Raw genomic sequence first — 60,948 nt, 5'->3', positions numbered from 1 at the left:
AATCAATTAGGGCAAATATAATTTTTACTTCAATCTAATTTTATAAAATTAGGAGATAATTATTCATATATTCATTATTAACTTTTCAGCATATATATTTTTATTTTATTATGTTGTATTATTTTTGATAAATTTATTATTTTTAATTATGCTTCAAATTTTAAAAGGTATGGATGAAATAGTATACCACTTGACAATCTCAAAGATGTGAATGTAAAAGGGTATACCCCTTGATAAACCTCATTTCCCTACTCAATTACAATCTTTGAAAAGATGAGAAATTTAAATTTCCTAGTACCAATTTCATAAGCATAGCTATACAATAGTTGCAATAATGGAATACAGTAAAAGCCTAGCAATTCCTAGTACCAATTTCATAAGCATAGCTATAAATTGCTTGGTTTGGTTTGGATTTAATGCTTTAATGATTTGGTTTGGATTGGTTGATCGGTTTGAAACTTATGAATTTATAAATATATAATACAAATATAAAATTTTCCAAATATAAAATATAAATAATAAATTATAATTATTCAAACATAAAATATAATTAGAATAATACAACATAGTTTAGAATGGAAAATAAAGAAGAAAATTTAGCAAATGATATACATCATGCACTTATTAAATAGCAAACATTAATGTCATCATCTCACTCCTATAAAATCAAATTAAAATTATTAGAATAAATAATGTAAAATAATACATTCGTTAAAATTCATTTACTGAAGAATCAATGCATAATTTTTTTTTTAACCTTAAAACTTTGGTAAATCATAAGTCAATCAACGTTGACAGATTCACTAATTTTAGTTGATTCTGTAAGCTCTACAATGATCAAAACAATAAAATTAGCAATAAATTATATTTAAACATTTATATATATATATATATATATAACAATTGGATACAATATATGTAGATATATATATATATATATATATATGATCGGGATGTAAAAAAATATATATATATTATGGTGATGGTGATGGACTGGTGGTGGGTGGCAACAAAAGTAAATATTTAGTTTAGGGTTACAACTTACAATTTAATTTGGGATTTGCTATGTGGGGATGTAAAAGGAAAATATATATATATATATATATATATATATTAAAAATCAATATATAAAAATGGAAACAAAAATTTAAAAATTAATATATAAAAATGAAAAAAAATACTAAAATTAATATATAAAAATGAAAAAATAAAAAATATATAATTTTTTAGTTATATAATATATTATTTGGATTGGATTGGATTGGATTGGATTTATATTTCCAATCCATACAATTTATAATATTTTGAACCCAATCCAAACCAATTGATGTAAAAATCCAATCCAAACCATTAAAAATGGATTGGATTGGACGGGTTGAACGGATTGGATTGGATTTTGCCCACCCCTATATTCAACCGAGCAGAACTTAAGCACTTTTGTATCTGAACTGATACATATAAATAAATTATTACAGCTTGCAGCATCTCCAATATCAAGCTATTTCAACCTTTGTTCTTCATTTTTTTTATTTATTTATTTAATGAATATCAAGTATTTCAGCTTGGCCAGGAAATCCTTTTTCTTCTTTTTCTCGTTTATCTGATATTCGTTTAGAGATTGAACAATTGGTTGACTTTCACTACAAAAGATTGACCATTTAGATACTTTTCAGTTTTGTTCACGCAAACTAAATTGCTAAATCTCAGAAAAAGAATATTTATTGAAGAAGGAACTAAGAAAAAGTGACTACACTACACCAGTAGTAACCACAAACCTGTATCGAGGTTCTAAAAGAGTTACACTAATTTCATTGGTTGAGGAGGATATATACCATCTTGTTTGGTGAAGAATCTGCTGCAACAGTGGCTTTACCTAATGAGAAACCAGGTTGTTTGGGCTGAGGCAAGGCACTTTTCACTTGCCAATATCACAACCACATAAGACATGCCTGCCCTGTCATCAGGGTGCTCTTGCACACACAACAGACTAATATGAATGCTGCGCAGCACCTCTGGAAGATTGCTTTTGAGTCCCTGAAGCATGGATTGATAAGTTCCAAAGCTCTACCTTCTTTCCACAATCTCCATGCCTATAACATGTTGAGTTTAATTTCTAAGTCAGGGTTCTCTGCTTTTAATATTATGTTAAAACATCGCATATCTTAAGATCTCAAACGTATAAGAGGTTGGTCGAGAATGATTTATATAGTATAATATTGGTTTATTATGTGATGATACAAATCAAAAACAAATTAGAACTTGCTTGTCCAGTAAGGTTTTGACTATGGTCTCTATTTCTCTTTCCACTTATGATCTCCAACAGCCAAATACCAAAGCCAAAGACATTAGACTTCACTGAGAATAGTCCATCTATGGCATGCTCGGGTGCCATGTGTTAGTATGCATTGCTTTACAATTTAAAACAAAGGGATGAAGAAAACAATGTCCATCTAAAATAAAATGATCAGATAGAAGATGATGTTGAATGTGAAATTTGTTTTTATTACTTTAATCAAAGTCCAAATGATTAAGAAAGACAAAGTTGTAAAAAGAAAGAGTCATATGTCAATGACATAAAACTCTTTTCCTTTATAAAAACCTTTTTTCCTTTTTAATACTTGGTAAAGGATCTGAAAAGATAGTATTTTCCAGCTTATCTATCTTCTGGATGATTTCCAACTTATCTATCTTCTGGATGATATGCAGATTCTTCATAGATGTTTCAGCATACAGAGACAAGGACAGAGATGGGGACGTAGTGGAGAAGAACAGAAGAAGAAATGTCTGTTCAGTTTAGAACTTAGAACAGACTAGGGTTAACCGATAAGGCTGATTTGCTTTTTTACTTGACATGGTACTACTGATACACATGGAAAAACATTACTGGCCGTGGGTACTAAATCAGTCCTTACACCATGTGTAGTGAAAAGTTTCTAGAAATATCAACAGGATATATTGATGACTAGAAGTGACTAGTGAACCTGTAATTACGAACCTCTAACCAAGATTCATCGACAGGCTGAACAAATATTTGGTTTAACTTGCACAAAAAAATAATCACGACCATTTACATATATATATATATATATATAGTTTCTGTTTTTCCTCAGTTTTGATTACACAAATTAGATTGCTAAAATATGAACCAGGACATGTGTTGTTGACCAATAAGTGACTATACTAGACCCGTAATTACAAACCTCTATCGAAGCTCTAAAAGAGTTACAGTAATTTCATTGGTTGAAGAAGATTCAAGTTTGTTCGATGAAGAATCTCCTGCAACATTGTCTTTACCTAATGAGAAACCAGGTTGCTTGGGCTCAGGCAAAGCATTATCGCAGCCCAACATGAAAACCACATAAGACATGCTTGATCTGTCTTCAGGGTGCTCTTGCACACACAAAAGACCAACATGGATGCTGTCCAACTCCTTTGAAAGATTGCTTGAGTCGCTTAAGATTGGACTGATAAGTTCTAAAGGCCTGCCTTCTTTCCACAGTTTCCAAGCCTACAAATGTCAAGACCAATTTCTTGTTAGGTGCTCTGCCAATTGCTATCATATTAAATCTCATAGGAGATGGCAGAGAATGGATTATATACTTAACACATGAGTTAATGTGAAAACAAAAAAAATAAGAACAATGGCACTTACATATCCAATAAGGTTACCACTAGTTTCTAGATGATAGAAACCTCTGTTTTTCTTTCCAATTATGATCAACAGTAGAATAACAAAGCTAAAGACTTCAGACTTCACGGAGAACAGCCCACCCATATGGCATATTCGGTTGCCATGTAACTACCACAAAACATCATTGTGAACATTTGACAAGTTTAAGATGAATATTTGAAGTAGAGAGCATTATAATGAAAAACTATGTTCCAACCACTCTCTTTGTATTCCCTTCACTTTGATCCCCTTTAAAATTCTGGCCATACTAAAGTCTGAAATTTTTGGATTCATTTCTTTATCTAGTAAAACATTACTGGCTTTGAGATCTCTGTGTATAATCCTTAATCTAAAATCTTGATGGAGATATAGAAGTCCTCTAGCAATTCCGCAGATTATATGAAAGCGCTTGGACCAGTCTAACAATTCACATTTTGTTTGATCTGGAAAGAATCCTGATTCAAATTAAAGGCAATATCCCACTTGAGTTCACAGACAACAAAATTGAGGGTTCTATGTTTTATAAAAATTGCTTTGTGAGTTCTAATTGAATTTGTAAGGACTACATGGAATACAAACAAAAATGGAGTCCAGGCTTTTGTTGGGCATGTATTCATAAATCAGAATCTTTTCTTCCCCTTGAAAGCAACAACCAAGAAGCTTTACTAGGTTTCAATGCTGAAGTTTAGCAATCAAAATAACTTCGTTTTTGAATTCATTCTGTCCTTGTCCTGAACTGATTGGCCTCTTCAACGCAAGAGAATCTTGTAGTGTGCACTGAATTATATTTCCTAAAAGATTATGATATACACCAACTAAGATTAAGTGTTACATTTGACAGTTCTTATTATCATGTTGTGGGTTACCCTGTAAAAAGGTCTAAAACCACCTTCACCAAGCTTGTTGCTTCTTGAAAAGTTGTTAGCGGTTTTAACAATCTTATCTAGGTCGAAAAGTAGCACCTCTAGGTTTTCTGTTTGGCCTGCATTGTTCTGATTCATTATTATTCTATTGGTCCCTGCATGGTCTAATGAAGGAATTGAAGAGCAAAGAAAAAGAAAAGGTAGTTTCACATTAAGCAATGAAAAGGAAACAGAAAGTCATAATGTTTAGACTAGATAAATAAGTTGATTTACCATAAAAACTGAATAAATAAGTTGATACCCATTTCATAAATATAGAAGCAAAAAAATGTTCTCTTAGTATATATATATACATGACATTCTCATTCCCTAAACGAAATATCATCCAATAACGTAAGTTGATATACAACTGAGAATAATTTGAACTTGAATAATGGCCATATACAGACAAGGTGTGCCACTCTAAAGTGAGTTTTGGACATGGCCGGTCTGTATATATATATATATATATGTTTTACAAAGCTATTCAAAGTATTACCTTCAAAGCGTTTTTCTTCTGCGGATGTAGTGAGCAACCAAGAACACCCCACACACCACAACAGTGACTAGCAAAACTAGCACAGCTATCCACACAGTACGCTTCATTTTTGAACCTTCAAAATAATTTAAGCATAGCAGACAAAAAGGATTACTATATCAATAAAGCTTGGAGAAAATAAAAAGCACCATTACTTAACATGGAAAGCTTTCATTTCGTTTTTAATGAAAACAGAACCATGATGCAGAACACACGGAAAATAAATAGATAAATAAGGATCTTAATTATTTAACGGCATTAGAAGTTAAGAAGTGAGCAGATGAGAAAGTGATTCCAGGCCATACCTAACTCTGAAGCATGCATTCGAACATATAGATCTTGTCCACCAGCTTGAAACTCTCGAATATCAATCAAATCCCCAAACCACATAACACAACCACTACCTCCTCCTCTGATATCAGAATTTGCATAAGCCGTACAAGAACAATTGCTCCAGCATTTGGCTTTGCATTCCTTAAGATTCAAACTTTCATTCACCCAAGAATATGCAGTCTCTGGCAATTTCAAGCTGCGGAATTTTAAAAACCCAGATGAATCTTTGTCCTGGCAGTTGAATGGCTTATTCCGTATACATCCTTGAGACCGGTCCATCAAGTTTCCTTTTGGCTTGAAACCTTCTAGACATTGGCAAACAGGGGATTCTCCAATGATACAGTTTCCATAGGCACCACAAAGAGCATACTTGTCACATTTATCCCTTGGCACTGTAGCAAACACATCCCAACTTTGGGTCACTGAATTCCAGGCATAACGATCCCTTGTATAACCGTTGGTCTGGTTCACAACTATCCTTGATTTTGCAGAATTATTTAAGAGGTTATAAGTATAGTAAACCTCATCTTCATTAAAAACAAATTCAAACTTGAATAAAGGGTTGGGTTTTAACTCTGGTGCACCACTAAATCGAAGGCCATTCCATGGGCCACCCCGGTAGTACTTCTCGGAGCCTCTAAACATGACAGACTCAGGATAGTTATTAATATCTATCTCCCAGGTAAGGTCTCCAGGAGAAGGGTCATCTGAGCTCTTCCATGATACTAAACGCCTTTGGAGACCAGTTTTCAAGTCCCATCCCAGCTTCATACCTGGTAATAATGTATCACAAGGATAATCAAAACTCTGCCACACATAGTGTGAAGTCCAGCCGCACCAACCAACCTCACCAACCACAGCCGCACCAACCTCACCAACCACAGCCACCATTGTTGACAGCCACCATTGTTGACACCATTGCTGCACCGATCAACAATTGTGGGCTAAGATGTTGAAAATTGTGGCCTTTGTAAGCCTATAAATAGGCTCCTTCCCGTTCCATGAAAATCAAGCCAAGAGAGCAATCTCAATCATCCCAAGTGAGGAGAATTGAGAGAAAACTCCAAGAGAGAGAGTTGTTTAAGTTCCAGAGAGAGCTTGAGAGAAGAGTGAGCAATTCCAGAGAGAATTGGAGGGTGTAGGGAGAGATTCCACGTGAGAATCCAAGTGAGAGAAGTTTTTATTTTTGTATTCTATTTTTAAGAGATTAATAGAATTCTTTTATTTTTCTTCTCATATTTCTTCTCTAAAGTGGTCAGAGAACCACAACAAGTGGTATCAGAGCTCCAGGTTGAGAGCTTGGGTTCAAAATTTGAAGAAACAGAGCCACTGTTCTTCAAGTTGGTGTTTCGGAAAGTTGCTCAAATAATTAATTTGACAATCCCAGGTGAAAGTACCCGACGAGAGGAGAACAACGAAGTTCGACGGAGAGAAAACGGACGTTCCACGCGCCCGCACGCGCCGACTGAAATTTTTCTGCAACTGTTCACGCGCGCACGCGCCGTCTGGAGGTTGAAGACGACCACGTCAGCAGCCACGTCAGCGAACCCCTGCCACGTCATCTGCCACGCCAGCCGACACGTCATCTGCCACGTGTCGCCACGTCATCTGCCACGTGGTGCCACGTCAGCACCATCTGCCACGTCAGCAATATTTTCTGAAATTACGGAACAGCCCCTGAAGTTTCAGAAATTACGGAACAGCCCCTGAATTATTGGAAATTACAGATTGACCCCGTAGTGTTCTGAAATTACGGTACAGCCCCTGAACTATTGGAAATTACAGATTGACCCCTGTAGTTTCTGTATTTGCGGGTTGACCCAGAAATTTTATGAAATTACATTTTTGCCCCAAAATTTCTGGTAATTATATTTTGACCCCGGAAGAGTCAAGTCCACCATTTTCGGCCGTTCCGGACGCAACGGTTAACTCCGTTTTGCCAAATTCAGATCCATTTTTTGGTCAAGCCATAATGTCAATGGAAGAATCATCTTCGGGAGCTATGGTTAAGCTCACTGCCACAAATTATACACTTTGGAGACCTCGGATGGAAGATCTCCTCAATTGTAAGGATCTGTTTGATCCTATAGAAGCTAAAGGAGAAAACCCCGATCCCAGCAAAGTAGCAGAATGGAAGAAATTAAACAAGAAAACGATCGGTCAGATCAGGCAATGGATCGACCACAGTGTCTTCCATCATGTAGCGAAGGAAACGGATGCATATGCCCTCTGGACAAAATTGGAGGACATGTACCAGGCCAAGACTGCTCGGAACAAAGCCCTGTTGCTTAAGCGATTGGTACATCTCACATTACAGAGTGGAACTTCTGTAGCCGAGCATACCAGTGAGTTCCAGAGCTTGGTAAATCAACTATCTGCTGTGGATTACCAACTAGGGGATGAGGATCAGGCCCTCCTACTTCTAAGCTCTCTTCCAGACAGTTGGGAGACATTGGTAGTCTCTCTCAGCAATTCGGCCCCGAATGGCAAACTTACTCTGTCTATGGTTAAGGATGCCCTATTTAATGAAGAGGCCAGGAGAAAGGACATTGGCATGGATCAGTCACATGCCCTCGTCACAGAGAGAGGAAGACAGCAAAGAGGTGGTCGAGATAGGGGGAGAGGCAGGAGCAAGAGCAGAGGCAGATCTACAGACGGCAGAAAATCATCGTATAAGTGCTATCATTGTGGCCTGGAGGGTCACATGAAGAAGAACTGCAGAAAGTTGTTGAGAGAGCAGAGACTCCAAGGTAATCAGCCGAAGAAGGATGGAGAGACACTAGTCACTTGTACAGGAGAAGTGGCGCTCTGCTCCACCGAAGAAGAGACATGCCTTCATACATCAACCCAAGATGTTGAGTGGGTAGTCGATACTGCAGCATCCTACCATGTCACTCCACATAGAGATTTCTTCAAAACGTACAAAGCAGGAGACTTTGGTACGGTAAAGATGGGAAATTCCAGTTTCGCAAAGATTATGGGAACTGGTGATATTCAGATAAAAACGAATGTTGGTTGTACAATCACTCTGAAGGATGTCCGTCATGTTCCAGATCTTCGGCTTAATCTACTTTCGGGAGCAGCCTTAGACAAGCAAGGCTATGACAACTACTTCAGCAAAGGCACATGGAAAATGACGAAAGGTGCCATAGTTGTCGCCCGAGGACATATTTGTGGAACGTTGTACAAGACTCATGTGAAGATATGTGCAGACAGCCTCAATATTGCAGAAGGAGAGGCGTCTCAAAATCTGTGGCACCAGAGACTCGGTCACATGAGTGAAAAAGGATTGTCCACTTTGGCAAGGAAGAAGCTTATCACTGTTTGCAAGGATGCTGCGCTAGATCCTTGTAATCACTGCTTGTTTGGTAAGCAACATAGAGTCTCCTTCAGTTCCTCTGCATCGAGAAAATCAGAGTTGCTTAGTCTGGTGCACTCTGATGTTTGTGGTCCCATGGAGATGGAATCATTAGGTGGCAACAAGTATTTCCTGACCTTCATTGATGATGCTTCACGGAAGGTGTGGGTATATTTCTTGAAGACAAAGGACCAGGTATTGGATTACTTCAAACTGTTTCATACCATGGTAGAGCGTGAAACAGGAAAGAAGCTGAAATGTCTCCGTTCAGATAATGGAGGCGAGTATACTTCCAAGGAGTTCGATGCCTACTGCAGAAGACACGGCATTCGACATGAGAAGACGGTCCCTCGCACCCCACAACATAATGGAATAGCCGAAAGAATGAACCGAACCATTATGGAAAAGGTCAGAAGTATGCTCAGTATGGCTAAGCTGCCAAAGCCATTCTGGGGAGAAGCTGTTCGTGCCGCCTGCTACTTAATCAACAGATCACCGTCAGTACCGTTGAATTTTGAAATTCCGGAGAAAATGTGGTCGGGTAAGATTCCCTCCTACTCTCATTTAAGAGTGTTTGGTTGTTTAGCTTATGTACATGTATCCAAGGAGCTCAGACAGAAGCTCGATGCAAGATCTACTCCATGCATCTTTATAGGATATGGAGACGAAGAATTCGGATACAGGTTATGGGACCCGAAAACCAAGAAGGTTATTAGAAGCAGGGATGTAGTATTCCATGAAAACCAGAAAATGGAAGACATTGAAAAGCCCAGAATGTCTCCTAATTGTAGTTTTAGTGCCGAGAATTTTTGTCCTAATCCAGCACCAGCACAAATAGCCACAGAGGATAATGAGGTGCATGAAGATATACCAGAAGCAGACCAGGAGGAAGAAGGGGATATTGAGCAGGGGGAGACTCAATCCTCTCAAGCAGCTGCAGGGCCATCACAGCGGTCAGATGATGGTACACCTCCTGAAACCGGTGGTTTACAAGTTCGGAGATCTGAGCGAGGCCAAATTCCATCAAAGAGATTTCCAGAATCTGAGTATATTCTGCTTACTGAAGAAGGGGAGCCGGAGAGTTTCCAGGAAGCTGTTTCTCATCAAGAGAAGGAAAAGTGGCTGCAAGCAATGCAAGATGAGATGGAATCCTTGCAGAAAAATCATACTTATGAGTTGGTTAAGCTTCCAACAGGAAAGAAGGCACTAAAGAATAAATGGGTGTTCAAGCTCAAGAAAGATGGCAGCGGAAAGGTGGTGAAACACAAAGCTCGATTGGTGGTCAAAGGATTTCTTCAGAAGAAAGGAATTGACTTTGATGAGATTTTTTCACCAGTGGTAAAAATGACTTCAATTCGAGTCATTTTTGGTTTAGTAGCAAGTCTAAACCTAGAGCTTGAGCAGATGGATGTGAAGACAGCATTTCTTCACGGTGATTTACATGAAGAAATCTACATGGAGCAGCCAGAAGGATTTGAGGTTTCAGGGAAAGAAAACCTCGTATGCAAGCTAAAGAAGAGCTTGTATGGCCTCAAGCAAGCACCAAGACAATGGTATAAGAAGTTTGACTCGTTTATGGTGAGTTAAGGCTATAAAAGGACTGCAGCAGACCAGTGTGTTTATATTAAAAAATTTTCAGGTGGAAACTTCATTGCACTTTTGCTATATGTGGACGACATGTTGATCGTTGGACAAGATGCAATGAAGATTAGTCAGCTGAAGAAAGAATTGTCTAAGTCTTTTGATATGAAAGACTTAGGATCAGCTCAACAAATTTTGGGAATGCAAATAATCCGAGACAGGAAGAATAGAAGGTTATGGCTATTTCAAGAGAAGTATGTTGAACGGGTGATAAAGAGATTCAACATGGATAAAGCCAAACCGGTCAGCATTCCACTTGCAAATCATTTTAAGTTGAGTAAGAGAATGTGCCCCTCATCCAAAGAAGAGATAGAGGAGATGGCTTCAGTACCATATTCTTCAGCGGTAGGAAGTCTGATGTATGCAATGGTGTGTACCAGACCAGACATTGCTCATGCAGTAGGTGTTGTGAGCAGATTTCTTTCAAATCCTGGAAAGAAACACTGGGAAGCAGTCAAATGGATTCTCAGGTATCTTAAAGGTACATCGAAGCTGTGCTTGAGCTACGGGGGAGGTGATCCAATCTTAGAAGGCTATACAGATGCAGATATGGCCGGAGACCCTGATAATAGAAAATCTACATCAGGTTATCTCTACACTTTTGCAGGGGGAGCTGTGTCATGGCAGTCAAGATTGCAGAAGTGTGTTGCTTTATCCACTACTGAAGCAGAGTACATTGCCGCAGCGGAAGCGGGTAAGGAAATGTTGTGGTTAAAGCGTTTTCTCACAGAATTGGGCATCAAGCAAGAAGACTACAAGATACATTGTGATAATCAAAGTGCCATGGATTTGAGCAAAAACTCAATGTATCATTCCCGTACAAAGCACATTGACATCCGCTATCATTGGATACGCGAAGTAATAGATCAACAGTTGCTAAAACTGATGAAGATCCACACAAAAGAGAATCCAGCAGATATGCTAACAAAAGTTGTTGCTCAAGAGAAGCTGAAGCTATGCAAAGACATAGCTGGAATAGATGGCAGATGACCATCAGTTTTAAATGCGGCTGGAGGGGGAGAATTGTGAAGTCCAGCCGCACCAACCAACCTCACCAACCACAGCCGCACCAACCTCACCAACCACAGCCACCATTGTTGACAGCCACCATTGTTGACACCATTGCTGCACCGATCAACAATTGTGGGCTAAGATGTTGAAAATTGTGGCCTTTGTAAGCCTATAAATAGGCTCCTTCCCGTTCCATGAAAATCAAGCCAAGAGAGCAATCTCAATCATCCCAAGTGAGGAGAATTGAGAGAAAACTCCAAGAGAGAGAGTTGTTTAAGTTCCAGAGAGAGCTTGAGAGAAGAGTGAGCAATTCCAGAGAGAATTGGAGGGTGTGGGAGAGATTCCACGTGAGAATCCAAGTGAGAGAAGTTTTTATTTTTGTATTCTATTTTTAAGAGATTAATAGAATTCTTTTATTTTTCTTCTCATATTTCTTCTCTAAAGTGGTCAGAGAACCACAACACATAGTTCTCTGAATTCTCATCTTTATCATCTCTTACTACTAGATTTCCAGAATCCCGAAGCTGTAATATTGGGGTCTGGATAGGTCTAGCTGGGTTTGCTGACCAAACAACACCACTTTTCTGGCTGAGAACAAGATGGCCTGTGCTGTTTATCATCAAAGTACCAGATGAGTCATTGATTGGATTCTGCCGGTTTGCCACCCAAACAACAGCTTTAGCAGGTATATCCTTGTACCAGATTCCCACGTACCAATTTGTTGAACCACCTGGACTGAAGAAACCCATTTCAAAGTTTCCATCTTTTGAAACTAAGGTACTGTTTCCAGTGATGGACTGGGTCCCAGAAATGGTGTCAGCAGCCCAGGAGACCTCAGTGAAGAAGATGAGCAAAAAAATGGTACTCAAAAGTGTAAAAGAAAGAGTCCCCATTTCATCAAAGTCTTAGACAGAGCTCTCAGCTTAGAAGCTATTTAAAGACACAGTGGAACATTCGAAAGGAAATAAACTCATGCTGATGTTATACCTTCACTGTTTGGCCGGCTGAACTTCTACATCTCTATAAAAGTAAGCAAGAAATTTCTCAATAATTTAATACTTAAAACGTTTAGATATCCGTTTAATCAGGAGAAAATTTTGTTGGAAAACTTAACAAAGGGTGGAATGAAGTGACGACTAGTGTTGTAGCTACAAACCAGTAGGTGCCACATTGAAACTTAACAATGCATGATAAATAAATAAATTATATTTATATATTGGCAAATTTCAACATGTTTATAACCTTACATATACACGCACATTGTCCTTTAACGAAAACAAAAAATAAAAAAATAAACTAAGGACGTTTGACTATGATGAAACCAAAATGTACTAAATTACATCAGTTGGACATGCCGCGTGTCTTGTTGCGTGCATTTTATTTCACTATTTGTCACTGTCCAGCCCCTTGTCTTGGCATAATTTTTCTATGTTTGACCGTTTGTTTGCATCATCTATTATCCTTTTAAAAGGAAAAATTATATGGTGGTAAGAGATGGAAATTGTATAAAACAATAATAAATCACTACATAAAATAATATTATTACTTTGAAATGTTGCCCATTAAAAAGATATTTATGTAAATGTTTGTTAGTAATTTGTTATAATATGGTTAACATGGAATAATTTCTGTTTTTGTTTTCTGGTTTGAGAAAAGTCTTCTTTCGATGGAAACGACATCTGGTGGGTTGAGAGTTATTTAGAATTGAGTCTAAATCTGGTAATTGCCTGTGTTGGTCTACCTTGCATGTACATCAAGGCTGGTAAGTCATCCCGATCAAATAAAATAAAAAAAAAAAAACATAAAAAAAGGCCGGTAAGTGAATCTCTTAATTAGGCATAAATATTTTGAGTAGAATACCAACCATGAATTTAAATGTATTATTTCTGTAATGTTTTAATTTCTGATTCTGATTATTACTATTTTGTTATGCTTCATTTTGTTTGGTAAGCACACTACTTGTTTGAGGAAATGCCTCATAGAAGATGGAAATCACAGTGAAAATCAACAAAAAATTTCTATTAAAATCTCTTTGAGTACCTGCATAACATTTCTTTTTTATTTTTTTATTTTATTTTATATAAATAAATATATATTTAACAACGCAGCTGGTGGCCTAGATGACAGATGAAACTGAGTACTAACAACTCAATGCTTGTTTAACGTGACTGCAAATTGTCTCATGGGTAAGCTCAGAGAAGAATTGTGACAGACATTGACAACGTCTGTGGATCTAGACTCTAGAGTGGTTTGATTCTGGGCCCTAAGCTAGACTTGTATCAACACTTGTATTGATAAGCAATATGTTAATGCACATATTACTAAAATGAATACTATCTTCCATCTAAAAGACTTATGCTAAATTCATTGGTTGAAGATGTTTCCTGCTTGATTGAGGGAGAATCTGCTTCAGATGAATGTTTGCCTATGAGAAGACTTGGTTTTCTAGGCTGTGGCAAATTTGTTTCATCACCTAACATGAGAATCAAAGTTGACATACTTGGCCTGTCTTCAGGAAGCTGTTGTACACATAAGAGGGTAACATGGATGCAACGCAATACTTCTGATAGATTGCATGAGTCCTTGAAGCATTCATCTATCAGTTCTTGAGACCTTTCTTCTTCCCATAATTTCCATGCCTATTACATTTTGAAACATAAATACTTTTCATTCAACAGCTTACTGTTATTAGTAAAATAGAAACGCAGAGATTGTTACTCACATATCCAACAAGGTTAAGGTTGTCATCAAGACGATAAAGTCCTCTGTTTTTCTTTCCACTTACTATCTCTAGCATTAAAATGCCAAAGCTAAACACATCAGATTTTACTGAGAATTGACCATCAATAGCATATTCCGGAGCCATATAACCTCTGTAGAACATGATAGACAACCAAGACACAGATTCAAACTAATTTAAAACGAAAGAACATTAAAAATGAGAGAGTAAAATGTATCCTATCAACTTACAACGTTCCGGCCACTCTTCTTGTGACTCCTTCTGTTTGATCTCCTCCAAATGTTCTTGCCATTCCAAAATCTGAAATTTTAGGGTTCATATCTTTATCAAGTAAAACATTACTTGCTTTAAGATCTCTATGTATGATTCTCAATCTGGAATCTTCATGAAGGTATAGAAGCCCCCTTGCAACCCCAAGGATAATGTTAAACCGTTTTCTCCAATCCAAAAGTTTACCTTGTGCTTGATCTGGAAATTTTCTCATTCAAGTTATGAAGTTTGAATACTCATATTGAAAAATTGAGTTTTGAACCTATGAACATAAAAGTGAATAAGGTAACAAAAGGATATTAGGGGTTTAAGGTATTCGAACCAAATATATAGAAGTCCAAGCTTTGGTTGGGCATGTATTCATAAATCAGCAATTTTTCTTCTCCTTGGATGCAATAACCAAGAAGTCTTACAAGATTTCGGTGCTGCAGCTTGGCTATTAGTATAACTTCATTCTTGAACTCATTTGATCCCTGTCCAGAGTGCTCCGAAAGCCTTTTCACAGCAATCTCTTGCCCATCCATGAGTGCACCCTGTTATGTTGTTAAAAGAAAAAAGAAAAAAAAAAAAAAAAACAAAAAGAAGGTAAAAAGTAAAAAATTAAAAAAAAAAAGGAAAAGAAGCTGCTTGGTCTTCTAAGTTTCTATTTTCCCTAGATTCTTATACAGCATGTTCAATATTTACCCTGTATACAGTTCCAAATCCACCTTGTCCAAGTTTGTTGAATGAAAAGTTATCAGTGGCACTAGCTATTGTAGATAGGTTGAACAAAGGCAATTCCAGATCCTCCTCCTGACCTTTGTTGGTCTGACCTGTTATTCCATAGATATCAATGTTCTCTGATGTAGGTATCGAGAAGGAAAACAAAAAAAAAAAAAAAAAAAAAAAACCAAAAAAAAAGGGGTTGGGGGGGGGGGGGGGGGGGGGAGCTTCTGTTTATGCATAAGAAAAAAAGAGGAAACATTTATGGATTTGTATGGATTTGCATAAATCCATAACAATTGAAACTTGCTTACAAAAGAATTAAGATAAAATTAAGCCAAGATAATCTCCATTTATGGTATAGGGAAAGAAACATACAAGACAAGCTCTAGGTCAGGAGACCAGGACAAATTTTGGACATGCATCAACTTTGACCGACTAACCAATGTTCTATGAATTCATCAAGTACCCAATACGTCTCAGATCATGATAATTAACCTCAAAATCTAGACGCTGTTATGATTATTCATATGCTGTGATGGACAGAGAAGTGGCATACCTTTAGACATTTTTCTGTTTCTTCGAATACAATAGGCAGATAACAACAGGCCACAGACAATAGAAACAACAACTATGATAATCACCGCAATCTTCACTTTAACTCCATTGTGTGTTTCTTCATGGTTGAAATCCGCAAGGCAAAGCAACCATAGTTAAAACATTAGCCAAATATAAAAATAAGAAAACAACCTAAGGCAGGGGGAAAGATCTTGAGCAGAAAAAACCCTATAATAAGAAAACACAAAACCATAGGCCAAGCAGAAAATCACTCCAAAATATTTAAAGTAGCAAAAGTAAAAAGAAAACACAAAACCATTGGCCAAGCAGAAAATAACTCCAAAATATTTGAAGTAGCAAAAGCAAAACTAAATCACTCCAAAATATTTGAAGTAGCAAAAGCAAAACTCCGTCTGTACCTAACTCTGAAGCAGGCATTCTAACATATAGATCCTGGCCACCACCATTCAAGAGACGCCGAATGTCAATTAGATCACTAAACCAGATAGTACAGGTACTGCCTCCTTTGGCATCAGAACTTGCAAAAGCTATACAAGAACAGTTGCCCAAGCATTTCGCCTTGCATTCCTTCATATCCATACCTTGACTGACCCAAGCATTTTTGGTATCTGGCAATTTCAAGCCAACATATTTTATAAACCCATTGTTGTTCTGGCACTTCAATGTTTTATTTCGTTCACAACCTTGTCTATATTCCGCCTGTTCCCACGTTTCTGGTGAAATGGGTTTAAACCCTTTCAAACATTTGCAAACTTGTAATTCACTGATGGTACATACTCCATAAGCCCCACAGTGCCCATAACTATCACAGGCATCTTCCGAAGCTGACAGAGAGACCCTCCTTGCCGATAAACCCACGGTCCCAATAGGATGATCAAAGCTTTGCCACAAAAAAATTCCAGAATTTCCATCCTTCCCATCTCTCAGAACCAGCTTTCCTGAATCTAGGAGCTGCAAAATGGGATTCACAGCTTGTTTTGAGGAGCTGGTATACCAAACAACAGTAGTATTCTGACTGAGGATGACAGCGTTACCAGAGCTATTTATCATCAATATGCCAGATGAATCATTGATGGGTTTATGCACATTCGCTACCCATGAAACAGTTCTAAGTGGGATTTTCCTGTTCCAGATTCCCAAGAATCTATAGCTGGAATTAGCTGGGCTAAAGAAACCCAGTTTAAAGCTTCCATCCTTAGAAGTTAAGCTACTGCCATCACTAACGAACTGGGTTTGTGTGATGGCATCGATTGCGGTTGAGAACTTGATGATAGAAAAGAGCAAATGGATTCCAACGAAAACAAAACAAATATTGTCCATGCTTTTACCAAAGTATAGTTGTATATGTTTGATAAAAAAAAATCTCACTTGCCTCGTTTGGAGTCTTTCTGATGATTTATAAGAAGAGATTTTAAGAAAGTTTAAAACTCTTGGATTGAAGGGAGGGAATGAAAATAGAGACTAGTTCGATAAGGAAAAGAAAACAAACGAAAAGAAAATAAAGTATTTATTAATAATTATTCTTTAAATAATTGGTGAATGAAAGGTAAAAAAAATAAATATATATATATATATATATATTTATAATATGGTTATTTAATGAAAATAAAAAAATAAAACATAATTTATATTTTTTACAAAACTATTCTACATATAAAATATTTTAATTAATTATTTTTTAATTCATAATGATAATTTTGAAATATTTAAAAATTTTATTAAATTCTTTTTCTTTTCTTTTCTTTTCTTTCTTTTTTTTTCTTCTCATTCGTTGTCAAATTTAAGTGGAAACTGAAATCATTAAAATAGATAAAACAGCATGTGAGGGGGGTCTGGGAAACGCAAAGAGTAGAACATATCCGTGAATTACACGGCTAATTGACTTTGATGCAATCCCACAATTTTATTATTTTTTATGTTTGAGATACTGATGAAGATTCTTAGAATATTTATTTTTGTATATTTCTATATTATTTGCTTGATTTATTGCCTTAAGTGAACTTTGCATAATTATATAAATGTATTTGATGGAAATATACACGGCTTATTTACGAGGACCTGACTTATTAGAAGACAAATGTAAATAGTTGTTTAATTACATTTCATCCATTCAAACTTTTGTGGATTATCTATTTTTTGTTAATATATATATATATATATTGTGGTCTGGTTTGTACTCTTATCTTTCAATAAATTCTACTTTGTCTTCTAATAATTCCAAAGATAGTATGAGTGGCCATGCAATGTAGACAATTCAGTTTGCTTACTGGTCGTAAGTATACTTTTCTCCTCTTTTGTTTAATTTGCCATGCAATGTAGACATTTCAGTTTTCTTACTGGTCGTATATATACTTTTCTCCTCCTTTTTTTAAGTAGGAAATTAATTAGAACACAACAGGAATTTGTGCTCCCTTTTAATACAAGAGTAGGGCTTCAACCTATATTAAAAGTGGAATACGTACTCGGTCAATAAATAGATTAACAACACTTCAGATCAAACCAAGCTAACCATATAAATATGTGATAAGTGTGCCATATTCGAACAGCAAAAGTCTCATTTGTGTGGGATCCATCTTTGCACGTAAATGAGAATTATGTAGTCTCAAATTCATAGAATTTTTTATACTGGATATCCTTGTCCACAGGACCACAAGGAATTATACCACTAGTCATGATGTAGTCAAGGTCGCATTGCACATCTTCAAGTTTCTATGAGAAAGACAGCAATTTAATGTCTGCTTTCCTTAATAATAGCACCAAACAATTACGCTAGTTTTCAACCAAAAAAAAAAAAAAAACACAATAATTCCGCCAGTTATGTGAATAGGGATTTGGATTTTTTTTTTTTTGTTGGTTTTTTGGGTAATGGAATAGGGATTTGGATTTTTTTTTTTTTTTGGTTGGTTTTTTGGGTAATGGAATAGGGATTTGGATTACTTAAATAGAAAGTGGTTGAATACATGCATACATATATGATGCAAAAAAAAAAATTTCTCACAGTAGAATAAGAAAGGATATTTGGAGGAGCAAATACTACAATATATATTATTTTTATAGCATATATAAAAATGTTATAAATGACATATAATTGCATTTTTAAAAATGCTATTACAGCCAATGCTATGAAAAACTAGTCTGTTACAGTATTTTTATAATATTATATTAAAATCTTATTCTTTCATAGCATTTCTAAAATATTATGTTAAATGCTATAAAAAAACTCTTTTATAGCATTTGTCCTATATTATAATATTTTTGAAATTTATTATAAATGTCATGTTAACTCATTTTAACAGCACTTAGAAATGTTATGATGAGTATATTAATAGCATTTATAAATGCTATGTTAAGTCAATTTAATATTAATTTTAAATTCTATTTTAAATACATTTTATAATATTTGAGAATGCTATATTAAATATATTTTATAGCATTTCTAAATGCTATAATCAATAATTTAATAGCAATTGTAAATGCAATATTGAATATATTTTATAGTATTTTAAAATATTATAAAAATTATAATACAATAACACTTCAAAATATCATAAAATAATATTTTTAATGACATTTAATACACTAGTGACACTAATAGTTAGTGTCATAGATATCCATGTAACTAAAAATTATAATGACATTTTCAAATATAATTAAAAAATATTATTAATGACGTTTTAAAATCTCAAGATAAAAAAATGTCACTAGATGAAACTAATCATGTGATATAGTGACACTTGAAATCTACACTTAAAATAAATAATGAGAAATGTCATTGTTATTAGTAAAAAATAATAATAAAATATTTGACAATATTTTTCTTCTTGAACGTGTTTGCTTCATGTCTATCCATTGACCATTGACCCCCACTCTATTAGGTTTATTAGCTCCAAAATTGTTTCATTCCTCCAATGTTTCCATACCTATTACAAATCCAATCATCCAAACATATATATCAATCATCAAATACTAATCATAGTAAATTAACTTAGAATTTATTTACTTACATGACTTGGAAGATTTGTCAAGTTTTGAAAATTCCAATTCTTCTAACTTGTAAAGAGTCTTTTTTTTTTTTTTTTTTTTTTTTTTTTTTTACCTTGAAAAGCAATCTAGGTTAAGCATATACATGCAGAGAAATTTCTTCCAACTTACAAAATACACCAGGAATTCTATTTGTATTGCCTTGAGTCTGGTTTCCATTTAATAGCTTTGCTAGACAAAAATATGAGATTTTATGATTCATATTTTCATCTAACAGGACATTACTGACTTATGAATAATTAATTTTTAAGTTGAGAATCTTACGTAGATAAAATAGCTCTTGAGAAATATTCTCAATCTTTTGCAGAAAAGAAAGATGGGAAGCTTGTATTACAAATAAATAAACAAATAAACGGAAACACAAAAAGAAAAAAAAAAAACCTAACTCATGAAATAAGTTAAGAACCACGGTACCAAACTAGCCATTGAAATAAGTTAGCCAATCTAGAAATAAATTAGTCAATCTAGTGCACAAACAATATATTTACTGTTGATAGGTGCCAAGTTATGTGTGTACCTATTGCAATTCCTTAACTGAAGGACTTCATCTTAGTTTTGCAAAGTGCATAAAAAACTCTAGCATATTTAACCAATTATGTGTAAGTACACACTTGGAATGAAAATGGCAGAATTCTAGAATATACAAATTTCAAGGTAAAAAAAACAGTATCTCACTACGTGGTTAAATTCAAGCCATAAAATAATGAAACAAACTTGCCTTTTCATCTGACTCCAATTTGAAAATGCTGGTATCATCCCGGCCAAAACAGAAGAGCTCATAGCAGAATCGTGTACAGGCCATCCAGTAATTTGTCAGCAGACATGTCTATTTTTTCCTAAAGTTTATGCATAGCCATGCTCTGGCATCTAGGCACACAAACTCCACTGTTCATCAATGCACTACTCATTTAGGAAGACAAAAACTCCCTACGCATGCCCTGTTTGAGGGTGCTTTAACAGGACAACGAGTCAAAACATGGTTTTCTACTCGTATCATCCACACTCCTGATTGTAAAAATTGAAAATATTAAGGTATTGTACTCAATAGGATATACCATCTACTTGTAAGCATTAATAAAAAACCTTAACATTGTAATTCAAGGATACCAAACATGTCAATCATTCCATCAATTGCAGATGCTACTGAGATCTTTCCATTGTGGTTAAAACTTAGGGATGTAATAGCAGGTGGATCTTTAACAAGAGGAAGGACCGACTTCATGAAAGCCTAAAGATTATTAAGGCATCACATACAAAAATGGCAATCGCTTGCAAATATTATGTTCCAGGTCACAGAAGCACCTACTAAGATTTTATGTCTTCTTGTTCCACACAGTTAATAAAGTAAATCCAAATTATCAGCATAACCAGAGCCATGCCTACAAAGATAATAAATTCCTCAAATCTTTCATATTCATGGATGATAAAACAAAATCCATGCAGAGCCCAATATAACAAGATCTGAAATTAGCAATATCAGTATATCTGAACTTACAAAATAAAAAATGGAACAATAGGAATAATTAATGTGAGTTACTTCTAAAGTTCCACCAGAGCATATCAACACACAAGAGAGAGAGCCATCCATGAAACTATTATGAAAAACTGTCACCAATATTATGAAAAACTGTCATCAATACTGTGGTCCACATAAGGACCGTCCGCACCATAAACGGACTGTATATATAAATATATATATATATATATATTTAAAATTGAAGAAAATCCGAACCCAACCATCTAGCAAATAAACCCCACTTTCGAAACATACATTTTCTCTCTTCTATCTATTCGTAATTGAAGGTATTACGGTTTGATGAATACCGGTGTGGCTGCGCGACATTCAAAGGCAAAAAGAAGGAGGAGTATTTTAGGGTTCAAAAAAAAAAAGTAGAAAATATAATAAACTGACCATAAAAAATAAATGTTATTTTTTAAAATGAGATAGCATTGACTGACTGGGGGATAGGCTTGGGGACACCAAAATGGGGACAGAGGATCCGGCTCCTTTACAAGGCGGCGCGCATACCGTCCGCTTTTTTTTTTTTTTTTTTTAATAATGCTGTTAAATATTTAAAAAAAAAATACTATCAAAAAGTAAGATCTTATCTAATTTATTTTAATTTAATTAAAAATACTATAATTTTATATTATCAATAGCATTTTTTGAATATGCTACAATTATATGTTATAAAATCCTAGATTTGTTATATAAACCTGCACTCTTAATTGACTGGCTTATTCCGAATACAACATTGAGACCAGTCCATGAAATTTCCTTTTGGCTTGAAACCTTTTAAATATTGGCAAACAGGATATTTTCCAATGATACAGTTTCCATAGGCACCACAACGAGCATACTTATCACGTTATCTCTTGGCACTATTGCAAACACATCCCGACTTTGAGCCATCGAATTCCAAGCAAGGCCTGAGCTCCCAAGTAAGGTCTCCAGGAGAAGGGTCATCTGAGCTCTTCCATGATACTAAACGCCTTTGAAGACCGGTTTTTAATTTCCATCCCAGCTTCATACCTGGTAATAATTGTTACAAAATTAGAACAAAAACATTAGCAATAAAATCAAACAAAATGCACATAAATTTAAGTGGAAAATTCTTGACAGAAAAAAAATCACGGACAAAAAAGATAAACTTTTTATTAATAAAAATGGGTACAAAAAGCGAGCAAATAGCGAAATAAATTTAAAAATTGAAAAGGTCCGTACCGCGGGGACACCTCCCACCACTGAATTCATTTTTTCTCTCAAAATAAATTCACTAAATGGATGGCACCGTGAGCTTTTAGATCAAATCAACAAGAATTCGGATCACCAACTTTAACAATAATGTATCACAAGGATAATCAAAACTCTGTCACAAATACTTCTCTGAATTCTCATCTTTACCATCTCTTACGACTAGATTTCCAGAATCCAGAAGCTGTAATATCTGGTTCTGGGTAGGTTTAGTTGGGTTTGATGACCAAACAACACCACTTTTCTGGCTGAGAACAAGATTGCCTGTGCTGTTTATCATCAAAATACCAGATGAAACATTGATTGGATTCTACCGATTTGCCAACCGAACAACAGTTTTAACTGGGATATCCTTGTACCAGATTCCCACGTACCAGTTTTTGGAACTACCTGGACTGAAGAAACCCAGTCCAAAGTTTCCATATTTTGAACTAAGGTGCTGTTTCCAGTGATGGACTGGGTCCCAGAAACGGTGTCAGCAGCCATGTGAGATCTCAGTGAAGAAGAGAAATAATAAAATGGTACTCAATAGTGCAAGAGAAAGAATCCTCATTTCGTCAAAATCTTAGGCAGAGTTCTCAGCTAAGAAGCTATTTAAACACGCAGTGGAACATTCGAAAGGAAATGGAGTCAAGCTGACATTACCTTCACTGATTGGCCAGCTGAAATTCTACATCTCAATAGCATGCTAGGAACTTCTTAATAATTCAATTACTTAAAAGAAAGCAATGGTAAGCAAAATTTATATAGATACATCAGTTGGATAAGCCGTGTGTCTTTTTGCATGTATTTTCTTTCCTTCTTCGTCACTGTCCAGCCCTTGCTTTTGCATCGTTTTTCTTTCTTTGACGGCTTGTTTACATCATCTTTTATTCCTTTAAGAGGAAAAATTGTATGGCGGTAAGAAATGGAAATTGTAAAAAATAAGAATAAATCACCATATAAAAGATACTTATGTATATGTTTATTAGTAATTGATTATAAAATGGTTAACTTGGTATAATTTCTTCTTTTTTTTAATTTTTCTTTTTAATTTTGTGAGAAAATTCTTCTTTTGATGGAACATCACATGAAACGACATCTGGTGGGTTAAAAACTTATTTAGAATTGAGTCTAAACTTATATATACCCAGATTTATGGCTTCTCCAATTAGGTTTTGCGGGTGTTGGTTTACCTTACATGTACCCCAAGGCTGACAAGTCATCCAATAAAACTAATAAAATTTAAGGCCGGCCAGTGAATTTAAATATATTATTTCTCTAAGGTTTTAATTTCTCATTCGGATTATTATTAGATTTTTGCTTGCCTTATTCTGTTTGGCAAGCACACTACTTGTTTGAGGAAATTCCTCACAGAAGATGCAATTACAGTAAAAATCAACAAAATTTTTCTATTAAAATCTCTTTGAGTACCTGGGTAAAGGTTTTCTCTAATATATATATATATATATTAATAACACAGTTGGTGGTCTAGGTGACAGATGAAACCGAGTACTAACAATTCAATGCTTGTAATGTGATTGCATGTTGTCTCATGGATAAGTAAGCTCAGAGCAAAATTGTGACCGACATTGAAAAGGTCTGTGAGTCTAGACTGTATGGTGGTTTGACTCTGAGCCCTATGCTAGACTAATATCAAGACTTGTATTGATAAGCAATATGTTGATGTACATATTACGAAAACGAATACTATCTTGCATCTAAAATACTTATGGTTAATTCATTGGTCGAAGATATTTCCTGCTTGATTGAGGAACAATCTGCTTCAGATGAATGTTTTGCCTATAAAAAGACTCGATTTTTTAGGCCGTGGCAAAGTTTTTTCATCACCTAACATGAGAATCAAAGTTGACGTGGCAAAGTTTTTTCATCACCTAACATGAGAATCAAAGTTGACATACTTGGTCTGTCTTCAGGAAGCTGTTGTACACATAAGAGGCTAACATGGATGCAACGTAATACTTCTAATAGAGTGCATGAGTCCCTGAAGCATTCATCTATCAGTTCTTGAGACCGTTCTTCTTCCCATAATTTCCATGCCTAATTACATTTTAAAACATAAAGTAATTTTCATTCAACAGCTTACTATTATTAGCAAAAGAGAAATGCAGAGATTGTTACTCACATATCCAACAAGGTTAAGGTTGTCACCAAGATGATAAAATCCTCTATTTTTCTTTCCACTTACAATCTCTAGCATTAAAATGCCAAAACTAAAGACATCAGATTTTACTGAGAATTGACCACCAATAGCATATTCTGGAGCCATATAACCACTGTAGAACATGATAGACAACCAAGACACAGGAGTCAAATTAGGTTTAGAACACAAGAAGATTAAAGATAAGAGAATGTAATGTATTCTGTCAACTTACAAGGTTCCAACCACTCTTCTAGTGACTCCTTCTGTTTGATCTCCTCCAAATGTTCTTGCCATTCCAAAGTCTGAAATTTTCGGGTTCATCTCTTTATCAAGTAAAACATTACCTGCTTTAAGATCTCTATGTATGATTCTCAATCTGGAATCTTCATGAAGGTATAGAAGCCCCCTTGCAACCCCAAGGATAAGGTTAAACCATTTTCTCCAATCTAAAAGTTTGCCTTGTGCGTGATCTGGAAAGTTTCTCATCTAAGTTATAAAGTTTGAATACTCATATGGAAAAATTGAGTTTTGAACCTGTGAACATAAAAGTGAATATGGTAACAAAAGCATATTAGGAGTTTAAGGTATTCGAACCAAATATATAGAAGTCCAAGCTTTTGTTGGGCATGTATTCATAAATCAGCAATTTTTCTTCTCCATGGATGCAATAACCAAGTAGTCTCACAAGATTTCGGTGCTGAAGCTTGGCTACTAGTATAACTTCATTCTTGAACTCATTTGGTCCTTGTCCAGAGTTCGGTGAAAGCCTTTTCACTGCAATCTCTTGCCCATCCATGAGTGCACCCTGAATAATATGTTTGTTTAAAAGAGAAAAAAAAATAAAACAATAGAAAAAGAAACTGCATTGTCTTCTAAGATTCTATTTTCCCCAGATTCTTATATAGCATGTTGAACATTTACCCTGTATTCCGGCCCAAAGCCACCTTGTCCAAGTTTGTTATTGAATGAAAAGTTATTAATGGCACTAGCAATTGTAGATAGCTTGGACAAAGGCAATTCCAGATCCTCCTCCCGGCCATTGTTGTTCTGACCTGTTGCTCCATAGATATCCATTATCTCTGATGTAGACATTGAGAAGTAAGAAATAAAGGGGAAGAAAAAGATCAGCTTCTCTTTGTGCATGAGAAAACAAGGGGAAAATATTTATGTATTTGCATAAATACATAACAAGTGAACTTACAAAAGAATTAAATAAAATTAAGACGTGATAATCTCGATTTATGGCACACGAAAAGAAGCATACAAGACATGCTCCAGGTCAAGCCACCAGGGCAGATTTTAGACATGCATCAACTTTGACCCACTAACCAATGTTCTATGAATTTATCAAGTACCCAATAACTCTCAGATCATGATAATTAACACCCAATAAGTCTCAGATCATGATAATTAACCTCAAAATCCATACGCTGTTATCATTATTCATATGCTGTGATGGAAAGAAAAGTGACATACCTTTAGACATTTTCCAGTTTCTTCGAATGTAGTAGGCAGCTAACAACAGGCCAGAGACAATGGAAACAACAGCTACAATAGTCACTACAATCTTGACTCCATTTTTTATTTCTTCATGGTTGAAATCCAAATGGCAAAGCAACTATAGTTAAAACATTAGCTAGATATGAAAATAAGAGAACAACCTAATGCAAGGAACAAGATCTTGAGCATAAAAAATAAAATAAAAATAATAAAAATTGAAAAAAAAAAAAAGGGCCCATAATAAGAAAACACAGAACCATAGGCCAAACAGACGATGAATTTAACACACTCAAAAGTAGCAAACGAAAAACTCTGTCCGTACCTAACTCTGAATCAGGCATTCTAACATACAGATGCTGGCCACCATTCAAAAGGCGCCGAATGTTAATAAGTTTACCAAACCAGACGACACAGGCACTGCTTCCCTCGGCATCAGAAGTTGCATAAGCCATACAAGAACAATTGCTCAAGCATTTGGCCTCGCATTCCTTCATATTGCTCAAGCATTTGGCCTCGCATTCCTTCATATTCATGCCTTGACTGACCCAACCATTTTTGTTCTCTGGCAATTTCAACCCAACATATTTTATAAACCCAGTGTTTTTCTGGCACTTCAATGGTTTACTTCGTTCACAACCTTGCGTATAGTCCCTTTCTTTCCATTTTTCTGGTGAAACGGGTTTAAACCTGTTACGGAATTGGGAGAAAAACAAATAGCAACGGAAACAAAGAAAGCGAAGAACAAACACAAAATTAACGTGGAAACCCTTGATGGGAAAAACCACGGGCAGGGAGAACAAATCCAATATCGAAAGATCGGTACAAAAGGTGAGCCTGACTGCGCGATACCTTCTAACCCTAATTACAGCCGAAAACTAAATATATATAGTACAGAAGAAACCCTATCGGCCCGAGACCTCTGCTTCCACCACAGAGCCCCAAATTTTTCTCCAAAATTTAGTTTCACCAAATGGGTCGCACCGCGAGCTTTTCGGGTCGGGTCAACAAGAATTTGGGTCACAAACTCTAACAATCTCCACCTTGACACGAATTCTATATAAGGAATGAAAAACATACAAAACTCCAATCTTCGATAAAAGTTGCCATCCTCTTCCACAAAAGTCCTTAAAAGGCAAAGCTCAACAACAAACACCAACCAAGTCCAAGCAATGCTCAAACTTGGCTACTGGAAGTGCCTTGGTCATCATGTCAGCAGGATTATCATGAGTACTCACCTTGCTGACAACAATATCTCCACGAGCAATAACATCACGTACAAAATGATACCGAACATCTATATGTTTTGTCCTCTCGTGAAACATCTGATCCTTAGTGAGATAGATAGCACTCTGACTATCACAATTGATGACCGTACTCTCCTGCTCAGAGCTCAACTCACCTATCAACGCCCTTAACCAAATAGCTTCTTTCACCGCTTCAGCTATAGCCATATATTCAGCTTCTATAGTTGATAGTGCAACTGTTGCTTGCAAAACAGACTTCCAACTGATAGAAGTATCTCCAAGAGTAAATACATAACCAGTAGTGGACCTCCTTCTATCAAGGTCCCCAGCAAAATCTGCATCAACATATCCACGTACACCCTCCTTACTTCCACCAAACTCTAAACAAGTGTTAGTAGTGCCTCTCAAGTACCTTAGAATCCATTTGACAGCTTGCCAGTGTTGTTTGCCAGGATTAGCCATATACCGGCTCACAACACTAACAGCATGTGCAATGTCAGGACGGGTACACACCATAGCATACATCAAACTACCAACAGCACTAGAATAAGGAACATGTGACATATACTCAATATCTCTATCCGACTGTGGTGACATATCAGCAGATAATCTAAAATGAGTAGCTAATGGAGTACTTACAGGTTTAGCGTTCTTCATTCCAAAACGCTCCAGAACTTTCTCAACAAAAGATCTTTGAGTCAAGAAAAGTTTACCTGCAGATCTATCTCTCTCAATCTCCATACCAAGAATCTTCTTTGCTGCTCCCAAATCTTTCATCTCAAATTCACCACTCAATTCTGCTTTCAATCTGTTGATATCGGATTTCTTCTTGGCCACTATCAGCATATCATCAACATAAAGCAACAAATAGATAAATGAGCCATCTTCCAACTTCCTAAAATACACACAGCTATCATATTGGCTTCTAGAATAGCCATGGCTAAACATAAACCCATCAAACCGCTTGTACCACTGACGAGGGGATTGCTACAAACCATACAAGGACCTTTTCAACAAACACACATGATCCTCTTTTCCTTCAACCTCGAAACCTTCGGGTTGCTGCATATAAATTGTCTCCTCAAGCTCACCATGCAAGAAAGCGGTCTTCACATCTAGTTGCTCCAACTCTAAATCATGCATAGCAACTAGCGCTAACAAAGCACGAATAGAAGTATGTTTAACGACAGGGGAAAATATATCATTAAAATCAACTCCCTGTACCTGTGAATACCCCTTCGCTACTAAACGTGCTTTGTACCTCGCATCTTCAACACCAGGGATGCCTTCTTTCTTTTTGTAGACCCACTTGCATCCCACAATCTTCTTACCCTCTGGAGGTAATGCTAACTCCTAAGTGTGGTTCTTATGAAGCGACTCCACCTCTTCCTGCATAGCAATTAACCACTTTGCAGAATCCTCACATGAAATGGCTTCATGATAGTTGCAAGGATCACTGGGACTCTCGATCTCCTGTGCTGCAACACAAGCAAAAGTGACATAGTCTGCTAAACTAGAGGGCTTCTTGATCTCCCTGCGAGGTCTATCCTTGGCAATCGAATGCTCCTGCACCTCCTCAATTCTCTCTTCTTCCACATGAGTGGGTGTCTCAAATGGGCCTGAAACTGAACCATTCTGTGAAGTACTTACTTCCTCCACCCTAAACTCCACCTGCTTTGGCATACTGTCTGAAACAACGAGCTCCTTTTTCGGATGCAGCATTGCCATCTCATCAAACACAACATCCCTGCTAATCACAACCTTAGATGACTTTGGATCAGGAAGCCAAACTCTGTACCCTTTTACACCCTGCGGGTAACCAAGAAATATGCCCTTCTTCGATCTAGGCTCAAGCTTACCATCATTAACATGAACATAGGCAGGGCATCCAAACACCTTCAAATCTAAATAATTAGCAGGTTTTCCAGACCATACCTCTTCAGGAGTCTTGCAATCGATTGCTGCCGATGGAGAACGATTCACCAAGTAGCAAGCTGTAACAGCTGCTTCTGCCCAAAAGTCCTGTGCTAACCCAGAATTCGACAGCATGCATCGGACTTTCTCCATAAGAGTTCTGTTCATCCGCTCAGCCACACCATTTTGCTGCGGAGTTCCTCTAACTGTGAGATGTCTAACGATCCCTTCGTTTCTACAAAACTCATTGAAAACACCATCACAGAACTCCAATCCATTATCTGTACGAAGGCGCTTCACCCTTCTTTCCGTCTGCTTCTCTACCAAAGCTTTCCATTGCTTGAAGATAGCAAATACGTCATTCTTGTGCTTCAAAAAATATACCCAGACCTTCCTGGAGAAATCATCAATGAAGGTCAACATATATCTGCCACCACCCTTAGAAGCAGTACGTGCGGGTCCCCAAAGATCTGAATGAATATAGTCTAGAGTACCTTTGGTTTTGTGAATTCCAGTACTGAAGCTAACTCTCTTCTGCTTCCCAAACACACAATGTTCACAAAACTCCAACTTCGAGATACTCCGATCACCAAGCAAACTCCGTTTGCTCAACATCGCCAAACCTTTCTCACTCATATGGCCCAATCTCATATGCCACAAACGAGTAACATCCGAAACTGACATGGACACTGAAACAGCAGCCGACCCCATTACCACAGAACCCTGTAGCCTGTATAATGTACCAACCAGGCTAGCTTTCATCACCACCAAAGCACCCTTCAGAACCCTCAAAACTCCACCTCCACCAGCAAAAGAACAACCAGACTTGTCCAAAGCAGATAAAGAAATTAAATTTTTAGACATATCTGGAACGTGACGTACCTCAGATAGTGTTCTAATAATTCCATCATGCATCTTCACCCTTACAGTTCCAATGCCGATGACACAGCAAGGATGATCATCTCCCATCAGCACAACACCTTTATCCACCGGAACATAAGAAGAGAACCAATCCCTATGGAGACAGATGTGAAACGAACAAGCTGAATCCAAAATCCATCCCTGCTTGCCCGAACTATCTTCAGTCACTGAATAAACATCTCCATCTTCAATTTCCTCATGTGCGACACTGGCTTCGGCATGTTCCTTACTCTTTTCATTATTTTTATTCTGAAGCTTACGACATTCAGTTTTGATGTGCCCCTTTTTCTTACAGTAGTGACAAATAAGGTTTCTGAACATTGACTTCGATCTTGGCCGACTACCACCATTGTTATTTTGATCTCTAGATGATGTTCTACCTCTAACAATCAAACCCTCTCCTCCGGAACTCCCAAAATTATTGTTATCCGAACTGCTGGTCAACTCCTTATCAAACAACTCCTTAGAATATAAAGAAGCTTTCACATCCTCCAATTTTAGGGTTTTATTACTGTAAATCAAAGTCTCCCTAAAATTTTTATACGATGGAGGTAAGGAACGCAGTAGCATTAGGGCCTGATCTTCATCATCATATTTAATGTCCATGTTTGCCAGATCCAACAAAATAGTAGAAAAATCATCTATGTGTGTTTTAATAGATGTACCTTCAACCATAGAAAGGGTGTATAGACGGTGCTTCGCAATCAGTTTCGTTGTGAGATTCTTTGTGATGTACAAAGATTCCAACTTGTCCCATAAGTCCTTTGTTGTCTTCTGATCAAGGACCTCCCTCAAAACTTCATTGGACAAGCATAGCTGAATGGTGGATAGGGCACGCTCATCAACCTCGGCTTTCTTTTCGGCATCCCACGAAGACGGCATCTGCTCCTTGCCAACCAACGCCTTGTGTAAACCGTTCTGTGTCAAAATCGCCTTCATCTTGACTTGCCACATGGAGAAACTCATGTTGCGCTCAAATTTCTCAATGTCGAACTTTGTTGCCATGATAAAAAAAAAAAAAAATTCCCAAATAGATCGATGCGGCTCTGATACCACTTGTTACGGAATTGGGAGAAAAACAAATAGCAACGGAAACAAAGAAAGCGAAGAACAAACACAAAATTAACGTGGAAACCCTTGATGGGAAAAACCACGGGCAGGGAGAACAAATCCAATATCGAAAGATCGGTACAAAAGGTGAGCCTGACTGCGCGATACCTTCTAACCCTAATTACAGCCGAAAACTAAATATATATAGTACAGAAGAAACCCTATCGGCCCGAGACCTCCGCTTCCACCACAGAGCCCCAAATGTTTCTCCAAAATTTAGTTTCACCAAATGGGTCGCACCGCGAGCTTTTCGGATCAGGTCAACAAGAATTCGGGTCACAAACTCTAACAAAACCCTTTCAAACATTTGCAAACTTGTAATTCACTGATGGTACAAACTCCATAAGCACCACGGTGTCCATAATTATCACAGACATCTTCTGAAGCTGACAGAGAGACCCTCCTTGCTGATAAACCCATGGTCCCAATAGGATAATCAAAGCTTTGCCGCAAAAAAATTCCAGAATTTCCATCTGTCCAATCTCTCAGCACCAGGTTTCCTGAATTCAGGAGCTACAAAATGGGATTCCCAGATTTTTTTGAGGAGCTGGAAGACCAAACAACAGGAGTATTCTGACTGAGGAGGACGGCATTGCCAGAGCCATTTATCATCAATATGCCAGATGAATCATTGATGGGTTTATGAACATTTGCTATCCATGAAACAGTTCTAAGTGGGATTTTCCTGTTCCAGATTCCCAAGAATCTACTGCTGGAATTAGCTGGGCTAAAGAAACCCAGTTCAAAGTTTCCATCTTTAGAAGTTAAGCTTCTGCCATCACTGATGAACTGGGCTTGAGTGATGGCATCAACAGCGGTTGAGAACTTGAAGAAAGGAAAGAGCAAATGGATTCCAATGAAAGCAAAACAAATATTGTCCATGCTTTTACCATACTATTATAATTGTCACACTGCAACTTGTAATAAGTCCCAACTACGCCAAATGGTAGAAGAAAGACACAATATGAGAGGGGTTTAGGAAACGCAAAAGAGTAGACCAAACCCCCCATGTACACGGCTAATTGACTTCGATGCAAACCCACAAAAAGTTCCCTATTGATTGGCGAGTAACATATTCTTACCATCATCATCGGTGGGAAACCACTTCGGCTATTGTGGTAGCCAGTAGTGGTGAGTTCACTTGGATCAAAAGTCACTTATCATAGATGGGCAGTTTTTCAACCCAAAAATAATAATAATAATAATAAATAATACTAATAATAATAATAAATAAAATATATGGGCAGATGGAATTACGGTAATATATTTTCGGTTTTGAAATCACACCAATTTTTTTTTTTTTTTTGGCAGCGATAATTACATTTCATGCATAAACACTTTTGTGGATTACATTTTTTTTTTTTTTTTGGGTCCTCCACTATATATATATTTATATATATATTGTGGTTGGTTTGTACTCTTTCTTTTTATTCTTACTCTATATTTTGGAAAAGTATCATTTGGAGTCGGGGATAACCCTCGTCCATGGCCATGGGACCACAATGCTGTTTTATCTTTACAACCACCACTAATTTTGATGTAGTCAACGTCGCAATGAGCATTTTCAAGTTTCCATGAGGAAAAGTCAAAGATCTTAAACAACAATTGAATGTCTCCTCTGCTTTCTAGTGGCACCAAATAATTCCGCTAACTATGTGAATAGGGGTGGGTTTGGATTTGTTGACTACATACATACGTGCATGTAAAAAGATATTTCTAATAGTATAATAAAAAAGATGCTTTTGGAGCAATCCACCAAAAAAAAAGAAAAAATTACTTTGGAGGGGCAAATCAACATGATATATATATGTATAAATATATATATATATATATATATGTATGAAGGTACAAATACATAGGAATATCATTAATATTATTATGGTTTATGAGAATGTTGAGTACCATTTGGATCTAGTTTAGTTTCTTAGTTTATTATTTATTAGTTTCTCTTTATTTAGCTGTTTTTTATTTATTTATTTTATTTATATTTTATTACTAGAGCTCTCTAGAATCCCATGACTTGGAATGATATTGAATCAGCTTGGTAGCATTTAATTCTTTAATAATAAAGTCAATTTTAGCAATTAAAGAAAAAAAAACTGAAAAATATAACTAAACCACTGTTTTATATGGTTGTCAGGCTTTTTGCATCCCTTTGCGCTGACAATGCTATTTTTAGTCATCACAAGGAAACAAGAAAATAAAATTGAAATTGCAATGTTGTAAGCTTATGATGATATGATCAACAGATCCTTATCGACCTTCAAGGAGCGTAATGGTAACTCCGTTGACAGAAGGCAGTTGTGTAGTTGAGGCAGAATCTCCTGCGTATGAATTTTTTCCTAAACAAAGTCCAGGTTCTGTAGGCTGTGGTAATGGACGCTCACTTCCTAACATCTGAACTACAGATGACATTGTCGGCCTGTCCTCGGGACGCAATTGCATACAAAGGAGACTGATTTGGATGCTGCGCAGCACTTCAGATTCAATGTAAGAGTCCCCAATATTTTCATCAATCAGTTCTAAAGGCCTTCCTTCTTTCCAAAACCTCCATGCCTATAACAAGTAAAAAGTCATTTTGTTTGCATAGCATACAAAAATCAATAACATTTGCTTCTTAAACTTACATGTCCAATAAGGTTAAGGCTGTGGTTTATATGATAGAGGCCTTTACTTCTCTTTCCACTTATTATCTCCAGCATTAGTATACCAAAACTAAAAACATCAGATTTGATGGAGAATAGCCCATCAATAGCATATTCAGGTGCCATATAACCACTGAACAAACATCACATAAATATAGCATGTTAGAATATAAACAGAACTGGACTAGGAGAGAGCATTTCATGTCATAAGTACTTACTAGGTTCCAACTACTCTTTTTGTGTTTCCTTCAGTTTCATCTCCACCAAAAGTTCTAGCCAACCCAAAATCTGAGATTTTTGGGTTCAACCCACCATCAAGTAGAACATTACTTGCTTTGAGATCTCTATGTATAATTCTCAATCTGGAATCTTGATGAAGGTAGAGAAGCCCCTTAGCAACCCCACAGATAATGTTGAACCGCTTAGACCAATCTAACAGTTTACCTTGAGTTTGATCTGGAAAATTTAAGTTTGAGTAAAGGACTTAGCATTGGTAATAAGCCTGTTATTCAACCTCACTAAGAATATATAGCTTCTTTGGGAGACAAACCAAAAATGAAGAAGTCTAAGCTTTTGTTCGGCAGGAATTCATAAATCAGCAAGTTCTCTGCTCCCTGAATGCAACATCCAAGAAGCCTTACAAGATTTCGGTGTTGCAGTTTGGCGATTAATATCACTTCGTTTTTTAATTCCCTCAATCCTTGTCCAGAAGTCCTTGAAAGCCTCTTCACAGCTATTTCTTGTCCATCTGCCAATCTACCCTGCGAATTCAATTTTATATTGTTAATATAAGAAGAGGTCCTCTGTCTTTTACTATCCTCATAGTAGCATATTACACACTCACTTTGTATACAGGTCCAAAACCACCTTCACCAAGTTTGTTGCTAAGTGAGAAGTTATCTGTGGCACTAGCTATTACCGACAGGTCAAAAGATGGGAGCTCCAGGTCTTCCTTTTTTCCTTCATTTTCTTCACCTAATTTGCCATTAATTAAACAAATAAATAAATAATGAAAGAAGATGGACTTCATTCAAATGTTAAAATTAAATTAATTTGATCCACTTCATCCATGCTTACCCTTGAAGAAAAGTAGAAAATCTATCATAATCCATACTAATTCTTTGAGGGGATCTTTTAATTTGTTTTATTTGGTCTTCTTTTGATTTTGGTATTCTTTAGTCTGTGGCTCTTGTTATGAGTATCAGCCTGAAACTTCATTTAAAAAATAGCAGACAGAAGAATAAAGTTTTCTACATAGACTATCTTTTTTTTATTATCAATTTTATCATATATTCAACACCACAAAAAGGACTTCATCTAAGAAATTTCAACCAGGACCCACATCATAATTTCATAAACCTATTAAGACTTTATAAAACTCTACTTCAAATCCTTTGCATACTGTATTCTCTGCTTGTTTTGTACTTCAATTTTATATTCATGAAATTCTTTTCCAGATAATTGGAAATTTTCAATACCATGTGATTCCACTAAACTATATAAATTAATTTATGTCACAGAAATCTGCAGAGAAAGAAGTATGTACCTTCAAAGTCTGTCCTCCTCCTCCAAATGTAATAGCCAACTAAAAGCATTACAAGTACTATAGCAGCCACAGCCGCAACTATCACTCCAACCATCCACTTCTCATCTTTCGCCTCTTCATGAATAATTTTGAGACAGCAAAAAAAACCGGTCACATGGAGTAGAGAAATATTGAAAGAAACTTCCAAAATCAATATGAAAGTTTGTAACTTCAAAACAAGAAAAATATATATGTATATATGTAGATATATATATATATATATATAGAAGGGACTTTTGTACAAGCACAAAACAAAAATGATCTCATTCTCATACCTAGCTCTGAAGCAGAAACCCGAACATAAAGAGACTGTCCTCCACCAGGAATCTGTTTCATATCGATAAGATCACCAAACCAGATGGCGCAGCCACTCCCTCCTTCTCTAACATCTGTGTTTGTATAGGCCATGCATGTGCAGTTGCTCAAGCATTTGGCTCTACACTCCTTGAGATTCATGCTCCTATTGATCCAAGTATGTGTGGTGTCTGGCAACTTTAGCCCTTCATATTTGGCAAACCGATCATTTATCTGGCAGTACTTTAATGGCTTGTTCCTAGCACACCCATCAGACCAGTCATTTATGTTCCATTTCTCTTGCAATTTAGGCCTGAATCTCTCTAAACATTGACAGACCGGTGAGGCACTGAGAACACAATTTCCATTGTCACCACAGAGGCCATAACTATCACATTGGTCTCTTGGAAGTCCTGCATAGAGAGTCCATTTCTTATCTATATCTGACCATATCAAGGACTGGCGAAGAAAGGGGCTGCTCGTCCTGTTCAAAACCATTATTCCAATCAAAGAATCGTTTACCATGTTGATCATTGTATAAACCTCATCTTCATTGGAGACAAAACTGTACTTCAAAAGGGGAAGTGATTTTATGGGTTTGCCACTTAATCGAATACCATTCCATGGTCCACTTCTAAAGAATTCCTTTGAGCCTTTCCACATTACTGTCTCAGGAAAGCTATGAAGCTCCATTTCCCAGGTAACGTCCCCAGGAGATGGATCATCTTCACTCTTCCAAGATGTTAGCCGCCGATTAAGGCCAGTCCTCAAGTCCCATCCAAGTCTCATTCCCGGTAACAATGTGTCACAAGGATAGTCAAAGCTTTGCCACAGGTAGTTCTGTGCATTTTCATCTTTCTCATCTCTCAGGACAAGATTCCCAGAATCCAAAAGCTGTAGTATAGGACTTTGAGCTTGTTTCGACGCGTTTGTAGACCAAAAAACAGAGTTGTTGTTCTGACCCAGAAGAACAAAATTGCTGCCTGTGGTGTTCATCTTCAGTATCCCAGATGAATCGTTGATCGGTTTGTCCCGGTTGGCCACCCAAACAACAGTTTTATCTCGGATATTATTGTACCAAATTCCCAAGTAGCGGTTCTTGGACTTGCCGGGAGAGAAAAAACCCAGTTTAAAGCTTCCACCTTTGGAAACCAAGGAGGACTTTCCATCAGAAATGGAGTGGGTTTGAGCAATGACATCGACTGCAGAAGCGTTTTTGAAGAAGGAAAAGAGTATGAAAGTAGTGAGAAACAGAGAAAGAAGGTTTTCCATTGATGACCAGGTTGTGGAGCTCGTTGCTTGCGAGCTGGAAGTGTGGTAGCCAGTGATATTGTCTGATTGGCAGGGAATACTGGCCGAACCACACGGCGTTGACTTGTGACTTCCACTGGGATACTAGTCAAAAAGTTGATCTGTGCCAATATTTTTAAAACTTCATTAACAGCGATTGACAGTGATTTGGAGTGCCCCTTTGATGATATCAACCAGTGAGCAGAGACAATTCACATGTTTGGTCAAATTCATCCCCCCCAAACAGTACGTAATTGGACCATATAATTCAGCTCCACTTTGAAACGCATATTGCTATGTAAAATATGGTGTATATTTTTTCAACAGCAATTGTTACGGTCTATTATATGGATGTCCAAAGGTAAATCTTATCCATATGAAGACCATGAAGACCATGTTCTAAAGTGGGTAGCAAAGGAGATTTTTTTTTTCTTCTTTTTTTTCCCCTATAAAGAGCCTTAAAATATATATATATATATATATATATTTATATGTATACATATATATATATATATATTATTTATTTATTTTTGTTTTTCTATTAATACCTGCAAATATCATTAAAACTTTCAATAATGATTAGATCTTGGCTACATATAGCTCCGAAGCTCACCTAGAATTACATGTTAATTCTACCATAGCATTAGGGGTGGGTATGGATTGGGTTGGTTTGGTTTTGGACCGAAATACAACCCATTCCATACATATCGGTTTTTCTAATTTATAATACAAACCAAATCATTAAAGTATTAAATCCAAACCAAACCAAATCAAACCAAACCATTTATGATCGGTTTGGTTTGGATTGGTTGATCAGTTTGAAACTTACTAATTTATAAATATATAATACAAATAAAAAAATTTCCAAATATAAAATATAAATAATAAATTATAATTATCCAAACATAAAATACAATTAGAATAATACAATATAGTCTACAATGAAAAATAAAAAAGAAAATATAGTAAATGATACACATCATGCACTTATTAAATAGCAAACATTAATGTCATCATCTCACTCCTATAAGATCAAATTAAAATTGTTAGAACAAATAATGTAAAATAATACATTCGTCAAAATTCATTCATTCAAGGATCAATACATAATTTCTTTTTTTTTTTTTTAACCTTAAAACTTTGGTAAATCATAAGTCAATCAACGTTGACAGGTTCACTAATTTTAATTGATTTTGTAAACTCTACAAAGATCAAAACAATAAAATTAGCAATAAATTATATTTAAACATTTATATATATATATAAGTAACAATTGGATACAATATATGTATATATATATATATGATGGGGATGTAAAAAAAATATATATATTATGGTGATGGTGATGGACTGGTGGTGGGTGGCAACAAAGGTAAATGTTTAGTTTGGGGTTACAACTTAAAATTTGATTTGGGATTTGGGATATGGGGATGTAAAAGAAAAAAAAAATTATATACATATATATATATATATATTAAAAATCAATATATAAAAATGGAAAAAAAAAATTTAAAAATTAATATATAAAAATGAAAAAAATATTCTAAAATTAATATATAAAAATGAAAAAAATATTCTATATATATAATTTTTTAGTTATATAATATTTTATTTGGATTGGATTGGTTGTGGATTGGAAATATCCACAACCAATCCAATCCATAAAATTTATAATATTTTAAACCCAATCCAATCCAATTGATGTAAAAATCTAATCCAAACTGTTAAAAATGGATTGGATTGGACGGGTTAAACGAGTTGGATTGGATTTTGCCCACCCATACATAGCATAATCAATGCCCAAAAATTAGACCTGGCAATTTGGATCATGATACGGTGACACGACTCGAAAACGACACGGAATAAATGGGTTTGGGTTTATTATAAATGGGTTCGGGTCATAATCGGGTCAACCCGTTTAACACGAATATTAATCGTGTCATTTTCGGGTTGACCTGTTTAACTCGAAATTGACCCGTTACGACCCATTTATTAAACGTGTCAGTTTCAACCGGACACGATTATACACCTATTACAACCCATTTAAATTTAATTTTAAATTAATATTTTATCACTAATATAATATTTAATAACTAAAAAATATTATAAATTAAAAATTTTATAAAAATAATTTTCTATTGCTAATTTTTTAAAAACAAAAAATACATCTTTAATAAAACAAAAACATAAAAATAAAAATAAATAAAAAAATTTTTGGGGTTAATAGGTTAATTTTCTGGTTAACGGGTTAATAGATTAGTTTTCGGGTTAATAGGTTAATTTCAAGTTAACGGGTTAATAGGTCAACACGACCCGTTAAAATAATCGTGTTAAACGGGTCGTGTCGTATTGACCTATTTATAAACAGGTCGGGCTAGTGATTTAGGTACCTGACACGATTAATAAATGGGTCGTGTTCGGGTTAGGCATTTTTGATACGATTATTAAACGGGTTGACACGAACACGACCCATGAACACGAATTGCCAGGTCTACCAAAAACCTTGTATATCCTTTCAAAACTTGAATCAACCAGGACATATGACATACCAATTCTAAAATCTTACAGTCTACTTTTCAAATGAAACTAAATTGGACTGACTATTTTTTGCCTCGCAAATGGGACTCATGGGATTTAGTTAAGTCTCTCAAAGCTAGACTGAAAGGTAACAATTGGACAGTTTCTTGGATCCCAAGGTAGGCTAACAAATGTGCTGACCTAGCAGCCAATGCAGCCTTGAAGGACAACACAACTTTATTTTGTTCTAATGTTAATATATGTAACTGCTCAGCCATTTTTTTGGACCAAATCCTCACATAGGAAAGTGCTGCTTATACCATGGGGTAAGCCGTTTGTTTCTGGCTCCCCTTTCCCTTTTTGTGCTTAATGCAGATAACATTATCCAAAAAAAAAAAAAAAGGAAAACAAAACCAAAAATTGGATTGACTATTTTGGGTAATTTACTTTTACTGGACAAAATTTGAATTAATCCAATCCAAGGGAACAAAGGAGCTTTTAAAATGCCATTTTTTTTTTTTGATAAATAAGTGCTTGTTTGCTGTATTTTTTTTTATTTTTTATATATATATAATCTTCTGTTTTCAACTTTTTTTCTTATTCTTTAGTTATTTATAATTAATTTTGCTTTAAATAATAGTTAGGTTAGGCTCCTATCTAATTAGTCTCCTTAAGACCGTCTGGGGACAAATTTTGTAAAGGCCATTTCAGGTGGACAAGGAAACCCAAATGGTTTTGGCTAGGGGAATTTGGCCCAATGTCCTTCTTTCAAGGCCTCTAATGAAATATACCCCACATTTCTTAGTTTTTTTTTATCTGCCCTCTGCTTCCCATTTTATCCGCAATGAAAGTAAAAAATTACTTTACTTTCCTTTCTTCATTCCTTCAGTCCAAGAAACCCACAGTCTTTAGTTTCTGCACTCGGCTTTTCTATTTTTCTTCATTCCCCAGAAAACCCACACACAATCTCATTAAGAAAAAAAAAAATCCATGCTCCATATCCTTGCATCTCTTACCTCTTCTCTTGCAAACATATGAAAGACTAAGGAAAAATTGCGTTTGAGGTAAGGATCTGTGTATTTTGATTGTTTTTTTTTTTTTTTTTTTAGCTTGGGTTTTTGCTTGATTGGTGAAAGGTGAAGATGATGATTGCAATGGAGGAAACTAGTCGAAATCAAGTAGTAGTAGTAGTAGTAGTAGTAGGTTATACAATTTAGTGGTGTGATTAAATTTTATGAGTATGCTTTAGGGTTGGTTTCTATATTGCTTTAAGGTTAGAAACACTTCACAAGTGTTTGTTGAATTTTCTGATTGCAACAGAATATTAAAGGAAATTGAAAGATAAGAAAACCCAAAAAAACAAAATTGAAGAATAAGTAGAAAGCAGTTATGGTTAAAATCTGCTTCAAATGTTGAATCATTTGTTTTCTTGTTTATATTACACTCACCATCCTACTAGATATCATAATTTAATTACATAACTTCATTTTGATTTTATGTTGGTTTCTTGTTTATGGTTATGAAGGTGAGCGGTAGTTTTGCAGAGGAGCTTCACTTGGAAAGTTTGCAGCATCAAATACAAAGTGATCTTATGCCAAGTGCTCGATGTGACCAAAGTGATTCTTATGGTATCCTTTTAGTTATATGTTCTATGGCGAATTATATAAGTTAACTTCTTCTTTTTTTGTTTACAATTAGTTAATATTTAAAAAAGATGTTATACCTGCTATATGGACCATGAGGTATACTATCTATGTTGTTTAGTTTGCCTTAATTTCTTTCTGTTTAGTTTTCAGCCAAGGTTGGAATTTCTTAGGCTTGGCTGGTGCAACATTATTAATTTTCAAGTTGATTACAAATATGTAGTTGGGGATAGGATAGGTGAATTGTCTTATACTTATTCCTATTTTATGAATTTGAGGTTGGTTGCAGAGATGTGGTATTAGTTTGCTTGTGGTTTTGTATTATAGTCTAATGGCACTCAAGACTTCCATGATAAACTGATATTTACAGATTGAGAAACCCATACTATTGGTTATAATTCCAAAAATGTGCTTGAAAATGCCTTAGGTCAGGTGCATATCGTTATCCTTGTGCACTTGATCATGAGGTTGATGTAGTGTCCCTCCTTAACATATGGAAGTTGTGGGTTTTTTTTTTTTTTTTTTTTGTCTAGAAGTAATAATCGTTGCCCCCACACCCTTTCTGTGAATTTCATGTAACAATTGGTGTATTACTAGAGTGGATATCATGATGGTCTCATAGTAAGAGAAGAAGTTGTAGCACAAGAGGGATTTAATATTGGCTTTAAGGAATCAGTCCTTGTTGGGTACAAATGGGGTCTAGTTAAAGGTGATACCAGATAAAAGAAAACAAAAGAGGAAAAGAATTTGAATGCTCTGTTGCTCATAGAGTTTTTAATGAAATTGCTATAAGCACATGATTAAAAAAGAATTTAAATGCTCTGTTGCTCATAGAGTTTTTAATGAAGTTGCTATAAACATGTGATTAACTTCTTTTCTCTGCTACTTTTGTTTTCCTGTTTTTTCCAATCTGCATCCCTATGAACTACCTTCACTTTAGTTCCTGAAGACTAGAAAGAGAGCATTTAAATTCTCAATATGGTAACCAAACTCTCAAAGACATGAATTGTATGGTTGCTTTTCATAAGGGTTTGACAACATGGGCTAAGTGGGTGGATTCTACTATGAATCATAGTAAAACCAAAGTCATCTTCCAAGGAATTTCTCTTACCCACTACCATTAAGTTTACTTCTTTCCCATCACCATTTTTTTTTTTTTTTTGAAAACCAAAAATTAATTGCGTGAATTTCTCTGATGCTTTTTTTTTTCTTTCTTTTTTTTCCTTTTCATATTTAGTGGCAAGGGATTGGAATGAGCTAGGGGTGACAAACTGTGGAAATGAGACAAAACTCCCTAAGTGGATCAGTTATCGAGGTGGATTGCCCAAGGCATTATATGTGGTGAAAGATGTATTAACTGGAATGAGAAAACATGTTCATCTGCTGGACATAACAACTTTATCACAACTCAGAAAAGATGCACATCCTGGCTTTTATAATGGCTTTAGGCGTATGGACTGTAACCATTGGTGTATTGCTGGACTTCCAGATACTTGCATGGTGACGGAGGATTGAGGCAAGGTTGCATGAGTCAAACATATGAGGGATTCAAAGTGGGTGAGACTAAGACAAAGTTATGAAAAAGTTCTCAAATTGGCATAAAAATTTGATTATCGTAGGGCTTTCGGTAATTACCAATGAAATCTACGGTAATCAATTTTTCCTTGCTAGAAAAATTATTGTAGGTTTCATCGATAATTACCGAAATTCCTATGGTAATCATATTTTATCAATTTTTTTGCCCCCACAAGTCTCCTAATGTGTGTTAAATGCAACAACATGCAAAAATACTTTCTTCAATGATCCTAAGGAAAAAAAACCCTAAAAGTTCTAAAAAAGTTTTCAAATTGGCACAAAACATTACCCTCGGTAATCCACCTTGTTTGTAATTTTCTCACTTTTTCCAAATCTTGTGTGGATTCTTTTGTCAGAATCATTGATAAATGTTAGGACCCGTCCAAAATTCCTCACTGGAACCTTAGACAAGCCCTGATCCCAGGGAAACCCTACCAGACCCTCCAATGGAAAATCTAGCAGAACCTCCCTTAAGGGTTGGACTTACCACAAATTTCCTGCACTGAAAACATACTTCTATATTCATCCCCTTATTCCTCCCACAATACTACAAATTTATTCCACAAATTTACAGCACTCCAAAAGAATAACAGTAAATCAGTGCATAATTAATAACTAAATGTCCCGTACAGTATACAAAGCATTATACAAATAAAAGTGGAATTAATACAATGACAGATGAAACAGTACAAGATGGAGAGGAAAAAGGGAAGAAATACTTCTTGGACTTTCGGCAATGAACCGAGACGTCGGGCTCGCCCCGGACGATCAACGTCTCCCAACCTGAACCTAGAAGAACGGAATTTAAAAACGTGAGATGCTAATCATCTCAGTGTGTGACCCTATCTGCTGTACACCTTTAATATTAATAATATAACAAATAAAGGAATTTACTTACTTAATACCAAACAATTAAATAAATAAATAAATGAATAATAAACATTTGAAGGTAATACTTTCTCTCAAAACCCTCACTATTCACTCCGTTGGAAATGTTCCCATTTCAAAATATTTTCACAAAACCCGATATTCGTATTTTCCGAAAACCAAGGAATCAATTCATTTAATAAATAATAGATAAATACCCCAAATATAAATAAAATGTAATAAAATATAATAAATAATTTTTTGAACACTTTGGGGTTTGAAATTTCTATCCGAAAATTTATACTTGACGCACCACACCATATACCAGTGATGCCCTCCGATACCCAGCGTCCCGAGCATTGACTAGCGGGAGATTAAAGAGAGAAACTTGCATACGGCACTTCGGCGTCCCGACAGTACCGCTGCTGAAACTGTCATCCCGGCCAAGGAGGCGGGCGGCTGATGCGCAATATATAAGACTTGCCTGCCCTCGGTCCAATGGTAACTCACGGGAGACATAATACTTGCGCGCTGACCACATATACACCGGAACACCAATACTGTATGAGTGCGTCTAAAATAATTATTAAATTAATCATAACCGTACCGATTTTCCAAAATCACCATGGGAAATATACCAATTTTCAAATTTACCATCCCACATATTTTCCTTTAACATACCCGGTACGAAAACATCAATAACAAATAAAAATAATTTTTCTCGTAACACGAGGTCCAACAAATAATATTCTACGGGCATAATTATAAAATTTAAACCACCAATTTAAACAAATATTTTCCTTACAATATTTAAACCAATTATGCCCAAAAACAATATAAAAATCCAAACACAATTAATTAATGAAAATACTTGTTCATATATAATAAATACAATTAAATCACAAGAAAATAATAATCAGGAAATTTTTAGTAACCCAAAATTTCGTTTAGCATCAACAACATATACGCACTTATAAAATAATAATTTTCTACAATTATAATTAAATTGCACCACATGAGCATAATTCCAAATATCAATTAAACACCAATTAAATATAATTAATTGCCCCAAAATATTTTTTAAAGGTGGGTCACTCACCTGGAGCACGCAATTAATCTAAGATCATCCATGGAATCAATTCCACGACTTACCCGTGCTCCTAGAACATAATTCACACACAGTCAAATAAATTAATATTTTATTCGGGTAAATAATACCCGGTACCCGGGGGGTCTAACACAAACTTTAACCAAAATTGACAAATTATATGTCTATGGAAAGCTTGTGAGATGAGGATCACATTACCGACCTCCATTGAGCTCAATTCAACTGGCGGTGACTGGAATTTGGTCGGAAAGCTTCGGTCGAGTTTAAACTTGAGGGATCTCTCAAACGGTGGGGATTTTGGGCAATCTAACCCCGGAAATGGACTCAAAGGGGTTGAAAATGGTGGGATAGAGGTATGGATTGAGCTAGGTTGGCCGGAAAACACAATAAAAGAGGAGAGAGAAAATTTCCAGCCGGCGGCTTCTCCGGCCCGATCTGGGAGTGTCCAGCAACCGGTGGCCGTGAAATTTTGCAGCCGAGCTCGCCTCCGTCCCCCGCTCCTCTCTGGCTGGCACGTGTAGCAAGGTGGTGGCCGAAAACGAAGAAATGGCGACGATCCGAGAGGAAGAAGGAAAGGAAAGGAAGAAGGAGAAGGAAGAAGAAGAAGAGAGCTTCGGGTGGCTGGGTGTTTTTTCCACGTGGGAGAAAAGAAAAAAAGAAAAGAAAAAGAAAGAAAAAGAAATAAATTAAAAACAATTAAATCATATTAAAAATAATATTATTATATAAAATAACAATAATAAAATAATATGGTTTTAAGCATGGTTGACATGTGGCATCTCACCATGGTGACACATGGTCACATTTATTAAGTCACATGTGGTACATTGTTACACGTTTAAAAATAATATTAAAATAATACAGTATTTGAAAAACTCTACAGGTCTATAACTTTCAAACCACATGCCCAAATTAAGCGTGCCGCTAGTCTATGAACTCGTATCGACTAGTACTTCACAACCATGCATGAGTCAAAGCTCAACTTTGTATGAATAAAAAGTCAACTCCGGCATCCCTTGGATAGTTTGGACCTCAACTTGTTTTGCTCATATCTTTCAAACCGTAGCTCCATTTTCAACGTGCTACTAGTCTACGAACTCGTGCCAACGTGTACTTCATTACGGTACCTCAGTCAACCTAGAATTCCATCCGAGTCAAAAAGCCAATTTTTGACCCCTTCGATCAACGGTCAACAGTCAACCTCGGTCAAAGTTGGAAAATTTCCGTTGTACTTTGGGACGAGATGTTATATAAAGTTATATTTAGCATGTTCTTGGTAGAAACACACATTATCGAAGCCTCTAAAATGATGCAGATATAACAGAAAAGAATATCTCTATCATGACAAATTTTGTAAGAAAAACATATTCCTCTAGTGTATTACATAATTCAAATTTCAGTTGCTAATTAAAGCAAAGCCCTAACATGTAATGTATAATTAAATTAGCTTCACTTTTCAAAGGATTTTTTATCAGACCCATGCTATGCTAACTAGAAAATCTATCAAAATTATCATTGTTCGGTCCATAAGATAAGAAACAAACATAAAACTGTTTTGAGGAATGGTACCCCAATATTTTCAACTATATCACTTTTTAAGAAGAACATTTAAAAGTGGTTGATAAAGTATGAATTAACATATCCATGTCAAAGTTCATTTAAAAGTGGAAAACCCTTTATTTCTCTTCATATGTTGCACGAAACACACATTAGGGGACTTGTGGGAGTCAAAAAATTTATCAACTGTAATTACCAAAAGGCCTTCATTAATTACCGATGAAACCTTTGGTAATTTTTCCAGCAAGGGCAATTTGATTACCAATGGTTTCATCGGTAATTACCAAAGGCCCTATGGTAATCAAATTTTTTTTAGTAATTTTAGAACTTTTTCTAAACTTTATGGGGATTTTTCTGTTTAGGATCATTCATGAATGTATATTTTGCATGTTGTTACAAAAAACACACATTAGGGGACTTATGGGAGTCAAAAAATTTGTCAACTGTAATTACCGAAAGACCTTTGATAATTACCAATGAAATCTTCGGTAATTTTTCCAGCAAGGGCAATTTGATTACCAATGGTTTCATCGGTAATTACCGAAGGCCCTACAGTAATCAAATTTTTTTAGCAATTTTAGAACTTTTTTCGAACTTTATGGAAATTTTTCTGTTTAGGATCATTGATGAATGTATATTTTGCATGTTGTTGCACAAAACACACATTAGGGGACTTTTGGGAGTCAAAAAATTTGTCAACTGTAATTACAGGACCTTTGGTAATTACCAATGAAATCTTCGGTAATTTTTTCAGCAAGGGCAATTTGATTACCGATGGTTTCATCAGTAATTACCGAAGGTCCTACAGTAATCAAATTTTTTTGGCAATTTTAGAACTTTTTCCGAACTTTATGGGGATTTTTCTGTTTAGGATCATTGATGAATGTATATTTTGCATGTTGTTACACGAAACACACATTAGGGGACTTTTGGAAATCAAAAAATTTGTCAACTGTAATTATCGAAGGGCCTTCGGTAATTACCGATTAAACCTTCGGTAATTTTTCCAGCAAGGGCAATTTGATTACAAATGATTTCATCAGTAATTACCAAAGGCCTTATGGTAATAATTTTTTTTTTTTGGTAATTTCAGAACTTTTTCCGAACTTTATGGGGATTTTGATGTTTAGGATCATTGATGAATGTATATTTTGTATGTTGTTGCACGAAACACACATTAGGGGACTTGTGGGAGTCAAAAAATTTATCAACTATAATTACTGAAGGGCCTTCGGTAATTACCGATGAAACCTTCAGTAATTTTTCCAGCAAGGGCAATTTGATTACCGATGGTTGCATCGGTAATTACGGAAGGCCCTATGGTAATCAAATTTTTTTGGCAATTTTAGAACTTTTTCTGAACTTTATGGGGATTTTACTGTTTAGGATCATTGATGAATGTATATTTTACATGTTCTTGCATTTAATACATATTAGAGGATTTTTGGGGGCCAAAAAATTGGTAAAATACGATTACAATAGGGGTTTCGGTAATTACCGATGAAACCTACGGTAGCGTTTCAAACAAGGACAAATTGATTACCGTAGGTTTCATCGATAATTACCGAAGGCCCTATGGTAATCAAATTTTTGTGCCAATTTGAGAACTTTTTCAGAACTTTTAAGATTTTTACTCCTTAGGATCATTGAAAAATGTATATTTTGCATGTTGTTGCATTTAACACACATTAGGGAACTTGTGGGGGCCAAAAAATTGGTAAAATGTGATAACCATGTTGTTGCCAATTCTTTTATTTTTCATTTCTTTTTCATTTCGAATCATTACAATTCAATATACCTACTTTTATAATGTGTATTTGTGCGAAGAATAAATGATTATTCCCACCATGATTCCATACACACATTAATATCGTATTATCATGATAATGCCATCTTTATAACGGTAAATAACATACGAAATACTTAAAACGCAATACTATTTTACGAAAGTAATACCACCTCTGTTTTCCTTTCCTCTATGAAAAAGCATCTCTCACCTCTCCTCTTATAAGCATAAGAAAGACTTAGGAAAAATTGCATTCACATTATAGCCTACAACTGATTCAGATTCAGATTCCGCTTCTGGGAGATCAAATGGAGCTCGACTAGTTTCCACTAGATGAGAGATAAAGAACATAAACAATATAGGGAACAAGGGAATACCGAACCATATATGCTTTTAAGGTGAGGATATTTTTAATTATCATCAAAATTGCGTTTAAATTTTTCTTTCACAAATCATCCAAATTTACAATTATTTTTTAACAATGTATTGCACTATAGAACATGTTGAGTGCAACATTCTTTAATGTTAAAAAATATAAGAAAGAACACCAACTGCAGACCTGCTCTCTCTCTCTTTCTCTTCTCTCTCCCAAGCTCTCTTCGGCTGCAGACCTGCTCACTCACCAAGTAGACGTCGAATGCGGTGACTCTGAGGCTTGTATATCCAATTAGTTCGAAGGTTTCCAAATCCCAGAATTTCACAGTTCTGTCTGCTGAGCCTAGAAAAAGATTTCTATGTAAGAACATTACTAGTTGCTTCTTAAGCATTCTAACAAGATTTAAATGATCCCCGAAAACCAATAATAATATAAGGACCTATACAAACCATTTTGATATAGTTATAGAAATATCAACTTGAAAATCATTAACAAGGCAGCAAGCCTGGAGCTTTCATAAGAGCTATTAAATTCACTTCTTTAGTGGCTTGTTCATAAAGACTTCTTTGGTTGGCAGCCATTCTTATATTATTCGGCGACCCCCTGTAGTCCTTTAGTTGTGACACTAGAGGCATTTTTAGTTACTAGAGGCATTTTTAGTTGTGACACTTCAAAGATAATCAAAAGAAAGTAGGAACACAAATCTACAGAAGTATTGGCATTCAATTCGTAACCAAGGAAAAGATTAGGTGTATTATCTGAACCACATCATCATAGAGTTGAAGTGATTTCCAATGCCCAGTGACTGACTGTTGTTTACTCTGACAAAGGGGCTTATCCAATTTATCAGAGAGAACTAAGGTATGATTTCTCTGTTGCATGAATATATATTACTGGAGAAAAGAACAATCTACCACATTATAACTCCAGAAAGAATATCCTAAGCAATTAACGCCATACTTACCAGTTTTGGTCCTCAACATTGCTTTTCCATAGGAATTATGATTACGAGAAAACTGGCATGTAAATGCTTAAATGTGGCGAGCCAATAATCAATGCATTCAAAGGAGAAAAGAACAGAAAATTCTTCAAGAAAAGAAATCTCTCCAATGAAATGTGAAGCTATTGTAATCATCTATGTCATTTAAGTCCTTAAGTTGCCTGAGGCCCACAACATGTCAACAACTATTAGTGCAGCTAGCAAAATAACAATTTTAGACTAGATTGAAACTAACGTACACTCCAAGCCTACTTATTTTCTATGGATAAATTGAAGTCAACTAATAACATAAAAAAAAAATGTCTAATCAATGAATGTTAAAAAAGAAAAAGAAAAATATGCTACAAATACATTGACAATCATATTTGTAGGTAGATAGCTGCATACCTCAACACCTCAACTTTAGATTACAGCTTTTGTTGGCTAATTTATGTCCAAGTTCACTCCTCAACTCCAATACAGAATCATCTTTCATAGCCTACGTATAGAAGGACAAATCTAACATAAACAAATGTATAAACTTGACATGATTGTACACTAAGAATTCAGTCATCAATTCACTTCTACCTAACAGAATACCTCTATACGCTGGAGCAAATAAGTACAAGAACATATATAAAAATGACCCATGTTTGAAGAGAGAGAAGGATATATTGACTATACCAGGCAATCTCCAAATGCTCCAGCCACAAGAGCAATCTCATATTATTGGCTGAGAGAATCATTCCTGCTTCTAGGATAAGCCGGTTAATCCCTGACTAATTACATCCTCCAAATTCAAAAAAAGCAAATGCAAAAGCCTTGTACACCCAAATAAAGAGAGAATTTTATAGCTTTACAGCTTTAAAAAATAAAATAAAATAAAATAAAAATTCAATAAACCGATAAAAACAAATTACCCGCTTGAACGAAGATGGATTCAAAGATCAAACCCTCATCGAAACAAAATTCAAATCTTTTAGACCACTACCAGCTCTTTCCTTGAAATAATAATAAAAAACAGTAGCTCCACTCCTCCGGATGTCAATAACCCTCTCCACATTCTCACCAACTGAACAAGAACTCTCACTGCAATCTACTGCGGTCTTGTAGTGATCCGAAACCACCACTCTGCTGACCTTGGAAGAGATTTCCTGAACAAACCCAGACGGATCCACGAAGTCTAGAAGGTAAATATCGCTGATTACAGCTAGAGGGAGCTGATTGGAAGCGATGGGGTTGTAGACGGACGTTGGGGAAGAACATCAGCATAAGACAAGCAGCAGAGAAGAAGAGGTGAGCTGCTAAAGCTGTAAAAGCTCTGTCTGGATGTGGAATGTGGTAGGTGAGACATTGATCAGTGAGAGAAAGAAATTGCAAGTGATTTACAGAGTAAGGACAAAGTTGGAATAATGAAAAAAAGATGGGTAGATGAAAAAAGTTTTAAAAGGCAGGGATACTTTTCATTAAAATAAGAATATAGGCCAAATTCCCCTTTTGGCTGTTGGTTGTCAGACATGGGAGGGAAAAAAAAAATAATAATAAATTTAAAAGGAAAAGTTGAAGAATGGGGCTTCTGGTCATTTTACTCAAAATGCAGTGCAAGAAGAAGTTTTGGCCGTGTAAATAGCAGCACTTTTTGATAATAATGAAATTGGGTTATTAACCAAATTGGGCCTTCAAATTTTCTAGGCCTTTTTGGGCTGTAGGCCTAATTTAATGGGCTCAGATGATTTTTTTTTTTTTTTGGTTTTTTTGAACAAATAGGCTCAGATGATTTAATTGAATTAAATACCACTTTAACATATGGTGCTATTTTATATGCGATCAAAATTACCACCTCTACATACTTCTCAATTAAATTTACTAGAAACCTCCTTTATTTTTTCATTTTTTCTTTCTCTTTACTAATACCGCTATTGCCGACCAAAGGCAGCATTATAAGGTAATTGTAATCGGCTATAGCCCTTGCTGGTGGAGCAGCCATTGATTATTTAATATGATTCTTTTTGTTTGTCAACTAATTAACCCTGCAAAAATGATACATCAATCCCTGCATGTATAACAACCAAATAAAAAATGCACAAATCAAACACTAAAATTCCTACTAACTCCATCACTCCTATCAAACATAATCCACCCCCTTTAATTTCGAGGTGTATCATCTTTATTCATATTCTTCCTTCTTAATTCGCATCATATTGCCGGATCAGAAACGAAGCCAAACAAAAAATAAAAATAAAAAAATTTAGGGATAGGAAATAAGAGCAATCAGAAATTGAAATTCATGGAGATTTAGAGAGAGAAAGAAAAAGAAGAATTTAAATGAAATATTCTCTCTGAATTATACTGGATTTGGCATGTTAAATTCTAAATAATTTATTTATTTATTTATTATTATTATTTTTTTTTTGCCATTTTGCATTGCAAACTTACTGTAACCTTGCATCGTTTTATCCTTTTTATTTTTTTATTTTTTTTATTATTACTTTTTTTACTTACTTTTTGTTTAGGGTTTAGGGGAATTACCAGGTGCTGGGCTCGTGAGACTCTCAGAACAGCATTTGTTGTCTTTCGGCAGTGAAACCAACACCTTTACACTGTAGAGACGTTCTCTCACTCCTTATGTTGATATCTTTTTCAGCTTTGAATTAGTGGATCTAGGATTTTCCCAAGCATTGCGACCTTTTATGGAAACCTGTCGTCTTCAACAGTAGGATATCAATGTAGATGGCCAATGGACACTAGTGATGGCTTTCTTGAAATTGTATATGTTTCTGTGCACTGTGCATCACGAGCAATCATATGATGGTTTACCAAATATTAATTTTCTAAAAGTGAATATAAATTTAGAAAAAAGGACAAAATGAAAAATCTATTAAATAAATTTGATTCCATTTGTTTTTTGCATTTCTCGTTCTTCCAGAAACCCTTTTCTTTTTTTTTCTTTTTTTTTGCTTTTTTGTTTTTCGGTAGCTTAGTCATAAATGAGTCTCACTCTGTAAACAAAATCTCGTTGAACTTTCTTCCATATCTCCATCATTCCCTTTTACATTTTTTTTTTTTTCAATTTCTTGTTTTGATTCTTTGGAAAATCGATTTGGGAAACAGTGGGAGGATGCAATCGTCAAGTGGTGGAGACCAAGACTACGATTCATGGTCCAAATCGATATAAGCTTTGGTGGGTTTTGAACATTTATTGGCAATTGAAATTGATTGAAAAAATTTTGTGGTTGGATTTGATTCAATTTATTTTCATTTATTGCAATGTAGGCTTGAGAGAATTCTCAGGCCAATGGCCTAATTTACTGGGATTTCTCCAAGTTTAGAACCTTTTATTTTTGGTCGAACAAGTTTGAAGAATGGGAAAACATGTAAATTTAGTCCATTTTAAATTCACCAATATCAACAATATTAGTGAAAGCATGCAATTACTTAATATTAAGAAATTTACTAGTTTCTTAGGTTTAGAAAAAATCCAGACTATATATATATATATCTTTATAGAATGTTTTTAATATTTAAAATTTAGTAAAGAATGTGTAATTATTTACAAGAAGAAACAGAAAGGAAATTTTACTGTATTATAAGCTTTAGAGAAAATAACATGCCCGAAACTTTTATATAATCTCTCTCAGATAAAATTAAAAATAAAAAAAAGGACACTTTTAGAATACATTTCTTACCCCTACCCCCCTTCTTATCATTATTATTATTATTTTTTCCTTTGGTTTTTCCTTTTTTTCAACTACACGCTTTTCTTTCCATTTTTGCCAACCCGATTCTTGTTTTTTAACCAAACACTTACGGTGGAAATAAAGGAAGTTAATTAATTTTTTATCCCTCAATCCCTTGTAAACTCTCCTCATGTTATCATGATTCTTTCTTTCTTTCTTTTTTTTAATAACGACAAAATGAATATTCTTTAATTTTTAAAAGGATTTTACACCCTAAATGAAAATTTAACCATATTTTTTCTAGATAAAACATGAGGAGAGATCAGTAAGGAGATGGTACCACCTCACCACTTCTCCCTACTTCAAACGTGTGGGAAATAGTTTATAACCACACCGTTGATTTTTTATTTTTTTAAATGTTTGACGGTCACATCATCTTGGTAAATATTTTAGTGGACTATATATTTAGAACCTTATATTACATTAAAGGAGTGATTGGGAGCAACTCTCCAGGATTCTCCACATTATGAGCAGAAAATTCATGGAACAATTTCTTAGGTGGGAAATCATTTTCACGTTTTGGATGGCATAGATTTTGATATAGACCTTGACTCAATACAGACATCAGAGCAATAATATCGATAACCTTCTAAGCAGTAAGTTCATGTAACTTATATATGAATTGCGTTAATAAAGACAAGGAGGTTTTTTTCTTTTTAGGGCTTCCAGCAGCTCCTATATGGCTGCAGGATGTGGGTATATAAACTTTTGGACTTCTCGAATTCTTCCGGCGGTTAAGGTGTCAGCCAAACTATGGCAGAGTAATGCTCCAGGCCACGTATTTTGATGAATAATGTGCGAAACTCTTCCAAAACTTCTGTTTGTATTTTTTATTGGTTATGAAAGGAGAAAAATATTTTAAGAGTGTTAGAGTTGGGCCTAGGCCCACAAGTGTAAATGATTTGGGTTTTCGGTTGTTGAGTTTTGTTATAATAATTTTTATTTAAATCAAATAATATTTTTTTGATAATAGTGGGAGAGAGTTTTACGAGAGAATAACTCCTTGGTGAGAGTTTGAAGGTTGCACGTACTGCAACGTTCTTTTCAATTTTAATTTTTGGAAGGAAATACGGAAAAAAAAAAAATGTGGTAAAGTGAAGGTACACAAAGAGTTCGAAGAGAAAAGCTTCAGATGTGCTAAATCTAAAAGTTTTTGCAGCCGTTGTATCCTGGGAGACGTTTACTACAAAACTCCTGCACCGGTGGGCGTAAAACGTCTTAAGGACACTATGGTATCACACAGGCCTCGGTCAACCTTTCTAGAAAGTAGATCAATTTCAAAGACATATAGGTTCTAAAATGCTTTATTTATTTTGTATTTATTTTTATTTATTTTGTATTAAATTGTCCACATGTATTTACATATATTCATCTATGATATTTTTCCAACAATCTTAAGACGTTTTAATAATTTTTATATATGTAAATATAATGTGGAAATTTAAGTTGTTTATTATGTTATTGTTTGCTATGTATATATTGCATTTTTATGCTTATATATATATTGATTAAATATTTCCATGTGTGTTTCACTGTTGAAACAAGAAAAAAAAAAAAAAGTTATTAAACCAGTGGGTATAAAAATTTATGGTTAATTATTAATTTTTTTGTTTTTGATCAAAAATCTTTCCAAAATTGAATTGCCCATAAATTTTTTAAACCTTTTGGTGTATTTTTGGTAATTTTTTTTTTGCCACTCGAAGAGTGGAAAAGAGAAGGAAAATTGTTGCTAGGTCGTATGACCCGTTTACCAGAGAAATGGGGTCAAAACAACCCAGTTGAAGGTTGAAGAAGAAAAGAAATAGGGTTTGGGCTGTATCTGAAAGGCTGGGCCGGTTTTTCTAATTTTATTGGGTCAGACCCAGTTCTAAACCCAGACCAGGTTAGAACAGGCTACTGTTCAACCAAGGACCCAGGCCCGATTGAGATCTCAGCCACGTGTCGCCCAATGGGTGGAACACATGTCGATCTGACGCGGACACGTGTCACCTTCTCGGACGGCCACGTTTCATGCTCTGGACAGTCCACGTGTCGACCTGCTACAGGTGACATGTGTCTGTCTCTAGTATCGACACGTGTCGCAAATAGTGCCATCAGGATCGCCACATGGCATATCCACGTCATCAAAGTAATGACATGGCATGATGCCACATCAGCATGGTTATGACATGGCGGTGACACATCACCAGGATGATCACGTGGCGGGGTACCACGTAAGCAGTCTGATGACGTGGCATGGTGCCGCGTCTGCCGAGCGATGACGTGGCAATGTGCCACTTCAGCCCTGGTTGCCACGTGGCAACAGCCATGCAGCCGTTGATGCCACGTCAACATGGTGACACGTGGCATGAACAGTACCGGTAAATAGTACCATGAATAGTGGCTGTGAATAGTATTTTTAAGTGTATACAGTAATTTTTTGTGGTGTATTCAGAAACCCTAAAAATCACTTTTTTGTGTGTTTTCGTTATGGAAATTGCGTATAATTAGTTTGTTAATATAGAAAATAACAACTATTTTATTTCTGTTTTGTGATGTTATAGAAATAGTAAGTGGAGACAACAGGACTGTGCCCACTCAGACTTCTGGAATTCAGATGCCTCCTTCTGCTAGTCATGCAGAAAAACCTGAAAAGTTTAATGGAGCAAACTTCAAAAAGTGGGAGCAGAAGATGCTATTTTATTTGACCACCCTAGGACTTGCGCGGTACTTGACTGAATATGCACCACCGAGTAATGAAGAGAGTGATAAGGAGCCTCGCATGGCGGTGGATGCATGGAATAATTCCGATTACTTATGTCAGAATTATGTCCTGAATGGCCTGTCTGATGCCCTGTATGGTGTATACTGTGGCACGAAATCAGCAAAGGAGCTGTGGGAAACACTGGACCGAAAGTACAAGACCGAGAATGCGGGTTCAGGAAAGTTTATTACAGGCTGATTCTTGGACTACATGATGGTGGATGCAAAGCCAATAATGAATCAAGTACATGAGTTGCAAGTGCTGATTCAGGAAATGCTTGCTGAAGGGATGATAATGAATGAAGCATTGCAAGTGGCTTGTATGGTTGAGAAACTACCTCCGAGTTGGAGTGACTTCAGGAATTATCTGAAGCACAAGAGAAAGGAGATGGATCTGGAGGCTCTTATTAGCAAGCTTCGCACAGAAGATGACAACAGGAAGTCTGATAAGAGATCTTCGAAGGCCGTGTTGAAGGCTAATGTTGTGGAGCATGGTCAGGGCTCCAAGAATAAGAAGCAAATTGGAAAAGCTTCTAAGCTAGGGCCAAAAGGAGGAATCTCCGAGAAGGCCAAATTTCAAGGCAGGTGCTTCAACTGTGACAAGATGGGTCACAGAGCTACTGAATGTAGGCTGCCAAAAAGAAAGAGGAACCAGGCACAAATGATGGAGGACATCATTAAAGAGGTTGACGATATTGACCTAAGTACTGTGATATATGAGGTGAACTTGGTGGGATCTAATCCTAGAGAGTGGTGGATAGATACTGGTGCGACCCGCCACGTGTGTTCGAATAGGAGTATGTTCACTTCCTTCAAACCAAAAAAGAATGGGGAGAAGCTATTTATGGGTAACTCCGCTACCTCAGAAATCCAAGGTGAGGGCAAAGTAATCCTGAAGATGACCTCGGGGAAAGAGCTGACTCTGAATAATGTATTGTATGTTCCAGACATTCGCAAGAATCTGGTATCTGGATCGCTGCTGAGCAAACATGGTTTTCGCTTAGTGTTTGAGTCAGACAAGGTTATTTTGTCTAAATTTGGGATGTTTGTGGGAAAGGGCTATGTAGTCAATGGTTTATTTAAACTGAATGTAATGACTGTAAAGCCTAAAGAAATGAATAAAGCTAGTAGTTCTTCTATTTACTTGCTTAAGTCTTCCATTTTATGGCATGGTAGACTAGGACATGTTAATTTTAATTCTCTGCGGAGATTAATTAACTTAAATCATATTCCCACATTTGAAATTGATTCCAATCATAAGTGTAAAACTTGCGTGGAAGCAAAATTAACGAGGTCATCATATCAAACAATTGATAGAAATAACGAACCTTTGGATTTAATACATAGTGATATATGTGATTTAAAATTCGCACCGACTAGAGGTGGTAATAAGTATTTTATCACCTTTATTGATGATAGCACAAAATATTGCTATGTATACTTGCTTAAAAGCAAGGATGAGGCTATAGAGAAATTTATTCTCTATAAAATGGAAGTTGAAAATCAACTCAACAGGAAAGTTAAAGTGATCAGAAGTGATCGTGGTGGAGAGTATGTAACTCCTTTCGGAGAGTATTGTGCTCAACGTGGCATAATATATGAAGTTACTCCACCATATTTGCCACAATCAAATGGTGTGGCTGAACGGAAAAATAAAACCTTGAAAGAAATGATGAATGCAATGTTGATAAGTTCTGGAGTACCTCAGAACTTGTGGGGGGAAGCCATTTTGTCGGCAAATGACCTTTTAAATAAGGTGCCCAGGAAAGATAAGGTAAAGACACCTTATGAGGTATGGAAGGGAAGACAACCCTCCTACAAATATTTACGAGTGTGGGGGTGTCTAGCTAAAGTAGTAGTACCTACACCTAAGAAGGTGAATAGGTCCCAAAACTGTTGATTGCATCTTCATAGGATATGCACAGAATAGTAGTGCATATCGGTTTCTCGTGTATAGGTCAGAAATTTCTGATATACACAAGAACACAATAATGGAATCGAGAAATGCATCATTTTTCGAACACATTTTTCCATATAAAGTGGAAGAAAGACCGAGTACATCTAAACGAACTTATGATACTAGTTATGATGATAATCATGATAGTGATCAAGAACAAGAAACTGAAGTTGAGCTTAGACGTAGCAAGAGAGTAAGAACTGAAAATTCCTACGGTCCGAATTTTCTTACTTATATGCTAGAAAGTGAACCTCAAAGCTTCCAAGAGGTCATAAATTCTCCTGAAGGGAATTTATAGAAAGAAGCGGTTAAAAGTGAAATTGATTCCATCCTGCAGAATCACACTTGGGAGTTGGTAGATCTTCCTCCAGGTTGTAAACCTTTGGGTTACAAATGAATTCTTAAAAGGAAGATGAAAGCAGATGGAACAATAGATAAATACAAGGCAAGGCTTGTAATTAAGGGATACAAGCAAAAAGAAGGCCTTGATTATTTTGACACTTATTCTCCAGTAACGAGGATAAATTCCATAAGGATGGTACTGGCAATCGCAGTATTGCGGGATCTTGCAGTACATCAAATGGATGTGAAAACAGCCTTTCTGAATGGAGATTTAGAGGAAGAGATCTACATGGAGCAACCTGAGGGTTTTACTGCTCCAGGACAAGAAAGGAAAGTTTGTAGATTGGTAAAGTCCTTATATGGACTTAAACAAGCTCCAAAGCAATGGCATCAAAATTTTGATAATGCCATGCTAAAAGATGGGTTCAAAATAAATGAATGTGACAAGTGTATCTATGTAAAATGTAACACCCCGTCCCGAACCATGTCGGAATTTTTGCACGTTGACCGAGGTTGACTGTTGACAGTTGACCAAGGGGTCAAAAGTTGACTTTTTGACCCGATTGGAATTCTAGGTTGACTGAGGTACTGTTACAAAGTACACGTTGGCACGAGCTCATAGACTAGTAGCACGTTGAAAACGGAGCTACGGTTTGAAAGTTATGAGCAAAACAAGTTGAGGTCCAAACTATCCAAGGGATGCCGGAGTTGACTTTTTATTCATGCAAAGTTGTGCTTTGACTCATGCATGGTTGTGAAGTGCTCGTCGATACGAGTCCGTAAACTAGCGGCACGTCCGATTTGGACATGTGGTTTGAAAGTTATGGACCTGTAGAGTTTTTCAAACACCGTATTATTTTAATATTATTTTTAAACGCGTAACGATGTGGCACGTGTGACTTAATGAAGGTGACCATGTGTCACCATGTTGAGAAGCCACATGTCAACCATGTGTAAAATCAAATTATTTTTATTATTATTTTAAATAATAATATTATTATTTAATTATTTAATTCTTTTTATTTTCCTTTTTCTTTTTCTTTTTCTTTCCTTTTTATTTTCTTTTTCTTTTTCTTTTCTTTTCCCCACGTGGGAAAACACCCTCCCTTTTCTTTTCCCTTCCTGCCCTTCTTCTTCCCCGAGCCCGATGAGACAAAATGCAGACTTTTTTTTCTCCCTCTCTCTCTCCTTTGACTCTCTCCCTCTCTCTGTTTGACCACCGTTTGGCCGGATTTCGGTCGCCGGAATGCCACACGCGCCGGCCACCGGTGTAGCCCAGTCGCCGCCGGACGCGCCCAGATTGGGCCGGTGAAGCCGGCGGCCGCCGGTTACGTTTTTCCGGCGATTCTCGCCGTTTCCGACCAACCCAGCCCGACCCATACCTCTATCCCACCATTTTCGACCCCTCTGAGTCCAAATATGGCCTCCAATCTCAAAAATTCGAAGCGGTTTGCGAGATACGAGGAATTGAAAACCGACCGAAGCTTTCCGGCCAAATTTCGGCCACCTCCGTCGGAATTAGGGTCGATGGAGACCGGATTTGTAATCCTCGTCGCTCAAGCTTCGATTCGGTATATAATTTGTTAATTTTGGATAACGTTTGTGTTTGACCCCCGGGTACCGGGTATTATTTACCCGATTAAAATATTAATTTATTTGACTGTCTGTGAATTTTGTTCTAGGAGCACCGGTGAGTCGTGAAATTGATCCCCTGGTGGATCTTAGGATTATTGCGTGCTCCAGGTGAGTGACCCACCTTTGAAAATGTTTTTGGGGTAATTAATTGTATTTATGTGGTATTAATTTGATATCTGTAATTGGTGCTCATGTGGCGTATTTTAAATATAATCGGGAAAAAATATTATTTTATATATATTTACCCATTGGTGCTAAATGAAATTTTTTGGGGTCATTAAGAAATTCCCAATTATTATTTTATTGTGATTCAATGGTATTTATTACACATGAGCAAATATTTTCAGTAATTGATTGCGCCTGGATTTTATATCATTTTTGGACAATTAATTATGTTTAATTGATATTTAAATTATGCTCATGTGGTACAATTTGGTTATGGTTTTATTGTGGTTTAATTTATTTATTATGCATGAGCAAATTATATTTCGGTAATAATCGTACGTGGTTTTAAGTATTATTTTCGGGTATAATTGGGTTAAATATTTTATGAAAATATTTGTTTAAATTTTATAAATTATGCCCGTGGTATTTTTATTGTTGAACCTCGTACTTCGAGAAAATTGTGGTTTATGTGTTATCAATGTTTCGTACTGGTTGTTAAATGAAAATATGTGGGATGGTATTTTGTGAAAAATTTGGTATATTTCCCACGGTAATTTTGGAAAACGGTACGGTTGGTTAATAATAATTGTTTTAGACGCACTCATATAGTATTGGTGTTCTGGTGTATGGACACGTGGTAGCGCGCAAGTATTATGTGGTTTAGCGTGCAGGTATTATTTCTCCCGTGGTTGCCATTGGATTGGGTAGGCAAGTTTGATATTGGCCACAGCCGCCCCTCCTTTGGCCGGGATGATGGTTTCAGCAGCGGTACTGTC

The 60,948-nt window shown here is 35.9% G+C and overlaps 5 protein-coding genes and 2 long non-coding RNA genes across 9 annotated transcripts; 1 reads left to right on the top strand and 6 right to left on the bottom strand.

The window, feature by feature from the left end:
- Window positions 1–3,052: 3,052 nt before the first annotated feature.
- LOC125418249 (G-type lectin S-receptor-like serine/threonine-protein kinase At4g27290) lies at window positions 3,053–6,258 on the bottom strand. The gene is made up of 3 exons (XM_048478444.2): window positions 5,416–6,258; window positions 5,072–5,186; window positions 3,053–3,508 (listed from the first exon to the last, which is right to left on the bottom strand). Exons 1-2 carry the CDS (start codon window positions 6,212–6,214, stop codon window positions 5,074–5,076), a joined length of 912 nt encoding a protein of 303 aa, XP_048334401.2. The 5' UTR covers window positions 6,215–6,258; the 3' UTR covers window positions 3,053–3,508; window positions 5,072–5,073.
- Window positions 3,203–4,671, bottom strand: LOC107430828 (receptor-like serine/threonine-protein kinase SD1-8). Its single transcript, XM_048467708.2, has 3 exons — window positions 4,537–4,671; window positions 3,653–3,799; window positions 3,203–3,508 (listed from the first exon to the last, which is right to left on the bottom strand). Exons 1-3 carry the CDS (start codon window positions 4,669–4,671, stop codon window positions 3,203–3,205), a joined length of 588 nt encoding a protein of 195 aa, XP_048323665.2.
- A 7,232-nt stretch (window positions 6,259–13,490) lies between the features above and the next one.
- LOC107435910 (G-type lectin S-receptor-like serine/threonine-protein kinase At4g27290) lies at window positions 13,491–17,212 on the bottom strand. 2 transcript variants are annotated; one of them, XM_060819161.1, is made up of 7 exons: window positions 16,143–17,212; window positions 15,725–15,841; window positions 15,148–15,275; window positions 14,786–14,996; window positions 14,424–14,661; window positions 14,176–14,326; window positions 13,491–14,092 (listed from the first exon to the last, which is right to left on the bottom strand). In XM_060819161.1, exons 1-7 carry the CDS (start codon window positions 17,062–17,064, stop codon window positions 13,787–13,789), a joined length of 2,073 nt encoding a protein of 690 aa, XP_060675144.1. In that variant the 5' UTR covers window positions 17,065–17,212; the 3' UTR covers window positions 13,491–13,786. The 2 variants fall into 2 exon arrangements, with proteins under 2 accessions (XP_060675144.1, XP_060675146.1); XM_060819163.1 differs by lacking the exon at window positions 15,725–15,841.
- Window positions 17,213–24,382: 7,170 nt separating this feature from the next.
- Window positions 24,383–32,254, bottom strand: LOC107435912 (G-type lectin S-receptor-like serine/threonine-protein kinase SD1-13). Its single transcript, XM_060813955.1, has 9 exons — window positions 31,934–32,254; window positions 31,668–31,885; window positions 26,441–26,870; window positions 26,160–26,301; window positions 25,605–25,762; window positions 25,369–25,488; window positions 24,916–25,169; window positions 24,666–24,816; window positions 24,383–24,580 (listed from the first exon to the last, which is right to left on the bottom strand). The coding sequence occupies exons 1-9, from the start codon at window positions 32,252–32,254 to the stop codon at window positions 24,383–24,385; spliced, it is 1,992 nt and encodes a 663-aa protein (XP_060669938.1).
- Window positions 32,255–33,398: 1,144 nt separating this feature from the next.
- LOC107435919 (G-type lectin S-receptor-like serine/threonine-protein kinase At4g27290) lies at window positions 33,399–37,264 on the bottom strand. Its single transcript, XM_016047549.4, has 7 exons — window positions 35,878–37,264; window positions 35,564–35,677; window positions 34,862–34,992; window positions 34,568–34,778; window positions 34,236–34,473; window positions 34,000–34,150; window positions 33,399–33,928 (listed from the first exon to the last, which is right to left on the bottom strand). Exons 1-7 carry the CDS (start codon window positions 37,166–37,168, stop codon window positions 33,626–33,628), a joined length of 2,439 nt encoding a protein of 812 aa, XP_015903035.1. The 5' UTR covers window positions 37,169–37,264; the 3' UTR covers window positions 33,399–33,625.
- A 3,260-nt stretch (window positions 37,265–40,524) lies between these two features.
- On the top strand, window positions 40,525–42,836 carry LOC107428667 (uncharacterized). Its single transcript, XR_007242378.2, has 3 exons — window positions 40,525–40,767; window positions 41,229–41,584; window positions 42,584–42,836. It is a non-coding gene; the product is annotated as an uncharacterized LOC107428667 (long non-coding RNA).
- A 5,791-nt stretch (window positions 42,837–48,627) lies between these two features.
- LOC107435921 (uncharacterized) lies at window positions 48,628–50,989 on the bottom strand. 2 transcript variants are annotated; one of them, XR_007242372.2, is made up of 3 exons: window positions 50,279–50,989; window positions 50,003–50,093; window positions 48,628–48,971 (listed from the first exon to the last, which is right to left on the bottom strand). It is a non-coding gene; the product is annotated as an uncharacterized LOC107435921 (long non-coding RNA). The 2 variants fall into 2 exon arrangements; XR_007242370.2 differs by having other exon boundaries at window positions 48,628–48,957.
- Window positions 50,990–60,948: the final 9,959 nt, after the last annotated feature.

This window comes from Ziziphus jujuba, chromosome 1, assembly GCF_031755915.1.
Source record: "Ziziphus jujuba cultivar Dongzao chromosome 1, ASM3175591v1".
NCBI classification, from domain to species: domain Eukaryota; kingdom Viridiplantae; phylum Streptophyta; class Magnoliopsida; order Rosales; family Rhamnaceae; genus Ziziphus; species Ziziphus jujuba.
The sequence above is the reverse complement of the archived record's forward strand: the minus strand, read 5'-3'. Positions and strand labels throughout refer to the sequence as shown.

Bases quoted from the DNA above. Each gene is read 5' to 3' on its own strand.
- LOC107430828 (XM_048467708.2), bottom strand. From the start codon at position 4,671: ATGAATCAGAACAATGCAGGCCAAACAGAAAACCTAGAGGTGCTACTT. The intron at 3,800-4,536 runs GTAACCCACAAC...GTTTTGTGGTAG, and splicing joins GTTTTAGACCTTTTTACAGG to TTACATGGCAACCGAATATG. The intron at 3,509-3,652 runs GTAAGTGCCATT...TGACATTTGTAG, and splicing joins GTGGTAACCTTATTGGATAT to GCTTGGAAACTGTGGAAAGA.
- LOC125418249 (XM_048478444.2), bottom strand. From the start codon at position 6,214: ATGAAGCTGGGATGGGACTTGAAAACTGGTCTCCAAAGGCGTTTAGTA. The intron at 5,187-5,415 runs GTATGGCCTGGA...ATTATTTTGAAG, and splicing joins AATGCATGCTTCAGAGTTAG to GTTCAAAAATGAAGCGTACT.
- LOC107435910 (XM_060819161.1), bottom strand. From the start codon at position 17,064: ATGGACAATATTTGTTTTGTTTTCGTTGGAATCCATTTGCTCTTTTCT. The intron at 14,997-15,147 runs GTAAATATTGAA...ACAACATAACAG, and splicing joins GATTTGGAACTGTATACAGG to GGTGCACTCATGGATGGGCA. The intron at 14,662-14,785 runs GTTCGAATACCT...GAAAATTTCCAG, and splicing joins CTTGGACTTCTATATATTTG to ATCAAGCACAAGGTAAACTT.
- LOC107435912 (XM_060813955.1), bottom strand. From the start codon at position 32,254: ATGGACAATATTTGTTTTGCTTTCATTGGAATCCATTTGCTCTTTCCT. The intron at 26,871-31,667 runs GTTTTGTTAGAG...ATTCCGTAACAG, and splicing joins GTTTGCAAATGTTTGAAAGG to GTTTAAACCCGTTTCACCAG. The intron at 25,489-25,604 runs GTAAATGTTCAA...CATATTATTCAG, and splicing joins GCTTTGGGCCGGAATACAGG to GGTGCACTCATGGATGGGCA.
- LOC107435919 (XM_016047549.4), bottom strand. From the start codon at position 37,168: ATGGAAAACCTTCTTTCTCTGTTTCTCACTACTTTCATACTCTTTTCC. The intron at 34,151-34,235 runs GTAAGTACTTAT...ATGTTTGTTCAG, and splicing joins AAAAGAGTAGTTGGAACCTA to TGGTTATATGGCACCTGAAT. The intron at 33,929-33,999 runs GTAAGTTTAAGA...TACTTGTTATAG, and splicing joins GCCTTAACCTTATTGGACAT to GCATGGAGGTTTTGGAAAGA.